Here is a 72,089-nt window from a genome sequence, read left to right as displayed (position 1 = left end):
GAGATAAAGTTTGGATAACCAAAGATTGCTCATTTTTTCTTTGAAATGAAATGCAATTCATTTACAGTGATTTTCTGCCTAATTACTTCATAAGGAAAAAGTAAAGGTGAGATATATTTTGGAAATTTGAAAGGCTCCCTTTCAAAACCATATAGATGGATTAGAGAGAATCTTGATATAGGAACCAACTTCCTATACTTTCTTCCTCAGTAAGTCTAAGTATTTTCCTTTGTTCCCCTAAAATTATGTGTGAGGTTTCTCGAGTGAGTTTGAATTTCAAGTGAAATGAAAAACAATCTATGTATTGAGCATAGGAATTAGGAAGGTGTTCTAGATAAATTGCATCTGTCCATTGGGAAACCTCCTTTTCCTTATCATTTTCATCTTTAATATCTATGAGGATCTTAGAAGGTAAGAAATAAGAATGGTAATTAAATAAGACCAAATGGACCAAGTATGTGCAATGGCGACATGAGTTGAATGGAATAACATTAGAAAGGTTGATTGTAATAGATCATACTAAATATTTTGAAAAATTGATCATTTTTTGGTCTAGTTTTAGGGTAATAAGTTGAATATATATGAAGATAGACTCATCTATCTTCAAATCATCTGCTAGCCCAAAAATAATAAAGAAAAGGGATGTCAAGGTCTGGTACAAGGGTTTCAACAAATTGGTAGGAATAGGGAATTGTAATTTTAACTTGGGGTTAGGGTTTTGGAGTAGACTTATGAAAAAAATAATTTTATCCTCTTTAGCCCAAGTTATGAATTCTTGGTCCAATCCTTTATCTATTATGTCAATTCCCAAAGCTGGGGTGCCTAGCATTTGAGAAACAGCTTCCTCGTTAAGCTTGAGAAAGACCTTACCGCCTGAGGGAGAAATAATGGTTTGTCGTTCAGGTTCAAAATTCTTGGAAAGAATGAGAATGGAATCCAGGTCGAAATGGAGAAGGGAAACATAACAACTAAAACCCAAGATTTCAAAAAACACAAGTATTCATTAGAGATAATCGAAGAGGGATTCAAAGTTAGTTTTAGAGTGAGAACATCTATTAAATGTGTCCGAGTATCCCTTGTTATCACTCTGTAAATCCATTTAGGCTGAAGAAAGGGCTACAAAGGTAACCAAAAACAACTTTGGGTTGAAAGTCTGGTCTTCTCCAACCGGAAGGGGCTTCCCCACTGAGCAGACTCAGAGATAAAACTTCGAATATGATTTTTGACAAAGACCAATTCTAAAAATGTTTAAATTTTTGGTATGGGGGTAGTAGAGGATTCTAGGAAAACTGGTGTAAGGTGATCATAACCTTCCTAGTCCAACATGTTGATGTATCTCCAACCAATTTCATGTACAAAGGCTCAATTAATATGGATTTCAGATTGAATGACAAATTGTAGTATAGTGAAGATGGGGATATCAAGACATTCATCAGAAATAACAGAATAACTAACAATTCATTACTGCAACTTAGATAAATGACTATCAAGAAGAAAACACAAAACTGTTAAAGGCATACATATTCCATTTGCAAATTGAAATATTTGGCACAACTAGACATGAGCATATGAAATGAATTCAAGTGTAATTGTTCCATACACCTTCAAATCAGTTTAATAAGATAACAAAACAAGGCTAATATTTAACTAAGAAGAAACAATATCTAAAACATCCATACAATAAGTATGTTTGTAAATCCACTGGAATCTCTTCAACGTTCAAGCAAATGCATTAACACAGATCACAACAACAAACTACAATAGTTTCCCCAGCAATAATGAAATCATCAACAACCATTTCCATATGCATTAAACAATTTAAATAGAAATACAATAGCCAATTCATAATGTCTAGATGCATCGCATCTTTGATCTAACAAAGGATCGAATAAAAGTAAAAATAAGATTTTTGTTGTTGTTGTTTTAAAGTATTTTTCCTCTAATGATAAAATATTAAAAACATAAGGAATTCATATCTTAAAAAAAACATTAAATCATTGTAAAAGCACTCTTGTTTTTGAAGCATATCTTCATGGATCAAAATCAACAAAAAGAATGACAGTTGGTTGCTGACTATGCAATGATTGGGTAACATTTGGGTAGCGACTGTGTTGGCACTTTTTCTTTCAAAATTGACACATGGATGGCAACTAGTGGTCTGATTTGGCCACCATCTTGGCTACATGTTCACCCCTTTAAACTTTGACATCTAGCATCTTCGTCGCACCTGTGAACACCTCCCACAAACTGAAATTAAATTGTGCGACATTGGTGACCTCAGAGAAGCATTGTGCGACATTGGTAAACTCAGAAAACACTGCACAACACTGGTAAACTCATAAAATACTGCGCGACACTGATAACTTTATGCACAACATTGCACGAACACTAGTAGCCTCTACGCAACACTGCATAGCGCCTGTGCAATGGGACAATATTTTGGGTATATCTCAAAAAAAGTAATACTTGTGTAAAAAATGAAGGAGGTTATTGTATATGATATTTTTATGAAGATAAACCTCTCTCTGTTTCTCCAAATTTTTCCCCATCATCCCAGGAAATGCTTTTCAAAACAATGACTTAAAACAGGAAATTTACGAATTGTGAAAAATGAGATTTGAAGATGCATTTGAAACTCTCGATATATTACACCTGTAAAGAAAATAGAAGAGGTTATTGTGTCATGGTTTGTTCTGGATAAAAATCTCTTTCAGTTTCCAAAAATTCTCCTCTGTGTGGTTGAAAATTGTTCAACAAAATGGTGGCTGAAACAGGGTATTTGTGCAGCACTAGGCAGCAAAAAGTCTGAGTCTCACTCCATGCTCTGTATGGTTGCACACTTCCTCTGACAAAATGGATCAAATGGGTAGGCTTGAAATGCATGTTTCATGGTGTAGAACTCTTTAATTATGCTTTAAAACTCTTTCAAACCTCCTAAATGGTTGATACCCACCCGCGCAGTGGTTGCGCAATGACCATGACTCCCATAACTTGAAACTCCTCCCTGCTTTTGGTGAACCCTTGATGAGAAGAACTTGAAAATGATGGATAGTGAACTTTGAGACCATGATAAAAACATTGGTCATAGGATCAACTTATTCAAAAACCAAAAATGAATGAATAAGGCAAATACATTTGACGATGAAAACCACTGACCCTAACATCCCTAACACCGGCTAATTCATTTACTGAGGCCTCTTTGGACGACAATTTTGAAATTTTCCACTCCTTAGAAACTAAATTGATGGACGACTAAAAAATTTAATAACACATGATAAGAGCATACCTGGTCAATGACGATAATGTTTCAGTCTTAGTCCTGTGTGCAAAGGGCAATTTTCACTGCTCTCGGGTTGTAGGACGACATGTAAGGAAAAAGGAAGAAGCACGAGCAAAATGACGAAATTTGGCGGATTTAAGTTTAATTAGGTTAGGAAATTAATTAATGAAATAGGGCATTTTTCACGTTACAGTTGGCGGGCTTGAGGACCGAGTAAGGGTCCCATCCATCAGGTGGGTTAGATGGACTAAACATCGTGCAAGTCGTGGCCCGATAGTTGTTGATGTGTATGAGATGAGCGGTCGGGAAAACATCGAGTCGGGAAAATAATCTATGATCCTTACATGTTCAGACCTGATGTGAGCCAACAACCGTTAGATGAGTTTTGGATGAAAAATCGTGATACATCAGGTGGAGATTCAGGATTTATCTCCCACGCATCTTTGCATGCGATGAGGCAGTTTGATATGTTGATTAAGCACCAAACAATCTGATTTCTGAAAACTAATAGAGACTTATGTTTGACGGGGATAATAAAGTGGTTAAAATATACATGAGTTATAGCCTGATGGGTTGTTGTACACCATTAATCTTGAGAAGGCACATGATCAAACCTAAGATTTGCAAACTTAATACCACGCTCTCACGGTTTAAATAAATATTAAAGAATGTGCTTATATAACTTACAATTATTATTTTGGGAGGTTGTGGGGGGTAATTTTAGTTGATAACAACAAGGTCCATCTGGGGATGATACTACCTCATGGAGGAATAAGAATGTAGACCAAGTTTCTTTTTGTTGGGCTGGGGAGTCTCACTAGAAACGTTGATGATGGACTATCGAATGGGAAAGATCCGCACATAAACAAATTTTGTATGGGCTAAGGCACAAACAAAATCTTGGAGATGCGATATGAAGAAATTTGGAAATAAATTATGGACAAGACCCATAATTATTACGACCAGTATCACAGTACCACCACCCTTCAAGCATAAACTATTATCCGCAATAGTTTTAGGGTGAATTACCTTTGTGATTTAGAGAATGGGAGATGTTCAAGGTCAGCATGACGTGGGACATGAAACTCTCCATGCGAAATTGGAAGAGTTACTGCGCTTGATGGAAGTAATGGAGGAATGTGTGACGAGGATCGAAGATAAACTAGATCCCCTGTCAGGGATTGACAATACGGTTTAGGAGGTGCATGAAAGAGAGGTTGTGGGAAGAATTCCTTCTACAGACTCAAATACAATACGGTTTAGGAGGTGCATGAAAGAGAGGTTGTGGGAAGCATGCCTTCTACAGACTCAAATACTTTTAGGGGAGGCATAGTTGATCTATCAAATTGATAAGTTTTTTTGTTTTGTTTTGTTATTAAGTTGAATTGTAAACAAGGGACTACATTGGCGATATTTATTTTGTAAAACTTGTAAATATTATGAACCTTTATAAGCTTACTATTTAGATACTTTGATGAATTATGTGTTTTGGACTTAAAATATAATATGCTTATTGTTTGTTAATAATTTTAAAATATGAAGGAAGTACTACTTTTTACAGCGGGCAAATTTTGTTCTAAATGATTTAATGATTTTGAGTTAACAGTGGAGGTGGAGAGTATAATTTTGTTAAGCAAGAAGTCTATTATTTTTCTTTTTCTCTTTATAATGTAGATATAGTGTTTTATTATATTCATTTATTAATTAGTTTTACTCTCCTTTATGTATATGTAGAAGAGAAACAATTCTACAACATATGGTTGCATGATAGTCCTGTTGGAATTATGATGCATGTGTTGTCCTTGATGGCAACTCACTTGTAACAGAACAAGTATATGGTAACCAGATTAATCCACAAGTTAGTTCAGAGGTGATAGAGTGATGGAACAAAATACTAGAATGATGGGTCAAAGGTTTACATATCAGAATCAGAAGTTTGATACCGGTGAATATTTGAAAATCTATATACGGGTTCGTCAAGGCCAAGTCGCGTATACACACAATTTTAGTGAAGGAATGCAACATATGGTTTTTGTACCCTGGTATTCTAAATAACAGGGGTCGTTACAATGGTATTGGCCCATAGTAATGAGCGTGACAACGGATATTGATCCCGTCAAAGATTACCACCGGAACTAGTATAGTTTTGACCCGTGGTATTGGATAAGGATACATTATATAAAGAGGTGAAGATAAAAGTGCTAAGTGTGCAAGTGAAAGGATTTTTCATGAATACTTCATTCTAAAGTATATTTGCATTGTAAGGACCATAATTGTCACATAGATCTGAAATAATTATGCACTAATGATGGATCAAGATTATGGGACCTGAAATGACTTTTCATTGTATGATCTGCTCATGGATTGAGTAGATCTTAGTACTGACACATGTTTTTCTCTCTGAATATTAAGATTTGGGTCTTTCTAAAGTTCTGACGAGTTGCACAATTTTAGGTCAAAATTTGTAGATCTATATGCTGGTTGGTCTCAGGAAAAGTGTGTATACATGCGAGTTCGCTTCTTCAAAGTTGCGTATATAAAGTAAGAGGTTTTTGTTTATAAATGATTGATCAACCTGATCAGTGCTACTATTTCTTTGTTTTCTGTCAATGATGTCATCATGTTGATCTGGGTTGAGTGATAATATCTGAAGTATAACTGATTGAATGGTGAAGTTGAATTTTTTTACATGTTGATTGGTTGAAAATATTATTGATGTTGTTGGCTGTAATAGGGTTCTGTAAGCTAATAGAATATTTCACAATATATCTAGTCAACTCTGTGTTTGATTCAGAATTACAAGTTTTTAGTTTTCAGTATATTAAGATATGTATGCGGGTTTCTCTACAGAAAAGTGCTTATGCACGTGGGTTGCCTTAAGCGAAGTAGCGTATACATTTTGGCATTTGAATGATCATGGTTGCAGTTGATTTTGTGTGTTGATGCAATATTCTGAATTCAGTTATGTATACTGGTTACAGTGATATCACTGTTTCAGTTCATCGGTTGAGTTTTGATTAAGTGTCATTTGATTGGGTTTCGTTGATTGGTTGATTCTAAGTGTCAAAGATTGATGATTGTATTACAGTGATGATTGAGCATAAGTGTTGATATTGGATCTAGTGTGAAAATTTATGAAACATGTTCCATGTATGTTGTTGAGGGTTGGAGCCTTTAGTAAGGAAATTGAAGCTTCCCGCTAGTAGTAGTTGGTGATCAAATAAGGGGGTTGGAGCTCCCTTCCAGTAGGAGCTGGAGAACGAGTGAAGGTTGTAGCCTTTAGTAGGTGGGTGCCTACGTACTGGTATGAGTCTACACCAGTACAAGAATGTAAGAAGTTTTTGATATTAATAAGTTTTGAAGACTGAGACGACAACAATGGTGGTTTTCTCCCACATTGGGTTTCCACCTTAAATCCTGGTGTTCATGTGTGTTACTTATGTGTGATACTTTATTCTGTTCTTATTGCACATGTTTACTGCTTATCAAATGCCTGATAAATATCTTACATTATGGTTCAAGTTTAACAGATAAAGAATTAGTTGTTTTACAAGTTTACTGAGCATACGCTAGTTTCTTTTACAATAGTTGTGTACATACACTATTTTAGTTTAGTCAAGTTGCATATACATTCCATAAAATAAAATTATTATTGTGAGTTTTTAAAAATATTGATTCACCCCCTCTCAATATTTTTCCCAACAAGTCCACAAGAAAGTCTAGATAAGTTAAGTAAGACAACTGAGACAATGCTAGTTATGTTAGTTAGGGAAAATGGAATCAGTGTCAGCTGAAAGTATAATATGACTCGCGTGGTTCAAGTATCCCAGGAAACACACCGTACTTTTTGGTAGATATTTTCAGGCTGAAAACAGGTGAAACATAAGATTTTTTAAGAACACCCCTTCACGGTAATTGATAGTGAACGATGCTCTACTGCCAACAAGCGTCCATAGCCCTGACGGAGTCATTCACTACCTTGTAATAAAGGTTTGTTATCCGACTCGTTTGACCTTGTAGTTGTATCTTCGTATGTGCCTTATTATATATAATTAAAAAATATTCTTGATTATTGCTTTATATTTAGCTTTTCTTGCTAGGAACAATGAGAAGATATCACACTAGGGTAACCCAATGCCACTAGCATCACTCCATTACCAGGGAGTGTCCATAGCCCCGACAGAGTCGCTATCATACCCCGTGAAAGTCATTATACAAGGAAGTGGGTAGGTAACACACTGGAAAACCAGTACCATTGAACTTGCTCTGCGACTAGAGAGCGTCCATAGCCCTAGTGAAGATATCAACATACCACAATCCAAGAAGGATTAACTATAAATGTGAAGAACCATATAGTGGTGGAATTCTTCATGAGGGAGGAGAAAAATTAATTAACAACCTAAAATCAATAATCATAACAACATGAAGGATCCAAAAGGATTTAAAAGTGTGCAGTCATGTCAGGGACTTCTGGAGATTGGATGATGGCATTAGTAAGGCGTGAGCAATAGGCCTCAACTGCCAGATTATAAAACTAGCAGATCTAGTCTCTAGTGAGAAAATGCAATCATAGAGGTTGCAAAGTAGCTTATAAAGATCTCATTTATATATTTACTTTATCTGGGATATGATATATACATTTATCATTTATTTTTTCCACTTTATTATTTTTTATTATTTTTACTTATTTATTTATTTTTAATTATATATCTATATATATATATATATATATATATTTGTTAATTTTAAGAATATGTACATATATACATGAAGTTTTTTTTTTCAAAGGAAAGACTTAATAGGTAAGGTAATGCTTCAAAAATTAGCCATTTACAGTGGGGCCAACCTCCTTGCCTTCTAAATTCCTAAGGGAGAAAGAATGCTCACCTTCTACCTAGTCTATAACAAAAGGACCAAGCCATAAGTTATCAAATTTCCCATGTTTACCCGACTCTTCATTCTTGTTGTCCCATTTCAAGACCCAGTCACCAGGAAGGAAAGTCCTATCTTTGGCACGCATGTCAAACAGTTGCTTGACATTAGCTTGGTGCTTATTTATTCTTTCATAAGCTTTCTCCATTTCTTGATGTAAACAGATCATTTGATTGATTCGTCGTTGAAGGTCATTAGGTTCTTCATTTATCTCCTGTAAAGTTTTCATGACCTTAGTACTAAGATACATAGGAAAAACAACATCTAGACGATAAACTAATTGGAAAGGGGAGGTGCCAATGGAATTCTTCGTGCTTATCATGTATGCCCATGCAACATATTTTAATGCTATGTGCCAGTTTCAATTTTTTGAGTTAAGAGATTTCTTTAAGATTTTCATAATATTTTTATTGGTTGATTCGTTAATCCCATTTCCCTGGGGATAGTAAGTTGTTGAATGACCAAGTCTAACCTTGTGGTTATCACAAAAGTTCTGAAATGTTGCTGAGCGGAAAGGCTTAGCATTATCAGCTATGATCTTTTGCGGGTAGCCAAAACGTGAGAATATGTTCTCTATTAGGAAGTCCATAATCGCCTTATCACTGATTTTGTTGAATGGAATGGCCTCGACCCATCTAGTGAAATAGTATGTGTTGGTGATAATCCAACGATGTTGGCTACTATAAGGGTGATGGATTGCTATGATAAAGTCTAATCCCCACTATTGAAAAGGGGCCTTAGTTATAATGCGCTTCAATGGTAGGGACACCAATTTTATTTTTCCAAAAAAAAATTGGCACTCATGACAAGCTCATGCTTTTTTTATTCACATCATTAAACAAAGTAGGCTAATACAAGCCACTTCTGAGGATCTTATGAGTGGTGGCATTCTATGCAAAATGACCACCACACACACCTCTATGATGTTGGGTAATAAACTAATCAACTTGTGCAGGTAATATATAGTTGAGAAGGATGCCTACTGGGTCTTTCCAATATTATTTACCATCTATTATACAATAATTAACAATTAATTTTAACAAATGACAAGCAAAATTACTCAGGTGACTAGGAAATTGGAGAGTCTGAAAATAGCTAATAATGTCCTTATACCACTTAGTCGAGGCAAAGTTTGGGTTGATTGTGGTATGGTCTGAACGAGGTTACTAAAAACCATGACTGCTTATGCTGTTCTTCTTCAGCTACTTCAGCTGGTGTCACAAGAGTATATTGGTTGATACCCAATGCATCAAAATTAGCTTATGTCAATAATTTGGCGGGTCCTTGGCCCTTCACAATTTTGATGGGTTTTAACTTTAAGTCATATTCTTTGATTTTCGTTATCCACCTTCCCCATCTACCTTTAGTGTCATTTTGCAACCAAATATCCTTTATTGTTGGGTGGGGAAGGTAGACGATAAACGTAGATGGTAAGATGTATTCCATAAATTCCTTAAGTGTTTTGACCAAAGCATAAGCCTGCTTTTCAATCATTTTAAATTTGAGTTTTGAGGATTGTAGATATTTTTTGAAAAAGGCCACGGGTTGCTCATAGCCTTGTTGGTTCTTCTGTAGAAGAACAACAACTACAGTGTGTTCAGAGGCGAAAGGGAAAATGATTAAAATCCTTTTTATAAATTAGGACTGATAAGGACTAGTGCTTCCATTATTTCTTGCTTAATTATATCAAAGGAATACTTCACATCCTTCCTCTGTTTAATGTCACTACCTTTCTTGAGCATTCTAGTTATATTTTTAACAATTTCTGAAAATTTGGGGATGAATCTATGAAGAAAATTAATTTTTCCTAGAACAAGGAAGCGAGATTGTTTGAATTTCCTATACTCTTTCTTGGTCAATCTTGACCCCATGTTGAGAAACAATATGCCCTAATAACTTGCCCTCGGTCATTGTGAAAAGGGACTTTTTGGGATTCAATGACAAGCCATATTTCCAACATTTCTGAATTTTTTTTTCCCGATCTTTTAAAAGCAGCTTATCGCTATGGGAAAAAAACGATCTTGTCATCCAAATAGATGACTATAAAGTGATATTTTTCGTCAGTGAAAGACATTTCCATATCTCTCTAGAAAGTAGCTCCTGCTTTCATTAGCCTAAAGGACATATTTTGATACATAAAGGTTCCCCGTGGGGTGGTGAAGGCCATTTTATACATATCGTCTTTATGGACAACAATTTGATTATACCCAGAAAATCCATCCATCATTGAGGTGCAGGTTGAACCAAAAACTCATTGAAGGATGCCATCCATTTGTGGCAGCAAGTAATTATCTTTCAATGAAGTTCGGTTGAGATTTCTAAAGTCTACACACAAACTAATTTCGCCTTTTTTCTTCCCAACTTGAACCAAATTGACCACCTAGTTAGAATAACATAAGGGAACAATTATTTTAGCATCAAGGAGTTTCTTGATCTCCTTTTCAGTGGGGGGAAGTAGAAGAGGATTGATATGTCAGAGCTTCTGTCTAAAAGGTTTAACACCTTCCTTTCAGTGGTATGTGATGCTCAATAATACTTTGGTCATATGTCTTGAGATCATCATAGGACCAAGAAAAAACATCAGAGTATTTGGATAAAAGGTTAATATATTGTTCTCTGACTTCATAAGGAAGAGCTTGAGATAAATTAATTGATTTGGTTTCCCCTCCATAGGCAATGTTCACAGGTTCTATATCTATGCTAGGGGGTTTTAGAGCTGGGTTTGCAACAACATTATCGCAATCAAAGATTTTTTCTAAAGGAATTAGCCCCTAGGGATGTAGTTATTTTTCAATTGAAAAATATCGTGTTTACTAATTTTAGTTTTGAGGTGCAATGCATCAACACCTTCTTGGACTTCTTCGTTATCTTAATCTATACACTGTTCTAAGAATTCACCTGTCAATTTGATAAATATATTGATATCCTTATCATCTTCAAACACTTGCCAGTGTTTGACATTGTTAGGGATCGAGGGTTGGTGGAGGATTTCGATTTCAAACTTCAATTTTGACTCACTAGGTGGTAAAAAGGTAGCAATAGTAACCTCTAGGGTGTCTGCTAACTGATTTTTTGCCATAGGTACGATAGTGAAATTAATTGCAGAGAAGAAGTTATCGATGAGATCCCAAACTTGAATTCTATACGCTCGTAAGTGAGGGTGCTTTGTTTGGCACTTATTGGTCACTTGTTTGATAATCAACTTAGATTCGCGAAAGATTGATAAGTTTTGAATATTAAAGTTCCGGTTTGTTTCTAATCCTAGTACCAAATCTTCATACTCAACTATATTGTTGGTAGTTTCAAAACTTAACTTGAAATAAAAGGTGGCATTCTGCTAAATTGGTGATATGAAAACAAACCCCACACCTAATCCTGCCTTGGATGAAGCACTATCAAAATACATCTTCAAAATGGCATTAGGATCTTTGGCCAATTGTTCAAAGATGGCTTATCATGGATTAGGTATTTTTCCTCATTAGAAAGAGTAAGAACGAAATTACCCATATTATCATCAAATGCATAAATCGACGAATTCTTAGGGTGATGTTCAAAGCTGATTGTATAGTTTAATCTAGACTTACGATAGGTTTGGCGAGCCCCCCTTCTAAAAACTGGTATCATAGCATATGATAGATCTAGCTACAGTGAAACACCTAACTTGGCACCCTAATTCCTTAAAAGGTGCATCCCATAATTAGGTGGCATATCGGCTGTTATGAAACCAGCTCACAAAAATATAGAAAAGATAGATCAACGCCTTATAATTCAACCTCTTCGAGGGGGAAACCTCCCTTACATTACACAAATGAACAATTCTTGGATGATACAAATGACAAGACCTCCTTTTTATATATAGGAGTCTAAGGGGTCATAATACAATCAGAGTCGACATAACAATAATAATGTAAGGGCACAATAATAACAATAGTGGGCTTCTATGGGGCACAATAATAACAATATGGGGACTACATGGGCACAACAATATAATAAGGGGGTTGTACTAATAACAATAAGGGGTTACACTAGTAGTATAGGGACCTAACATGACCCTCTCCTTCAAAAAGTGTTGTCCTCAACGCTTGAGTAGTTCTTTATGCTTTTGTATAAATTCTTGTCCTCCCATGTGGAATCTTCAGCGGGTTAGTTCTTCCACTTGATGAGATACTCTGAAATTGAGCTATTTCGTAGCTTTTGATTTCTCGGTTCTGTGACTGCTTCTGGTTCCAATATGATTTTTCCTTCCTTGTCAAGTTCTCACCATACTGTTTGAATTGGGATCTTCTGCAACTTTTGAATGAGTTCCCACTCCTTTGGGCATATGGATATATGTAAGGCCTGATGTTTGGAGGAACACTTCATGGAATCAAATGAATAGCATGATCATGATCACGAATAGGTGGGAGGCCTTTTGGAGTCTCAAATACCTTGGAATGATTGTCCAAAACGTTTTGGAGATCTAGAGAAATACATGATTTCGATGTGGGATCCTCTAGCGAACATAATTGTGAAATTACACCCTGTTGTTCTTTATTTAGAAGCTTTTTCATGCTGTTAGAGTTGATTATCTTTCTAGGTTTTCCTTTGATACCCATCAATTCAACTTCCTTTCATTCCCAAAAAAATTTCAAGAAAAGTTCTTGAAACTTAAAAGCTATCGTACCTAAATATTGTAGCCATTGGACTCCTAGTAAAACATCAGCACCACCCATTGGAATGGAAAGAATTGGGCTATTCAATACATATTCTCCCATGGATAGCTTGATATTATGGCACTTTCCAGAGCAATTTATGGTTCCTCCACTTGCAACCATCACTTGACACTCCGGTGCTAGATATAGGAAGCAATTCAATTCCTTGGCTATCTTACAATCAATAAAATTATGGGTATTGCCTGAACCAATCAACACTCTTACCTTTTTCTTCTTGATATGTCCTTCTATCTTGATAGTTTAAGGAGTGGTAATTTCTTCCAATGCATTACAAGATATGGTCAGATTGATTTCTTGAGACTTGATGTGATCTTTCAATTCTTGAACATTTTTCTTCTTGATATGTCATTTTATATTGATAGTTTTAGGAGTGGTAATTCCGTCCAATGAATTACAAGATATGGTTGGATTCATTTCTTCTTTCTCGATGTGATCTTTCACTTCTTGAACCTTTTTCTTCTTGATATGTCCTTCTATTTTGAGAGTTTTAGGAGTGGTAATTCTTTCCAATGCTTTAGAAGATATGGTCGGATTCATTTCTTCTTTCTCTGGGGTTGGTTCCTGGTGTATATACTCTTTTTTTGACATTTCTTGATCCTTTTCTTCCTCCTATCCACAATCAATGTAAAATAATTTCTTCTCAGCACACTTATGAACTTTAATGTGTTTGTTATTACAATTGTAACAAAGCCCTTTTTCACTTTTTTCTTCCAATTGTTGTAGTGTAACCCTTGTAGGTTGTGGAAGGCTAGGAGAAACAACACTTCCATCTTTATAGTTGTGAGGGGTAGACTTCCTTGTTGCCATAATTTTGCTTTCCACTTTGTAACAAAGCCCTTTTTCTCTTTTTTCTTCCAATTGTTGTGGTGTTGCTCTTTGTATCCTCATAATGTGCTATCATTTCCTCCGTGAAAATTGACCACGTAACAAGTTGTTTATGAGAACAAAGCCCTTTATACCATAAAAATTGATCTAGTTCTAAATATGAATATGCAATACATACCTTTTGTAACAGTGGTACACCATGTAGATCAAAATATTGATCCATCTGTAGTATCCAATTTACTGGATCCTTTCCATCAAACTTCCTCATATCGCCTTTTCTTGATTTCAGGAGCTCGATCTTGAAATGAATGTAACTTTGTACTTGCAAATATTAAAGTTCTGAAATTGTCTCTTGTAGTATCCTTCTAACTCCTCTTTCTAACCCCGCAAGTCTAATCATAATTTGATTCTCCAAGAAAGAGTTATGCCCAATCTCCTAAGATGACTTGATTATATATTGTTTTAGTAAAGTGAACTTGTACAACATGGCACTTGTCATTGTTTCGACCTTCAGATCTGAAAACTATGCACAGAAAACTACAGTCTGTCCTTTTTCTGTAACTTCTTACGAATTTCAATTTGTTTCTCAGAGAGAAAGTTATGATGATTTTCCCAAGGTCACCTGTTTAGGATGTAATTCGGGAGTCTGCAAAAATCCTGACTTCCTCAGATTATATCTCCGAAAATATAGCTAGACAGGATCTCAAATTCAGAGCCGAGGTTTAGACCGATTTCTTCTCAAATGGGTTTTTGTTTTAGCTTCTGAAACTTCGTAGCAAAAGAGTTATAGCGAAAATCCCACGATAACCTGTTTTAGCTTAAATTGAGCTTTCAAAAACCCTAACTTCCTTAGATCGTATCTCCATAAATATAGTGCGAAAAGATCTGAACTTCGGATTCGAGGTTCAGAACGATTTCAAATCAAACAGGTTTATTTTTAGCATCTGAAATGTCGTAGAAAAAAGTTATAGCGAAAATGCCACGATGACCTGTTTGGAGTAGCGAAACCCTAGAATCCAAAGCTCTGATACCAAATGTTATAAAACTAGCTCATAAAAATATAGAAAAGATAGATCAACGCCTTATAATTCAACCTCTTCGAGGGGGAAACCTCCTTTACATTACACAAATGAACAATTCTTGGATGATACAAATGACAAGACCTCCTTTCTATATATAGGAGTCTAAGGGGTCATAATATAATCAGAGCCAACATAACAATAATAATGTAAGGGCACAATAATAACAATAGTGGGCTTCTATGGGGCACAATAATAACAATATGGGGACTACATGGGCACAACAATATAATAAGGGGGTTGTATTAATAATAATAAGGGGTTACACTAGTAGTATAGGGACCTAACATCGACCACTACTATGTCCATGGCTGTGCTTTTGACAGGAACATGTTCCAAGACTACAACTAAATCTTTAATCACTCCAAGACACCTAAACCTTTTAAAATAGAATAAATATAGGTGTTTATATTCTCGAGTAATATCTAATGTGAACTTTTCCATAATTTCGTTGGGCATTAGGTTATGAGATGCCCCTGAATCCAACAAAAAATTATGTAGATTCCAAACATGGATTTTTAAACTGATATAAAAAGGAGGGACTAAATTGTCATCTTTCTCGTTCTAAGGTCCATGGGTAATTTTAGGAGCATCATTGTGGATGTTAATAACATCTTTCATTTCCATTTATTGTGGGGGATGATGTGTAGTTCGAAAGAGAGTATCAATTTCTCATTTATATACAGGGAGCCTAATAACTTCAGCTAAAGGCATACTAATCTTAAGCTTATTCAATTCATTTTGTAAATTAAATTTATGTACAAACTAGGGATCTGAATAATGGGGAACAGGCTCATTAGGTACAATTTGTTTCTGATTAAAATGAGGAGGGGCCTCGAGAGGTGTTTCTTTTTAGGAAGATGCTCCCTCTTGGGTCTAAGGTTATACTTATTTTGGAACTGTGTTTCTAGGTAATCAAACATAGTTACCGATGAAATGAGAAGTATTACCTCAAAACCGGTACTCTAGCCCAAAAACCCCCAAAAAACATGAAAAAACAACCCAAAAATGAAAATTGTGTATTCTAGAACGATGTTTTTTTAAGGGTAAATTTTCAACATTTTTTTAAATGGAAGTAAAAACCTTTTTTTTTGCAAAATGGATGAAAAAAGCACCCTTAAAAAATTGTTGATTCTAGAATAACAAAAAAAAAAAAAAAAGTTACAATTTTGACATTTTTTTAGCAATGGAATTAAATATAAAATATTCATACTTTGAAAAACTGTAAAATTCCAACAATTCTGGGACATGATGCTAAAGATAGAATATCATATCTCAAATTTTGATAATTCCAACAATTTGCATCCATGTTGTTAAAGATAAAATATCTTGACTCTAAAAAACCATGAAATTGTAATTGTTTTGAACCATAGTATTAAAGATAAAATATCATGACTCAGACAAAAAAAAAAAAATACAACAACAACAACAACATTAAAATCTTGACAATTTTTCAACCATGGAATTAAAACCAAAGATTATGAGTACAAAAAAATCTCAAGCTTTCAAAATATTTGAAGCATGACATTATGAAATTTTTTATGACAAAAACATTAAAAATGAACACCCAAGTGTAATTTATTTATTTATTTTTTTTAACTGGAACGGTTATGTTTTATTGATAATAAGACAGGTTGGGCAAAGCCTAATCAACCATTACATTCTTCAGATTGACTTAAGCACAGTATCCCACTTAGGGGATGAATGCCTTGGTCGGTGTATTTGCATTTATACTGATCATTCCATTTTGCAGCGTGCATCTTATATTTGCCAATCTATCCGCTTCCTTGTTTAATCCTCTGAGAATGTGGAAAATTTGGGCCAAGGGAAACTCCTTCAGGTTTTTGTTCACTCTTGTTAGCTGTTTGTTTAGCACCAGATCCTTAAGCCCTTTCTTGCTTACTATTGCTTTTATCAACATTTCTGAATCTCCAAAAACTAAGATTTCGCTTGGATTTTCTTTTCTGGCCATTTGGCAAGCTTTCAATAGATTGAGAATTTCTGCTTTGTTGTTGGTTTTCAATCCAAGACCCCAGCTGAAGTCTTCTTTGTTCCCATTCAGAAAGAAGATCACCCCTCCCACTCTTGACCTCCCTGGGTTACCTTTTGAGGCTCCATCAAAAAATATTGTGCACCTGCCCTGGGATTTCCACCACTGTTGGAATCTGTCCTTTGGATCTCGGATCTGCCATCTTTCCTTATGGATTGGTCATGTGTTTGCTGGGTGTCTAGCCTTACAAGTGTAAGCATCCAACCACATCCTTTCTTCAATTCAGAGAGAGTTGTCATCTTTGACTGAAGAGTGATTCAAGGTTTCTGAGAGGAGATTCTTTTCCTGCTCAGCCACTTTTGTTGTTGGAAATTCAGTGTTATTGAAGATGATTTCATTTCGGGCTAGCCAAACCTTCCAGCAGACATACTGAGGGGCAGCTATCCACACCTGGTGCCATATAGATTTTCTAACTATGTTGTGAGGGTAGCTAGCTTTCCAAGAGGAAAACATGATGTCAATAGAGCTTTGAGATGGAAGACGAACATTCAGTCCATTCAGGAATATGGACCAGACCTCCTTCGTAAACTCACATTCTATAAATAGATGATCTGAAGTTTCCAATGCGCATTTGCAGAGGGCGCATCGATGTGGGCCTATTATGTTTCTTTTGCACAGGTTTTCTCCAGTCAGAATTTTTTTTTGGAACAAAGTCCAGAAGAAGAAGTTAATGTTGGGGATACTGAAGCTATCCCAGATCTGTTTCCACATGGACTCTGGATGAGACGATTCCTTTTTACTTTGCATCTGAAGATACCCTTGACTTGCTGTATACACCCCCGTCTTACCCCATCCCCAGGAGTCTTCTTCTTCTGTGTGCACTGGAGCAAAATCAGAAATAACATCTTTAAGGGAATCTAACTGAGGTTTTAAATGCTCTGGGATTCTAGGGAAAGTCCAACGCTGCCAATTCCCGTCGCTATCCCAGCCTGATATGTCTTCTATTTTCTGGATTCCTTTCGCATGTAACTAGGCTCTTAACTCAGATATTTCGTTAACTTCTGCTAGAGGGGGATGACCCATGACACTGTCTCTCCATAACATTGTGTTTTTACCATTTCCAGGAATTCGATATAGGTAGGATCTGAAGAATTCTATGCCTCTGTTGCACAACTTCCAGGCCCACGTTCCTTTGGGGTTTTTCTCCACTGTAAAGAGTTTTATTGACTGATTTTTGAGGTGTTTGAGCTTGAAAATCTGGCTGACTGGGTGATTTGGCTCAACGTAAAGCTGCCATAATAATTTGCAGCCCATAGCTAAGTTTGCATGCAAGGGATCTCGGATTTGCAATCCTCCTTTTGCGAGTGTTCGTTTCATTGTATCCCAACTTATCAAGTGGAATCTGTTATTGTTTCTGCGTCCTCCATTCGATAGAAAGTTGCGCATAAGTCTGGAGATTTGATCGGAGATTGATTTTGGAGCCAACATTAGAGAAGCCTGGTATGTAGGAAGAGTCGTGAGGACTGATTTGATGAGCGTGAGTTTGCCTCCGATAGTGAGCCAAGACCCTCCCCACACAGCAATTTTCTTCTTGAATTTCGAAATTACTTCCTCCCACAGCTGATTTCTGTTAGAGCCCAACGTTATTGGGAGGTCCAAATATTTAATTTTATCCCAACCAGCGTATCCTGTAAAGCCCAGATCATTCGCTATTTTCTCAATTATGTGTTGCTCCGTGTTCCAACCATACACAACGCTTTTCCTCTCGCTTATAAGAGCTCCCGAGATGCTACAGAATTTCTAGAGGATGTTTTTGAAGGAATTTTCTATTCATGGAGATGCTCCCCCAAGCAAAAGTGAATCATCTGCAAATAGTGCATGGTTCACTGGGTCAATTCCTTTCTCAATTCTAATCCCAGGTATGCTGCCATCTTGTTTTTCCAAGGTCAACTTTCTACTCAGGGAATCTGCCATCAATATGGAGAGGAATGGGGATAGAGGATAGCCTTGCCTCAATTCCCTGGTGGCTATAAAGAAATTAGCAGGTCTTCCATTTACCACTGGAGAAATCCATATCTTCTCTAAACAAGCTTTGATGAGGTTGATGAAATCCTGGCTAAACCCAAAGGAAGAAAGAACCCTGTACAAGAAAGAGCGATTAACTCTATCAAAAGCATTGCGCATATCCAGTTTGATAAGCATACCTTGTTCTTTGCGAGAGTGGTTGGAATGCAGAGCTTCTTGAACTTGGATGACATTGTCCAGTATATGTCTTCCTGTCACAAACCCCCCTTGTGCTGGAGAAATTAATTTTTGCAAAAGAGGTTTGATTCTATTCGCCAGAAGTTTACCCACAATCTTGTAGGAAGCATTGCAAAGCGAAATCGGCCTGTATCTTTCAAAAGATCCTGGGTTTGCTTCCTTGGGGATTAAGGCGAGAAAGGTGGAATTTATTCCGCCTCCGACCTTTGCCTTCCTCATGAATCCATGTATCATTCTAAGAAGATCTGGTTTCATTAGCTCCCAACATATTTTGTATAAATGGATTGAGAATCCATCAGGCCCAGGGGCTTTGTCTGGCTCCATGGACCAAACAATTTTTGATATTTCTTCTTCCGTAATTGGGCTCAAGAGTATGTCGTTATCATCTGGGCTGACTAGGTTCAGAATATTTGAGAGGAAATCTAATATATCCTCCTCGCTCCTAGCTCCCATCCCTTTCAGCACTAAGAAAGTTTTGGAAATGCTTCTTAGCAGCTTCCTTTACTTGATCAAATCCTTTGCACATGTGTCCACTGGATGTAGTGATTTCTGCAATATAATTTTGCAAAAGGAGGGCCCTATACTGTCTGTGGAAGTATGTAGTGTTTCTGTCCCCAGCTTTGAGCCACAAGCTGCGAGACATTAAATGCCAATATTCTTCTTCACTTCTAAAGGAGCTATATGTTTTCCTTTGAGTAGATATTTCTTTATCTAATTCCATGAGGGAGATTTCTTTCTTTTCCAGTTTGAATTGAAATTCTGCCAGCTGATGGACTACTTCTTTCCTCTGGCTGGTGGGGGATTTTAAAGCCTTCTTGATCCATTCTTTTAGGGCCTTCTTTGCATTTTTCATTTTTTGTTCCCACACAAAGATTGGGGATCTTGTTACATCTTTTTTCTAGGCTGATTGAATTGTTTCGAAAAACCCTTCTCTTTTAGCCCAGAGAGGGCTAAAGCGGAAAGGGAGAGGACCTAAGTCTTCTTCTTCCTTTAAGAAAAAAAGGATAGGTTTGTGGTCCGAGGTAAGTTTTGGAAGAATCTTGGTGAAAATAATTCTTTTGTCCATCATGATGGAGCTGCTAGTGAGAAATCTGTCTAGCCTTGCTGAAATATGATTTTCCCCTGTTCTATTGTTGGTCCAAGTGTATTCTCCTTTCACTGGCTTGAAATCTACTAAATCCCACTGGAGAATGAGATTTTCCACTATGAAGAGGAGAGGATCCCTTGTGAAGGTCCCACCTCTCTTCTCTTTGGGATCCATAATAATGTTCAGATCTCCTCCTATGACTATATTCTTAGGATTGAGGAGTTGTAAATAGTCCGAGAGTGTCTTCTAGCACTCTTTCTTTTCAACGTAATGCACGGGAACATACATATTGAAAAGAGCTAAGATGAAGTTGCTTGTTTTATGGCGCAGTTCAGTATAGATCCAATGTTGAGTCTCATAGGATCTTTCAAGAGAAAAGGTGGCTTTAAACCAGAATGTGCCTATTCCTCCAGCGAAACCTCTAGCACTAACTACCTTTCCTGAATCAAATTTCCATTTTGTGTTGCTTGTGTTTAGAAGGGTCTCCCCTTCTATTTTTGTCTCTTGAAGCATGAGTATGTCTGTGGATTCCATTTTCAATAGATCTTCAATAGCCTCTGCCTTAGTGGGATTCCCCAAACCCCTGCAGTTCCAAGAGACCAGCTGCATCATTTACAACTTGTTGGGGTGGGTCCACCTCCCTTAGGAACCCTTGGTCTGGTATTCCTCCCGAGGGTAATCTCAATGGTGGCTTGACTTCCAAGGTTTTTTTGTCTTTCTGATTCTTCTTCCCTAGTTTCCTTATTTGATTTCCTTCCGGTTCTCTTTGATGGCCTCTCAAAGGTCTCGTCATCCGAAGAGCCTACATTTTCTACATCCTTTTTCTTTTTTTTTTTAATTATGTCTGCATACGAAGGGGAAGAAGTACTGCCTAGAATCGGGCTTGTAGTATTACCTGGATCTTGAGAGTTGGTGTTGTTCAGCTGGGGGAGACCGTCCTGTTCTGCCTCTAGGGAATCTGAAGGCGTTTTGAGAGATTCAAAGGGATTTTGTCCTCCTCAATGCTGATGGTTTCCTTGCTTCCCGTGTTCTGAATGTTTGCACTTTCTTGCCTTGATTTGTTCCCTGTCTCTTTGCCTTTGTTTTTATTGTTTTGTCTGTTGTTTGCTGTTTTCTTTACTTGTTTCCATTGTTCTCCTTTTTCATTCTTTGTTGCCTCCTCAATTTTCTTCTTGCAATATCTTGCGAAGTGCCTGTGTTCGTGACAGTGTCGGCATTTGAGGGGAGCTGTTCATAGTCAAGCTCTTGGATATGTGTCCAATCTGCAATCGAAAGTTTGATGGCTTCAGGTAATCCGAATTCTAGATCAACCTATACACATATTCGAGCACATGAGAATTGATCCTTCCTCGGCGCTTGTTCTATGTATCTGCCTAGAGCATTACCAATGGATTGCAGTGATCTTTGGCTCTAGTAGTGAAGGGGGAGATGTGGAAGACGCATCCATACAGGCACTGCCGTGGGCACGTCCTATGCCGGATCAAAATCTGGTGACCATTTATTCAGATAAAGCCCTTGAGGGCCCATAAAGTATGGCCCGTTTCTGAAGATCAGGCTTCTATCTTCCGCATTATCAAACACAAATACAAAAAACCCTTTGCCAACGAAATGGCTTTTTATTCCTTCCGAAACCAGAGGTATCCAGTTCCGTTTAACCCATTCTTCAACTGCTTTTGGGGATGGCCATAGCCCTGTGAACTGGCCGATGAGGCCTCTTTCGGCTAGGTTCAACGCTGTTCTGCAAGTTTCCTCCACAGGCAAGGTCACCGTGGGGATGTTTTCCAACTTTTTGATGAACTTTTGCTGTGAACTGGAGATCGGACGTTTCCCAACAGTTGCGATGAGGGATTTGAAAGCTTCGAGCTCCGGAGACGGGGGAGGAGGGGCCTCAAGGCCACCTCCGAGATCCATAATGGAGAAGACTACGCGGAGGAGGGAGTAACCAGCTGGGCGCGGCTAGGGTTACAGCAGGGCGACCATGCGCGCTCAGAGCAATGTTGAAAAAAATATCCGTGACATCAATTAAGTGTAATTTATTTTTTAAATGCTAAATATATAGCGATTTAAAAATCTTAGCCTAAGACAACTCGATACATTGCAACAAAAATTTAAAAATCAACCATCAAATTGACACATGGTGTAGGTGAACTCGACCCGTTGTAATGAAAACTTAAAGACCGACCTTAAAATTGATACATCGTGGGGGCAGACTCGACCCATTATAACGAAAATTTTAAAATCAACTATCAAATTGCCCACAATGGGATTGGGTTGTTAGACGAGCATCGACATGGGCCCTGTAGAAAAAAAATGAAAATAAAAACCAAAATAAAAAATAAATGTATAAAGAAATAAAAATGAAAAATACAAAATGAAACAAAAATTCAAATATTGAAAAAAAACACAAAAAAATAATACCAAAGGAAAAAAGAAAAATTAATATTGATAAAAAGAAAAAACAATGAAAAAAACACAAATAAATAATAAAAACAAAACAAAATTTAAATATTGAAAAAAGAAGAAGATAAAAACAATAAACAAAAAAAAAAATTAAATATTGAAAAAAAACAATAAAAAAACACAAAAAATAATACAAAAACACCAAAAATTCAAATATAGAAAATAATGATAATAATATTTTTTTAAATAATAACAAGAAATAAAGCATAAGAAAACTTAAAAACATGGCAAAAAAATCAACTATGTGGACAAAAAAATATAAACAAATTTAAAAAATAACATAAAATTAACTTATAAGTATATCATCATCATCATCATAAAAAATTAGACAAAACAAAATTTATAAATATCATAAAACAAAAAAACAAAAATAAACATAATTTAACCCCAAAAAAATTAAGTTAACAAAATAAAATAAATAAATAACATTTTTTTAAACAAAAAAAACATTTTTTTAATTAAAAAAAAATACACAACTAGAAAATTAAATTAAATTAAAAAAAATCAAAACAAAACAAAACAATTTAATTTTTTTTCTTTAACTTTTATTTTTTTTTGAATTTTTTTGTTTTAATTTTTTCGGTTTGGTTTTGATTTGTTTTTTGTTTTTAATTTAAATATTTTTGTTTTTTTTTTTTTAATTTTTTATTTATTTTATTTTTATTTTTTAATTTTTCAATTTTTTCTTCATTTTTTATTTTAATTTATTTTTAGTTGTTTAATTTAATTTATTTTTGTTCAATTTAAATATTTTTTTTATTTTTTTCAAATGATTTTTTAATAATTTTGTTATTTTTTTTTGTTTTTTACTGTGTGGTTGTATTGTATTTTTATGGATGCACTTTTTTTTTTTAATATTCAAAATTTTTCTTTAAATTTTATGGTTTTTTGAAATATTTTCCTTCTTTTATTTATTTTTTGATATTCTTTATTTTTTATTTTTATTTTTTATATTTTTACGATTTAATTTTGTTTTCTTTTTACATTTTTATGGGTGTTTTTTTTTGTTTATTTATTTATTTATTTTTATTTGAGTTTTTTTGTCATGTTTTTTTTGTTTTGTTTTTTTTTTTTTTTACCAGCAAGAAAATCACAACTATTAAAAAATATATCCACACTTAATACATTAGAAAATTTAAAGTGTAAAAAATAAGTCCTCTAGACAAAAAGGGTTGATGCCGCATCAACACTTTTCAAAATCAAGATGAAAATCACTAACATTTAAAAAAAATGTTCATAGTTGATACATAAAAAAAATAAAGTGTCAAAAATAAACTCTTTAAAAAAATGTGTTGACGCTGCATCAACACTTTTCAAAATCAATATGAAAATCACTAACATTTTAAAAAATTGTTCATACTTGATACATAAGAAAATTTAAAGTGCCAAAAATATGCTAAAAAAAAAAGTGTATTCTCGCATCACCACTTTTCAAAATTGGGTGATTTTTTGCTACCTCAAAAAAACAGGTACCATTTCATTTTTTCATTTGATTGGTAACTATGTTATTAGCGAAACGATGAAGCTAAGGATCACAAAAATGTTGTTCTATAATCGAACAGGTCCTCGACGAAGTCATCAAATTTTTTTATAGAATTAATATTTAGATAATCCTCCTTTTCGGGGTTATGAGTTGGCTAGCTACTTCATCATCATATTCCTCGATGAAGTTTGTGTTGTTTCAGGAGGAGGTTGTTTGGGGGGGCTCCTCTGGTCGCTATCCTCTTTGTAATATTTGAGGAGTGTTAGGAAGACGGTAAGCAACTTGATTCCTAGGTGGGTAGTTGGGATTTATATTAGGTACATTAGGGCATAATTTGGGTTGAATGGGTGGATTGATAGGAGCAGGGGAAATTTCCCTGTTTTAGATTTCATGGAGTTGAATTTTATTGGTTAGAGATTTAATAAGTTTAACCATTTCTTCCATTTTTTGATCTTGGGAAGATAAAGAGGTAGGGAGATGAGGGGAGTTCTCAATCAATTTATTTTTTCCCTCATGTCAACTATGTTTATTTAGTCGTTTTCCAGTAGCGATCAGTTTGCCTTCACAGGAGCAGGCTTTAGTTTGTGCATCGGCTAAAGTGGAAGGCTCTCTTTCTCACAATTCATATGATAGATCATATTCCAGAGAAGTAGAATAGGAAACAAACGTCGCGGTATTGGATGGGTGAAAATTAGCTGGAAACTGATTGTGACATTTCATAAATGTCTTATTAAAGTCAGAAACTAATTCATCGGTTTTAAGCTTCAAGACAAAAAACTTAGTCAGCCATAGCTGATTACTTTTCTTGACGTCGAAGTGTTCGACAAACAGTTCGACCAACCTATCCATGGTATTAATGTTGTTGGGAGCTTGAGTCCTAAACCACTTTCTAGCTTCACCCTCTTGAATTTGCATGAAAAATCTCATGCAAATGTCATCATACTCTGCACCAAGGTTTTCACAATAGTCCTAGAGCTTGACTACGTGATCCTTAGCAGTTCGCTCCCCTTCATTGTCAAATCTAGGCATATTTTTATCATACTTAGGAGGAATATCATGTAGCAGCCTCAGAAGGTTAAGGGGGCGATACCGAGCATTCACCCAAGCACTCATAGCTGGAGGTGAAGGAGGAGAAGGGGGTAAGGATTGGTAAGGTGAAGGTGGTGGGTTATTCTGTGGAGTAAACAGAACAGGGATAGATTGAGCTTCAAAATGAAAAGTTGATGGCAAGGCTAATGAATATAGTTCAATAGTAGGAGAAAAGCGGAGGATACCTTCTTGTATTCTTGGATTAGGAAACATGGGATGGTTTTGTCTAAATTCGTCAAGACGTCTCCTCCTATTGGCAATAGTCACCAAAATTTCTGGGTCATCCAAAGGTGTATGACTTATTTTAGAAGTTGACCGGGTTATTCTTTTGGGAGTATCTAGATTGGAGTCGCCAATGGTGTAGCTAATTTGTTATTATTATTATTATTATTATTTTAAGACAAAAATAAGGACGTGAAAAACTTCAAAAACAGAGGCGTGACTAATACAAGTACCTGGTTAAACAACGAATCTGCACCTTCATCACAAGCTCAAGGCCTCGGTTGTTGTCATCGTCTAGAACCATTGGGGTTAGGATATGCACATTCGTCTTATTGTTCCAACACTTCCCAATTTTGACGAAGCTCTTTGGGAGTGCTAGAAACTTGCAAAGAATGTTTGTACAAACCGTTTAGAATACTGCGTTGATCAACAAGACCAAAAACAATGTGAGGTTGTACAAGATCAAGAATAGTCATTAAGTAAATTTAAACAAGTTGTTCCCCAGCAATGACGACAAAAGAAAGTTGGTTCTCAAATCATTCCTTAATTAGAAAAACTCAAAGAACGCATTCACTCAGGACTTAGGCTAACCACCTACACACCACATGGGGGTATCCCTAAATATATTTATATAATGTTCAAAATGCAAATAGAGTAAGGTCAGATAATGATTAAATAAGACATTGCAGCGATAATATGGTATTAACAAAAGATATTCTAATCACTAACAATTGATGAATAATGTAACTCATACATCAATGATAAAATTATAACACTTTACAAATAAAATAAAAATAAAATAAGGAAAATGTAACACACGAAACATAAAAAGAAAGAAATGCAGGTACTTGAGACAATAAATGGACTCAATGATAATTTTTAAGAACACTACATCATGTGTAATTATTCTTCCCTTCTTGAATTGATTCCTCCATAACTAATGATACTCATATTAAATATCAACACCATTAAATTATAAATATCAATGCGAAAGTATATCGATTACATAGTTTCATTTATATCTCAAACACGAAAATATTACAAACACTACAGATAAAGAAAAACATAACAGTTTGAAAATACATAAGGTAAAAAATTGTTGTTAGCCCCAGAGGTAGGCTCCTGGAACTATCCTTCAATCAAATACCCAATATTTAAACCACTCAATTCGATAATATATATCAGAATATAAAGAGATCGAATTAAAAGAAAACTACCAAACACGAAACAAGTCCTACATTTACTGTTTTTTAACTGTTATAAACAAACACATATACAAAGGGAAATTTGTCAAAAATGTAGAGTTATATCATTCAATTGATAAATATTAGTGTATCATGTACAATCAAATCCATAAAACAAAAAAGTGTCCTTCTCTCAACAACCCCCTCATTACAAGAAGAAAGGTTTTAAATAATAACATAATTGTTTGGAAGTAATTGTCTCAGAATTAATCAAATTTAAGAATTAAAAAGTAAAACAACTTAAACTTGAGATAAATTAATTAAAATGTCACGATTTCCTTTGTGACTTAGACCCTTTAGATTTCTTTGGGTGCCTACAGGAGAGGAACTTTGAGCTCTGCGCATTTTACCTACAGGTGTCTAAGTTGTGATCGGTAGGATCTCACTCCAATCTTCTCGTTGATATGCTATCAATTTCATTGGTTGAACATGTTGAACAACTTGAATGATTGAATACATCTCCTCTAGGATAATTGTAACTCTCTCCTCCCACATCTATCAAAGTAACCGGCCAATCGGGGTAAATATGCAACGAGAGGACACTATAATGGAATTCAACCTCCCAAGTCACCTTAAGGAAGTGGAATTGGCAGAAAAACACCACACAAAGCTTCCACATTAGCAACAGAACTCCCAGGAGCCATCCCAACCACTCAGGTAACCAGCCCCTGAGACCAACATAAGTTTTAGTGCACCAAACCCCTAGATGCTCCCTTGATATAGACACAACAATACTGTTGTAAGTAAAACATATTGTCCATGGAGCTTTATAACACAACTCATTGAAGTATTTACAATGACCACTGTTGAAACATGAAAAATATATCATTTACTGGAGCTTTATAACACATATCATTACGGTATTGATTCGAATTGGATCCATAGAAGACTGTCAAAGAAATATGATTGTATCAGGTTAGAACAAATCTCTAAAGAATCCAAAACAACGATAAAAAACACCCTGAACCAATGGCAATGGCAGCCAGCATGGAACGACGAGGACCTCGGTCAAAGCGTGCTGACCGAGGCCCATGGAGACTGCGCGGGAGGTCAAAGTAGCCCTTGGGAACCCCGGATCAGGAAACAAAGGTGTATTTTGATGCGTGATTAGCGTGCATCGCTAGGCAAATAGGGCCGAAATGGAGGAAGCCCGAGCACTCGGTCGCGTTGGGAACTGGAGGACCGCGGGCGGAAAAGGAAAAAGCGTTAAACGTACAAGGCGGGACCCGCACTCTAGAAAAACCGACAGTTTTGATCGGGGCACCCTTGAACAGTAAGAGGTTTTGGATGAGAGCGTGGTGATTCCATACATCGATCGACGCGTGGTAAGTGGAGGTGAGAGAAAACTGTTGTTGATTGCGCACTATCGGTCGAGCAAGTCAACCGCGTGAAACGTGCGTATGGCATCGGATCTGGAGGGCCCAGATTAGACGGTTGAGGTCGTGCCCGACGGAGGAAGCGGAATCGACAAGGGAATACACCACGTTTTAGAAGGGATTTGGAATCCATTTTAACCGCCACAGTGGATGAAAGATTCATCCACGACGTAACTGAAGAAATGAATCGACGAAGTATGCTGGCATTGTTTAGAGGAGGACAAGTGGCCACTCCCTGAGCGTTCATGATGACGCTGAACAGGGAACTCCAAGCGTAGTTGCAGAAGGTGAATCGAAAGAGGCAGAAGAGGAACCAAACAGGCATAGAGTTAGAATGGCTAAAGCCATGAACAAAGACAGTCGAATCAAGGGAAGTAAGACAACAAGAGTCAAGAGACGGAAGAAGTGGAACAGTGAACCCAGAGAGGAGGACTGAACACAAAGAATAGTAAAGCAAAGCAGAAGAGATAGAGGGCCGAGCTGACCAGAGGCAACATTGAGCACCAGAGAGCTTGAAGATTCAAGCCATCCCATAGAGGAATATGTCCAGGCTGAGCACCACATTGGGCTCTCCCCTGTAGACCAGAAGGTCACAGAACTGGTTGGAAGAAGAAGTCTGTGTACTCAAGTGGCTTGGGGAATCCAAGAACCACCCTGCTAAGCAAAACCTGCTTCAGGAGAACTCACATTGAGTCCCTGTATTATAATTTCTCTGCTTAAAGGCACAATAAAATAAGGCCACCACTGAAAGCTGGACCGGAGATGTAGCCCTGGAGAATAGGGTGAAATTCTTATTAAAATTGCTCGTGTCTTTATGTATGCTTAATTTATTTCTCTGCTATCTTTCCATTTTATTGTCTATGTATTGGCAATCTGATCGATCCATTGCTTCAATAATACAAAACACACACCAGCACATGAGTCTGTAATACCTTAGTTTAATAAATCTTTAACTGATGTCACTCATAGGGTGAATATCAGATCAAGTGGTATCAAAGCACTAGGTTGTAAGGTTAGACAATCTTGTGTTGGTTTAGATGTGAATGCTCACAAGATCAAAGCTAAAATTAGGAGAAGGAGAGTTGGTGGAAACTAATCCTGAAATTGGGAGAGTCTATTCTCGGAAGACAATGTCAGAGGAAGGTTCTGTTGGGCCAGACCCTCAATTCATAGAGAGTTTCCTAGCTATAACGTCTAGGGTAGAAGAAATGTATAGAGACTTTAGAAAGCAAAAGGTTGAAGATTCATCAGGTTCTAAACAAGATAAAGAAGAAGATGAGTCTCATTGTCATGACCACTCGAAAGTAAATGGGAAAGAGGAAACCTTTCCCACACCTCCTAATAGCCCTGTGCATAATAAGAAAGCATCTTTAATTAAGCTAGATGTTAAATTTGATTTTCCTATATATGATGGAGAGCTAAATGCTAAAAAATTAGACAATTGGATTAGACAAATTGATGTTTATGCAGGTTACAGAACATAAACTCAGACAAGAGTAAGATTCAGCTGGCAGGCCTACGCCTAGGAGGCACTGCCTTGGTTTGGTGGGAAGGCAGAACCCAAGCTGATATGAAAAGACATGGTAAGACCATCTCTATCTGAAGTGACTTTGTTTATGCAATCAAAAAGCAGTTCTATCCATTGGCCTACATGCAACAAGCCATGATGAGTTGGAAAACTCTTCGACAGTTGAAAGGGAAAAGTGTGCAAGGGTATACTCAAGAGTTCAGAAAGAGAGCATTGATGTTGGGTATCTCATTAGACTCACCAGAGACTCTTTTGAAGTACATTGGTGGTCCACACAGCTACATGAGGCATACCATCCTCATGTTTAATCCCACTAGTATAGATGAGGTATCTGTACAAGCTACTCATCTAGAAGCTAGAGGAAAGAATGGAAATCTAGAAGTTGGAGGACCATCCCAACCCAATGTAAGCAAGAGCAAGGAGAAAAGAAAGTAGAAGTGGAAAGCAAGGAAGGCTAACACTGCACAGAAAGCCAAAGCTTCATGCACTCACTGTAAAAAGGAGGGGCATAATGATGAGCATTGTTGGATTCTGCATCCAGAGCTGAGACCTAAGAAGTTCGAGGGCAAGAAGAAGACGACACTTGCAGCTATTCAGAAAGATTTGGGGTCAGACTCGGGAGATGAAACAACTATAGCAACCACAGGTATAAAAGGTAAGAATTCTGAAGCATCTACTAGTAATTTTGCTCAATCTGTTATTGATGAAGAAAATGAGAGAAAAAGACATGAGCTTTTCCATATTCGAGTTATTTCCAAAAATCAAAAGATTGATACTTTGTTTGATAGTGGCTCACAAGTAAATTTGATTTCCAAAGCAATTGTAAATAAATTGGGATTAGCAACTACACCTCACAAGAAACCATACCCATTAGGATGGTTGAATGATAAAGCACAACTACAAGTGAGTAGACAGTGCAAACTCAAGTTTTCTTTTGGGTCAACATTTGTAGATGAGGTTGAGTTAGACATAATTCATTTGGATATATGTGGAATTGTTTTAGGAAGCCCTTACTTGTATGATAGAAAGACTATTTTCTATAGAGCAGAGAACAAGTATTTACTTGTTAAAGATGGAATTGAATACTTTGTAAGAGCTCATAAGCTCAAAAATAATTATACTCTCATAAACTCAAGACAGATGAAAAGAATGATAAATTCATGTAAACAATTCTTACTGATGGTTGTAAAGGAAAAGAAACCTGATAAAACCAATTTATTTGAGGGTTGCAATGATGAATAACAAGCTGATATAGAAAAGGTTGTTTTAGAGTATGATGCCTTGTTTCAAGAACCTAAAGGTCTGCCACCCAAAAAGGGAATAGTACATGATATTATTTTGTAGCAAGATGTTCCTTTGCCTAATATTGGGATGTACAGGTTGTTTGCTTTAGAGAATGCTGAAATCAAGAAGCAGGTGCAGCAGTTGCTCGAGAAGGGCTTCATCAGGCCTAGCACATCACCATGTGGGTCACCAATCGTTTTGGTGAGAAAGAAAGTTGGCTCGTGGAGAATGTGCATTGATTACCGAGCATTGAATAAAATAACAATCAAAAATCGTTATCCTCTTCCTCTCATAGATGATCTTCTAGATCAATTAAAGGACGCTGTTTATTTCACCAAGCTGGATTTGCATAGTGGATACCATCAGGTCAGAGTTGCAGAGCAAGATGCATGGAATACTGCTTTCAAAACGAAGCAGGGATTGTATGAATGGCTGTTTATGCCTTTTGGCTTAACTAATGCTCCTACTACTTTCATGAGATTAATGAATGATGTACTCAGACCTTTTCTTGATGATTTTGTTATTGTGTATTTGGATGACATTATGATTTTTCGTAAAATGTGGGAAGAACATTTAAAGCATGTTAAGCAGACATTAGATGTTTTGAAAATAGAAAAACTTTATGTTGAACTCTCAAAATGTGAATTTGGCAAAACATCTCTAAACTACTTGGGTCATATAGTAGGGGGAGGTGAATTAAAAATAGATCCCTCTAAAGTGGCAGTCATTGTGAACTGGCCTAAGCCCAGGTCTGCTACAGAAGTGAGAAGATTCTTAGGAGCAGTACAATATTGGAGGAAGTTCATTTCTAACTTATCCTCGATTGTAGCTCCCTTACATGCTTTAACAGGATTGAATAAGGTGTTTCAGTGGGGAGGCAAACATCAGAATGCCTTCGACACCTTGAAAGAGAGAATTAGTACAACACTTGTACTAACACTGCCAGATTTACAAAGACCATTTGAGATCCAAATTGATGCCAGTGACTATGCCATGGGAGCAATGTTGACACAGCACAGTAAACCCATATGTTATCATTCTGAGACTTTTAATCCTGTAGTAGTTAACTATCCTACATATGATAAAGAATTGTATGCATTAGTTCAGAGTGTGAAAAAGTGGAAACATTATTTAATGGGCAAAGAGACAGTAATACACACTGATCATCAACCACTTCAATATCTACACTTCCAAACTAAGTTGCAGCAATCAAGACATTACAGATGGATGGGGTTTCTACAACAGTTTCATTTAGTCATCAGATATAAAAAGGGAATACATAACCAGGTTGCAGACATGTTATCTAGACCCATTATAAATGCATCTACCATACTTAAGCATAATTATGTGCTACATGAGAGCTACATAGAACAATATGCTTAGGATATGGACTTTAAAGATGTATATGCAACTTTGAGTCAAGGCAGAAGAGTAGAAGAATTGGACTATCATATGAAGGATCGACTCTTATATCATTGTGGGAAACTCTGCATTCCACAAACTGAGAGGATAAAGATAATTAGGGAAGCACACACTTCTCTTATATTAGGTCACTTTGGGGTAAGTAAAACAGTTGGATAGCTGCAAAGGTTCTGCTATTGGCCGAAAATGAACGAGACAGTTTCTAGATATGTAAGAGGGTGTGCCATGTGTGCTAAAAGCAAGCCCAACAACAGAAAACTAGGCTTGTACACTCCATTGCCAGTTCCTTCTCACCCTTGGGAAAGTGTTTCCATGGATTTTGTTGGAGGACTGCCTAAATCTAGGAAAGGTCATGATTATCTATATGTTGTTGTGGATAGGTTCAGAAAAATGTGTATTTTGATACCTTGTAGTAAACAGATCACAACTGAATAGACTGCAAAATTTCTCTTTGAACATGTATGGGTTCATTTTGGATTACCCACTTCCATTATATCTGATCGAGACACCCGATTTGTGGGGAAGTTTTGGTCAAGTCTGTGGGAACTGATGGACACCAAACTAAAGAAAAGCACAAATTTTCATCCACAAACAGATGGCCAAACAGAAGTCATAAATAAGACAATGATCTAGTTATTGAGAGGTTATTGTAGCAAACATCCTACGCTTTGGGATGAACACTTGTATTATGTGCAACATGCTTACAATAGAGCCAAGCACTCTTCTACACAGAGATCTCCTTTTGAGACCTATTTTGGTTTCACACCAAGGTCTCCTTTGGATTCTGTCTTTGGTAAAGATACCATGGTTGATGGACACAGTGATGTGGAAAAGGAAACTAGGTTCATTAAACAAATCTAGGAGATCCACCAGGAAGTACAGGAACAAGTGGAAAGGAGCCAAGCCAAGTATAAGGCTAGGCATGACAAGCATCGGATGGAGCATAGTTTTTAGGTTGGAGACCAAGTCTAGCTGTATATCAGCAAGGACAGGATGCAAGGTGAAGGTAAAAAGCTAAAGCCTATCAGGTATGGACCTTTTAGGATACTTGAGAAGATTGGTGAAAATGCTTTTTGCCTTGATTTACCAGCTTACATGCACATCTACTCAATTGTAAATGCAGATTGCTTGAGATTGTTTGAACCTTCAATGATTGAGGACCCTGAAGAGTAGAGTCAATTGCCTTCTATTGATGACCTGCTACCTGAATACCTCAATTATTTGTAGGAAGACATAGTGCTGGACAGGAAGGTAAAGATGATGTGCAGGGAAATGTTGAGTACCTCAGGATTGGGCTCAAAGGTTCAAAGTCGAGCAGCGCAAAGTGGATTGAGATTGGACAAGTGAAGAAATAGTATCATCACTTAGTCGATGCTTGAAAACCAACTTTTGGTGGTCCAAAAGCTTTTTTAGTGGGAAGGCCGTGATCCGAATTGGATCCATAGAAGACTGTCAAAGAACCATGACTGTATCAGGTTAGAACAAATATCTAAAGAATCCAAAACAACGATAAAAAACACCCTGAACCAGTGGCAATGGCAGCCAGCGTGGAACGACGAGGACTTAGTCAAAGCGCGCTGACCGAGGCCCATGGAGACTGCGTGGGAGGTCAAAGTAGCCCCTGGGAGCCCCGGATCAAGAAACAGAGGTGTATTTTGATGCGCGACTAGCGCACATCGCTGGGTGAACAGGGCCGAAATGGAGGAAGCTCGAGCACTCGGTTGCGTTGGGAACCGGAGGATCGCGAGCGGAAATGGAAAAAGTGCTAAATGTATAAGGCGGGACCCGTGCTTTGGAAAAACCAACGGTTTTTATCAGGGAGCCCTTGAACGGTAAGAGGTTTTGGACGAGAGTGGAGCGATTCCATACATCGATCGACACGTGGCAAGCAGAGGTGAGAGAAAACCACCGTTGATCGTGCGCTATCGGTCGAGCAATTCAACCACATGAAACGTGCGTACGACGTCAGATCTGGAGGGCCCAGATCGGACGGCTGAGATCGTGCCCGACGGAGGAAGCGAAATCGACAAGGGAATACGCCACATTTTAGAAGGGATTTGGAATCCGTTTTGACCGCCACGACAGAGGAAAGATTCATCCATGATGTAACTGAAGAAATGAATCGACGAAGTATGATGGTGCCATTTAGAGGAGGACAAGTGGCCACTCCCTAAGCGTTCATGATCGCGCCAAACAGGGAACTCCAAGCACAGCTGTAGAAGGTGAATCGAAAGAGGCAGAAGAGGAACCAAACAGGCATAGAGTTCGAATTGCTAAAGCCATGAACAGAGACAGTCGAATCAAGGGAAGTAAGACAACAAGAGTCGAGAGACAGAAAAAGTGGAACAGTGAACCCAGAGAGGAGGACTGAACACAGAGAATAATAAAGCAAAGAAGAAGAGACAGAGGGCTGAGCTGACTAGAGGCAGCATCGAGCACCAGAGAGCTTGAAGATTCAAGCCATCCCATAGAGGAATCTATCTGGGCTGAGCACCACATTGGGCTCTCCCCTGTAGACCAAAAGGTCACAGAGCTGGTAGGAAGAAGATGTATGTGTACTCAAGTGGCTTGGGGAATCCAAGAACCACCCTGCTAAGCAAAACCTGCTTCAGGAGAACTCACATTGAGTCCCTGTATTGTAATTTCTCTACTTAAAGGCACAATAAAATAAGGCCACCACTGAAAGCTGGACCAGAGATGTAGCCCTAGAGAATAGGGTGAACTCCTTATTAAAATTTCTTGTGTCTTTATGTATGCTTACTGTATTTCTCTGTTGTCTTTCCATTTTATTCTCTGTGTATTGGCAATCTGATCAATCCGTTGCTTCAATAACACAGAACACACACCAGCACATGAGTTTGTAATACCTTAGTTTAATAAATCTTTAACTGATGTCACTCATAGGGTGATTATCAGATTAGGTATTTACAATAATAACCACATATACACACATACACATATGCACATTTGTTCAACCAGAAAATAGGATATGATGCTTGAATCCACAACAAGGGAATCCAGAACACCTCCACCCTAAAAGTAATACTAGGATTCACCTCCTTCCCAGGAAGTCCAGAATCTACTGCAAGGTCAAATCTACATCAAATGTCCAACACTACAATCCAATGCCACTTGTCCTCTCAACAAATAGTTATCGACTCATTGTTCCAGGGTGCACTCCCAATTTGCATATGATTCCATTTGGAAATACTAATGACCAAAAAAATCCATCCTCGACCTTCCCTTCTCTGCTACACAGTCCCTCGGGAAATCCAATCACCCCCTTCCTTACAGTCACACACCTTCCAAGTTCCATTGGCACCCCCATCCCAGGCAGTCCATCCCTTGGCAAGGTTTCCTTGCATTGAAAGGTCCAAAAACCAAGGCATATACCTGCCTCAAAACCATCATACCAGCCATAGAATTCTCATGGAAATCAATGGACACTATTGGGTACCAGTGTCCCATAATGGACCTACTCCTGAAGTTCTTTACCAACACACTACTAACTATTCCAATTTCTTTCACTACTATTGCTAATTCTTATAGTCATTTTCAACTACCCAACTAGACATTTTTGTGCTTCCTGTACCAAGTACATAACTTCCATTAGGTTTAAAATAAATTGAAATAAATACACATCATACCTCATTGGTAGTTCATCAGTAAGGTGCAATTTCAATCATGTTTACTTCCTGTCACAACAAGTCAAACTAGCATCTTTGATCAAATCATCATGTATAAACATATAACATCAGGTTAGCTCAAAACACAACCATCATAGATCAAAATCATAAATCACATGTAACCATCATAAACCAGAATCATAGATCACATGTAATCATCATAGACTAGAAATGTAAATCACATGCATAATAAAACTGAAATACCGATACTTATCCTTTAATAAATCCTTAGCTTCTACCTTTGTCTTTATTTTGTACGAACATCGGATCGGTTGCCACACTTGACAAACACCCAGTGCCTTCTCCTCAACCATGTGCACATACACATAGTGTAAATCACACACAGATAGCCATACATATTGTACAACATCACACAATACATGCACCTACACCTGACATACAACACATACACCTACACCTAGTGTACAACAAAACACAATACATATGCCTAGATCTGGTGTACACCACCACAAAATACATACACCTACACCCGATGTCCAACACAATACATATACATACACATAGTACAACACAACGAATACACATGTCACAATACCACGACTAGATAATGCACATACATAGTACTGCATGCCCGCAACACATCATGTATGACATGCGCACAATGCCAAATGTACATTAATACCATATATACAACATGCACACAGTACCACTTGTACACAACTCCACCTGCACAACATCACATGTACATGACACCACCTACACAATGTGTACACATTGCCATATGTACACCGCACTACATGTACAATGTTTACACAATACCACATGTACACAACACCACCTATACAACATGTACACAACACCACATGTACAGTCATGCACACACCATATGTACAACATTCACACAACACCATATGTACATAGCATTGCATATACAACATGTACATAACATCATATGTACACAGTACTACATATACAACATGCGCACAGATCCATATACACACAACACCGCATATCCATCATGCGCATAGTACAATATGTACACAACATGGCATATACAACACATGCATAGCACCATCTATACCCAACACTACATATGCAATATTCACACAACACTATCTGTACCACCCTATACATAACACTGCATAAACAACATGTATACACACTATATATAAACAACACCGCATGCGTACAACATCACAAATGCAACATGTACAACATATACAACATATGCACAATAGTAGTACCACACATCCAAAACCACATTGTCTCTACCAAGCAACCTTGCTTCTAGTCTTTTATCCATGCTTGTCCTAGCATGTCGCAGACCACACTTCTTTCATTTTGTTGATATATCCCTTGGTATATCCTGTCCATAAAATAGACATAATATAATCACATAATATCAACTCATAACCACATGATATTGACCTCGTAGATTTGTCAGGACTACTCTCCCACTTGATTCCTCATAAACCAGGAACCTCTTCATGCCATACCTACGTAAGCAATCATTCCTCCACAAGAATGATTCCTAACGACCCTATCATACATTAGTATGCATACATACATATATATACATATAAACATCAACATAAAACAATCATGATCACAATATAATTACTAGATATCATAAGGCCAAGGTTAAGAGAACTTCCTTTATTCATGCACAACATTCACAATATTGAGAACAATAGTTCCCAACATAGACAAAGCATCTAAAACCTCAAATCTATTTACTTTACCCTTTTTATTACCTTTCTCATGATTATCCTATCACCGTCCATTTACCTCAAGGGACCCAACAATTCCAACTAGTTGTCATACGCTTGACTTCAACTGCCCTTATACATTCACTGAGCTTCATCCGTGCTTTACATCACCTGTTGGGTATGACACAACTCTCTCCAAAATCCATTAACTTTCCTCTTTCCCAAACCAATTCCCAAGACTCAAAACATAAAAGGCAAGACAAGAAACAAACAAGAAGAAAACCATGAAAATCAACAACAATACGAAATTGCAAAGAAAGTGGCAAGGCCTTGCACCAAACATAACAAGGATGAAATCAAGTGCAACCAAATCACAAATATCGAAAGCACAAAACTAGCAACAAACATCTTGACTCCATTCCTATGGTTCTCAATGCCTCCAAGTGAAATCTCAACCCTAGCCTTCTTTAATATTTCATGGCAAATTCTTTTTTCATGAAATCCCCTGCATCATATTGCTATAAACACATAACTGCTAGTGCGTAAGTAAACATAACAACATCCTAGTTACCTTACCTTGTCATACTAATAATAAGCATGTTACCCTACAACTTCTCACACATGTCAACCACATGTTCCAAATATGAAGACAATCATATCTATCAATTTGAAATCAACCTTTACCAAGACTAACAATCATGTCATAATCCACAGTCAATTCATAGTAATTAGACATAATGCTACAACTATCACCTATTACACTCAAGTACATGCCATCTATCTCAACACATATGTGTGAGTAAAACCATATTAAAACGAGATTTCTTGATGCAATATTATAGACACATACTCATATCATGTGATTAATCAAACATTCAACTACAGATAGACGATATAATAGAAACCAAACCTCAAACACCAAATATACGACATAATCAAACATTCAAGCACAAAGTAGACGACATAAGCAAGCTCATACCTTAATGTATCTCAGGGGAGGCTATCTTGTCTGCACAATCAATCCATATTAGCATGATATAACTTCACAACATATCAACTCAAACATAAATAAGGTCATGATATCCATAATAGTCACTAGCTAACACGTTCACATCATAAACTCATAAACAATTTTCATTCATGCATGACAATCACATAAGCAAAGTCGGTCTAGATTAGTATGACATAATATCACAACATATTAACTCATACTTGAATTTCATAACCCTAACCATTTGCATAGACCAATCCAAATTAGTATGATCCATATAACATCACGATCTTAATGTAATAACCCTAATCATCAAGCTACTAGCATATAATAACGACAAGTTATATATCATGCTCATCAACAGCATATAACCTAATCATCAAGCTAACTATCATTTAACAACAACAAGTCAACATCTAACATACTCATCAAAAACATATAACATAACCATCAAGTTAAATATCATATAACAATCAACAAGTTAACATATAACATAATCATAAAGTTAACTAACGTAAAACCAATAATGCATATAACAACAAGTTACTATCCTTCATGACTAACTGACGCATGTACATATGACTGTACTATCATCTATCATGTATGTAACCATAACATCAATAAAATGTAAGGCATACACATAACCATAATTCATATAATAACCTTTAACCTACATACTTGCATGCCCAACATACAAACCTATATGATGATCTGCTCTTACCCTAAAGTCTAGTGCTGCAACCTCGCTCTAATGATCTACATCTCCCACTCTATCTTAGCCAACACATTAGCATCATAACATACCAATATCATCATGGTGACCTAATTGCATACAATAACCTTATACACAACAACCTTCACCATGAAAATGCATGCATAACAACATATAGACACTGAAATGGATAAAAAATTCATATACAACCATACACTTCTGATGACACATCCCACAACAAAACCATCAACCTTCACATGGAAATGTCACTACAACCATGATCAACACCATGCAAATGCAACAAGCACATGGACTATAAGCATAAGGAACCCATATGCAACCAACATGAATGCATGACCAACACACCGTCCATCTAGTCTGAGGGGTGAACCATGCTCTGATACCACTCTGTGTTATCAGATATCACCCAAAAAGAACAAAAACCAGACACCACCCAAAGAGAACGAAACCTGCTCGGTTACCACTCTGTGGCATCAGATATGACCGAAAGAGACCGCAACTTGCTTTGATACCACTCTGTAACCCCCTCCTCCTACATCTACCCAAGTAATCGGTCAACCGGGGTAAATACGTGACGAGAGGCCACTATAATGGAATTCAACTTCATAAGTCACCTTAAGGAAGTGGAATCGATGGAAACACACCACACAAACCTTCCACATTAGCAACATAACTCCCAGGAGCCATTCCAACCACTCATGTAACCAGCGCATGAGACCAACTAAATTTTTAGTGGACCAAACCCTTGGACACTCCCTTGATACATGCAAGGGTGCATCTAGGAGGCTTTGGAAGGTCCCATAGTAAGGGAATTCATATGTATGGGGAATTTTTTGCCCATACCTATGCCTGTGACTCCGTAATTTGTGCCACTTTTTCAGGCCCAAAGCCTAGGTCACTCTCTAAAACTCAATGATAGGTGAGAAATGAAATTTTACAGTGGAAAAAAAGACACATTTGAAAAATGTCAACAAGGACTAAACTAGACCCATACTAGCCATGACAGGAATTTCGTCAAACATGTAGTCTACAAGTTTAAACAATATATCTGAGCATAGTGTTCTCATACTTATCTGAGAATCGATAAGAAGCATTGTTCCATTATATCATTAGTTGCATTATCATCTATTAGGTCATAGAAACATTGTTCATTCATTTACAAATCAAAACATGAAGAGATCCATACATCATCACTGTCATAATACATATTCATAACCAACATAATAACAATAGAAATACCAAGGATACATCAGCCATAGAATCCACATATAAACTAGTTCATTTACACACAAGATACCAAGGAAAGAACCTCTTATTAATGAATGCAAAAGCCAACCCAGTATGGGACTACCATGTTCCACCCGACCATAGATTGGCTGAGACAAATATCTCTTCAGTCAATCACCCCCTTTCTATATTCCAAGCATGAATGTGGTACTTAAAATCAAAAGAACCAACCAGGGCATCTCGAGGCTAAACCACCTCACCCTCGTCAATAGAAGTAGGATTTACTACAATCCATCCATGATCACTAGGCCAACATAATAAACATGTAATAATATGCTTTACTATGATCTCCACCATATCACTAGGCCAAAACAAGCATGGATTCCATTGGATTTCTCCACCTACACCATGAGGAATTTTCTTGTCTCCTAGTCTCTAGGCTTTACTGCAATCTAGAGTCTAATCCAGGGATCACTAGGCCATAACTGAGACACTAGTCTCTAGGATTTACCACAATCCACAATGGATCACTAGGCCCTAAACAAGACTCCACCCTCTAGTATTTACTATATATCTCACCATTCACTGGAAAGGATTCCTAGGCCTAATCAAGGGAAACCACCTCTAGGCTTTACCGTATATCCTGCCATTAACTGATCGAGTATTCCTACACCCATTAAGGCACACAATACCTAGCTTTATCACAACCCATAGTCTGGTTCAAGGGTCACTAGGCTAGTGGCTTTACCGCAATCCAAAATCTGGTTCAGGGATCACTAGGACATGTATTCTTTCTTTCAGTGATCCACCTCACTCATCTTTGAATCCATCTAACAATCCTTATCAACAAAAACATGAGAACCCCGTCACACCATGGCTATCAGGAAATAGCAAGGCTAGGCTAAAAATACTACCACACCTGGAAAAATGCACGCTATGACAGCAAAGAACCACATGCAATACCATGCATGCCAAATCTAGCAAGGAAATCACACCTTCAGATTGATACCTGCAAAGAATCCTATTGTAGTTGCTTGATCCTGCTCTTCCTTGCTTGCTTCTTCCTTCCTCTTGCCTTCTTTTCCTTTCTTGATCCAATGCCAAAGTGATCCAAGAAAACTCTTAGTGTCCAAGCGTGAGAGAGAGAGAGAGAGAGAGAGAGAGAGAGAATAATGAGAGAGCTCCAAAACTAAATTGACAAAAGGTTTGAGAAAAAACTTGCCAATTGGTCTTCATAAGACTTTTTTATCATTGAGACCTCTATTTTCTTCATTTTCCATTATTTTCCTTCATTTTACTCCTCATATGCAACCTGTGAGCTTTCACCTTCCTTTTCTCCTAATTTCCATTATTTTCATAATAATTGTGCCAAAAATGTCATTTTGCCTTTCCAAAGCCTTTGCCATTACCTTTGCCAATTTCCTTAGCCATAATAATTAGAATGAACACCCACTAGGATGTTTTTCCCAACACTCAGCTTGGAATACGTGTCCCATGACCGTGGTCTTATATTTTTTACATGGATTTTTAAACAGGGTTGTTACAATAATGTTATGTCTTATGAACCTTCTGACCTTAGTAATATTGTCCCATTTCACCTTTGATAGCTAAGGCACACTTTTATATTTAGTTATTACTATTGTCAGACGAGATTTGATATGATAGCATGTCGTGGGAAGATCTTGTATTAACTTATTGATTCTTGCTAGGATGTTAAAGTATCTGCAGAGGGCGTTGACTACTATAGATGGTGAAACAGATTCCTCCCCCTCTATAGCTAAAAAACTAAGGTTTTTCTATGTGTTCTTCAACCTATCATAAAATTCTTCATTGGATATCAACCAATTCTCTTTTCCCCAGAATGATGGGATGAAAAATCTTCCTAGATAATTCCAGTCGATCCTGAAATCCTTGATTTGTTTAGAGGATTTGTCAAATTCTTCTCACATGAGATGCGTAACATTGTGTTTTTATTTCATCATACAAGGGGAGAATACACAATCATCCCTTGTAGGAAAAATCATTTTTTCAAGAGTTTCATCTTCGAGAGTGTTGATAAAATTGATGAGTGGGGCAATTTCGTTCAGTCTTTCTTCTAGCACTGAAGTTGTGCTTTTAGCCTCTAGATTGGCACTCTTGATTATCACCTTTTCACAGTCAGAGAGGATCTCTACATAGGCTCTTATTGTTGAGATTTTTTGTTTAATCTCCCTCCAAATTTCCTATTTTTCATGTATGTGGACCTGTCTTCCTGTGGTGGTTACCTTAATAACTTTTGTAAGTTTTTGACCTTGCCCTATTTTTCTTTAATTTCATTTTAGATCTGCTCAATCACGACGTTCATTTTCTCTAGTAAATTTTCCTCCCTCCTCTCAACTCTTTCTTTTTCTTGTCTAGCTTCTTCAATTTCTTGTTCTAATTGAGAAAATTTTATGCACAAGAACTTTGAGCCTTCATCTTCTCATACTTAGGAGGTGGAAAGGGCTTCATCAACTATAGCTTTATAGTCTCCAATATTTTTAAGATGTTTTTCCTCTTTTTCACGGAACTCCTCCTTTTAAGCTTTCATTTGCTATATGTTCTTTTAATTCTTCCTCTTTAAGTCAGACGAAATTTTTCATTTCTTGGAGCTAAGTATCGACTTCTTCTCTCCTCTCAAAAGCTTGTATTAAAATGTGGAGCTCGTAGTCAAGGACTTTCATGATAGTCTACAGGTATTCAATCTCTTTATCTTTTTCCTCCAATAATTTCTTAAATGATTCAATTTCTTTGGGTTGGTCAGCTTGACGAATCATTGTGTCTTTCAGTTCTTTGATCTAATTAGCATTAATTCTTAGAGATATCTGTGCATTATGTAGTTGGTCATATACATTTTCAAACATAGCTTTCATACTTCTATTTCCCGTTGTTGAGTTGAGTAATCGTCTGGCAACGATTTACCCAACTTGTTGGTACAAGTTGATCATGTGGAGATTTGACATTTTACCCAAATTAATTTCCAATGAAGACGTACGAGAACCTACCATCTATTGATTCTCTCCCAGTTTTGGTTGGATTACTGCGATATTAAAGGTATTCATCTCGAAATCGATAGAAGAGATAAATCTTGGTCTAGCCATGGAGACCACGTCCTTGAGTATCATTTCTTCTACTAACAGAGACTATTCTGGCAAAAACATTAACTCTGTGCTCACTGTCAGCATTGACTTCCCTTCTATAAAATTGTGTTTGATAACTAGGGCTTGAGCCCCATAATCCTTTAGCCTAGTATCTTCAATTTCTTGTTGCATTTCCTTGTTTAATTGTTCTACTTCCTATTCAAATGACTCAGTATCAACATCACCTTCTTTTGCTTTCACTTGACGCATTGCCTCTTTTGGGATTAAAACCTCTGGTTTTCTCTTCATTACTGAAACAAATGCGGCAGGTGACAAATTTTCAGTTTCTATATCAAGAAATTTCATTTTAGTTGACATCAGATCTTGGTGGTTTGTTCCTTCATTTCCTGTTGCTTTCTATATTACCATCTGTATATTACCTCCCAATGGCAAAAGGATATTTGTTAGGCTTTCTACTTTTGGCTTGCTTTCATTTGTGTATGCTGATAAACTTTCTTGTTTCCTCAATCCAGAAATAATCGTTAGTGGATCATAGTGCCAACATTCTTCCTGCATCAAAACAAATTTAGCATTTCCCTTTCGATGGAATTTATAGCATTTTTGTTCTTAGCGATTAAAGGTGAGATATAGCATGGATAACTGAATATTTCTCCTTATTTGTTTGAAACAAAATGAAATTCATTTACAATAATTTTCTGCCTAAGTACTTCATAAGAAAAAAGTAAAGGTGAGATATATTTTGGCAATTTGAAAGGCTCTGTTTCAAAACCATATAGATAGATTATACAGAAATAATGATAGAGGAACCAACTTCCTATACTTTCTTCCGTAGTAAGTATGAGGATTCTCCTTGTTCCTCTGAAATTTTGTCTAAGGTTTCTCCGATGAGTTTGACATTCAAGTGAAATGAAAAAAAATCTATGTATTGAGCATAAGAATTAGGAAGGCATTCTAGATAAATTACATTAGTCCATTGGGAAACCTCCTTTCCTTTCTCATTTTCATCTCTAATATCTATGAGGAGCTTAGTAGATAAGAAATAAGAAGGGTAATTAAATAAGATCAAATTGACCAAGTATGTGCAATGGTAACATGAGATCAATGGAATAACAGGTCTGCTATAATACCTTAGACTAATATTTTGAAAATTTGATCATTTACTGGTCCCGTTTTAGGGTAATAAGCCAAATAGCTAGGAAGATAGACTCATCTATCTTCAAATAATTTGCTAGCCCAAAAATAATAAAGAAGGAGGATGTCAAGGTCTAGTTCAATGGATTCAACAAATTTGTAGGAATAGGGAATTGTAATTTTAACTTAGGGTCAAGGTTTTAAAGTAGACTTATGAAAAACTCAATTTTATCCTTGTCGGCCCAGGTGATGAATTCCTGGTCCAATCCCTTTTTTGTTATGTCAATTCCCGAAGCTTGGGTATCACATATTTTATAAACAACTTTCTCGATAAACTCGAGAAAGACCTTACGGTCCGAGGGAGAAATAATGGCTTGTCATTCAGGTTCAAAATGATTAGCAAGCATGAGAATGGAATCCAGGTCGAAATGGATAGGGGGGCAGCGTAGCAGCTAAAACCCCAGATTTAAAAAAACATAGGTCTTCATTAGACATATTCGAAGAGGAATTCAAAGTTCTTTTCAGAGTGAGGACATATGTTAAATGTGTCCAAGTATCCCTAACACTGGCTAATTCATTTACTAAGGCCTCTTTGGATGAAAATTCTAACATTTTTTCACTCCTTAGAAACTAAATCGAAGAACGACTAAAAAATGTAAGGATAGAGGAGAAGATATCACCTGGTCAATGATGATAGTGATTCAGTCTTAGGCCTTAGCGTAAAGGGAAATTTTCACCACTCTTGGGTTGTCGGGAGACATGCAAGGAAAAATGAAGAAGCATAAGCAGAATGACGAAAAGTTGGCGGAGTTAAGTTTAATTAGGGTAGGACATTAATGAATGAAACATGACATTTGCCGCATTATAGTTGGCGGGCTCAGGGACCAAGTAAGGGTCCCATCCACCGGGTGGGGCAGATGGACTAAACATCGTGCAAGTCGTGACCCGATAGTCATTGATGCATATGAGATGAGCAGTTTGGGTCACATCGGGTTGGGAAAATAAATTATCATCCTTACATGTTCGAACTCGATGTAACATGACAACCATTAGATGAAGTTTGGATGAACGGTTGTGATACATTGGGTGGAGACTTGGTATTTATCTCTCGCGCATATTCACATGCGAACCGAAAACTAATAGAATTTTACGTTCATATGGGATCATGAATCATATAAAATATATGTGAGTTATAGCCCAATGGGTTGTTGTACACTGTTAATCTTGAGAAGGCGCATGGTCAAACATAAGATTTGTGCACTTGATACCACACTCTCTTGGTTTAAATAAATATTAAAGAATGCACTTATATAATTTAGAATTATTATTTTAGGAGGTTATGGGGAGGGGATAAGTTTAGTTGATAACAATTGGTTTATCTATAGCTTACAACACTTCCATCATTTTTTGAAGAAGTCTATTTTAGCGCTTATATACTTTCAACAGGGTAACAAAAACCTAGTTACTTAGTTGTTTTTTGGTTATACTTTATGTTCAGATGACTCTGGTCATACTCTTATCTATTACAATATGTATGTAATATTTTAGACTCACAATCTATGTTTCCATTGCTAGTTTGGTTTCCCTAGTGGCAGACCGTGACATAGTTTTAACTACGTTGTTGTCTATTGTTCGTGATTAGTAATAAAATCTACTTTAACTTACAAAAAAAAGAAGTAAATAGGCTTTATTACAATAACTTGGACCAATACCATGGCTTACTAATATCACATGCCCAAAACACCACAACTCATTTTCATATGATAAATATTCATTCGATTTTTTTTTAATTAATTAATTTAACCATCTTGGATCGATCTTAACCCTAGATCTATCTAGCACTTAGAGGGGTCCAATTTTATTTTTTATTTTTTATTTTTAATTATTGAGATGACATTTATAATTAATAATTTTATTTTCATAATTTCAATTATCGAGTTGACAGTACATAACATAATATGACATAACATGAAATTACAACATCTTAGACTTCCATACTAGGCTAGAAAGCGTCTCTTGGCGTAATTAAAATGACAGAAATGACATAACTATTTTTGAGATAAATATCAAATTTTGATCTATGAGTACTACTAAGAATATTTTAGAATATTTTGTGGAGGTTAAATCCATATTATCTACCTAATAATTATTGATATTCAAGTTATAATTTTGGAAACCCTATTCCAAAATAGACATGCCTATCAAAGTGGAGGTTAAATCCCTACCATCCACCTAATAATTATTGATAAATAAAATTAAAATTTTAGAAACTATATTCCAAAATAGACATGCCTATTAATGTAATAAAGTAATTTATATGATCTCATAGTTAACAATATATATATATATATATATATATACCATGGTGAATTGGTGACTCATTGGAGTAATATGGGTGAGGAAGACGCTATAACACCAGGAGTATATCTAATAGCTTGTAAGCTAGATATACGAGGAATAATATGAATTTGTTTTTAATAGGTTATAAGTTCAAATTTAGAGGGGTAGAGTATGTAAACCTCCATAAACTGCAATAGTTAAATCACTATAGTAGGATCCCTTGCCCCACGAATTTAATGTCACGACCTTAAAATTAGAACCTAATATTCTAGGTATCAATATAATATAAAATACAATAATTTATAGCTTGAGTGGGCCTAATGGTTAAGAGCATGTGCTTCCTCATAAGTGGTCACCAGTTTAAAACTAAAAGGGGGTAAAGTTTGTACATGTTGATAAATTAATATTGGCTTGTTGCGATGCAACTCAAGGGGTAGGCGTCCCCTAGAGTGGCACCTAGTGTCTCTAGATGACCCTTTCAAAGGAACAAATTACTGTTATTATTGGCTTGTGGGATATCAATACTTAAAAAATGTATAATTTTATTAAAATAAATAACAAAATTACATTTAAGTGCTTTTGAGCACTTCAAGGAATAGATGTCCCAAAGAAGAGTATAAAAATGGTTGATCCAAGAGATCTGCAGATATTTGTAATTGTAAAAAAAACATAATAAGAACCAATCATAAGTCGCCATTAGAGTACATTTAAATTCATAGTATTTAAGAACATAAAAGCGTTGATAAAAAAAATGCATAAAATTGTATGTATCCAATCAACTACTAAGCGACTATGTGGAGCTAGATGTCATGGAAATATCATGTTTAGGCATCATCTTATATTTGTTTCTTTGATTTTCTATATATCTTTATCTATTGAGACTAAATTTTGAGAGCATATCTATATATTGGTTCTTATTCCTATAAATATGATCAAAAGTGATGTGAGTAAGAGAAAAAAAATCTTGTATGTTTGGGAATAGTGGCTAAAGATAATAGGCATGCATTCTTGAGAGACCCTTCATCTAATTTATGACTAGCATCGAATATCCATATATGTGTAGGTACGTGAATCCCTTTTCCTAAGTGATGTGAAGTAAATGTTTTAAATCCATAAGTTCAGCAAAATTATTTTTGGCTACCCCAATGCTTGCAAAGAAAGACATGGAATGGAATATGAGGTGAAGAGGATCCTACTAGTGCCTCCCTGGGACATGTCTTCCTAAGTAGCACCATAAAAATATACACAGGGGGGGTCCCATTGAATATGAGTATTGGAATAGTGAGAGTGAAATTCAAGTTTTCGGGATTGTTTGAAAGAGTCCAATAGAAGCATATTTTGAGTGCAGAAGGCTCATTGTTTCCAAAACTACCATGACACTAGTTCAGCCAGAAAATCCATGAGACAATGATAGGATTGGATTTATGATGTTTCTTATGATGAGAAGCAAACCGATTTGAGAGGGAAATGTCAATGGAGGTCCCTTCCTAGGAGTAATTCTCACCATGGTCTTTTCTAATTTCCTACTAGACTGAATGAAAGGGAAAATAAGAAACATATGGTAGATGGATTTTGAGTCTTGTCCACATAGTATGAAATGTCCAAGGATTTGAAACAATCCTTTATGTAGATTGTCCCAAGTTGGTGCTTTTCTTCTTAGTAGGGAAACATGAATAGTTTGGTTTTTCCAAGATTTCAGCTTCCATAACTTCTTTCCCCACTAGAGGGTAGGGAGTAGTTGGTTCTATACAGCTAGATATATAGAACTTGATTTTGGTGTGTATATAATAGTTGGATTTGGTGCCCAGATCAATATGTTAGTTTGATCAATCAAAGACACAAAGGATTTTTTGAGGGCTTGGGTGTAGAGGTCCCAAGTTCTAACCATATCTCCTTCTAGGTTTAGATCTAGACTTGACATCTATTTAGTGACACCATAAAAAAATCTTGTTTGGTCACCTAGTTAAGAAAACAAAAACCATCCCTATTCATCTTACTGATTAGTTCATACAAGAGAAGGTTATTATTGAGGAACTCAATCCATGGGTCTTTTAGAATGAGAACCTAAGTAGTATCCCATTTTTTTCCAATGTGGCCCATGGCCAATTAGGGGAAAAGCTTGAATTATTTCTTTCTAAAAAGTAGATTCCTTCTTAGAGGATTTCATTGGGGATCTAATCCAATCCACTATCGGGGTTATATAATGAATTTTTCCTCTTTCATTTAAGCCTAGTTGCCTTCCTCCTAAATAAGACACCACACACTTTTCATAACAAGGGCTTTTGAGAGCATGAAAGGTCCCATATACCTTGGGCCTTTGGAAAATTAATTGATTTCTAGGATACTTGAAGCAAAGGTCACTTTTTTGACATTTTCCCTAAAGGAATTATTCATAATTAATCATTATGTTATTTTTCATTCATTTTGATGCTTTTAGAGTGGGAAAAGTGGATGAATTAGCTCACAATACCTTTTTTACCAGTGGGTCCCAGTTTGGTGAATTAGGGTTTGAAACATTCTGAAAATAGTTTGAGGCATAAAATGGCATATTACGGGGTAAATATTTTTCGCCACCCCATGGAACTATTCTATAAATAGAAAACTTTCCAACAATGCAAGAATTTCCTCAATCAGAGTATGTATGCAAAATTTATGCCACTCAGAAGCTCGCCTTCTTGTTTTGACCACCATGACTCAAGAGGATGCCACATCAGGCCCCATTATTCATGGAAAAGGGGCTAAGCATATAATTTTTATGAATAATAGTCTCGAATATTTATTAATTTAACTCTAGTTAAGATTCAAAGGAGTCAAACTTAACCACTAGTAGATTACTGGGCTATTTTATAATTGAGCAATTAGGAGGAAAAAGGGTTTCCTTATTTTCAAGTGAATTTTGTTCTATAGATGAGAAATGTAGCCAAGAGCGCATAAGGAGAGAGAAAATAGAGAGTGTTTTTACATTATAACATCCCATGAGCCACATGCTTCACTTATTTGTACTTGCATCAATTTTCCATTTAGAGAAAGAGAGCATCGCAACCTCACCTTGTAGCTGGGTTTTCCCCTTAAATGGTTTCTCATGTTATATATTGTGTTAATTTGTGGTCTTGTGAGTTTTATTTAATTGTCCTCTATTTTATGCACAATTATAATTTTCATGCATACACCATAAATAATAATTAACAAATCCATAAATCTAAGGAGAAATAAACCCTCATAGTGTAGATTTCATATTTTCTAATATATTTTAGTAGATCTATTGTGATGAATTGTCTGATGGAATATCCATGGTATTTTATGGATTATATTAGTATCAAAACATGTTTCTTTGGTTATATTGTGGGGAGTTGTAGGGAATCCATATTGGATAAGATGAAATTCATAAAATCCTAGCCATGGTAAACAAATCTATCAATAACCCTCAAGATATTGCAAAGAAGATATTTTCATGGCTGGAATCACATGTTGCATATATAAACCATAATGTGAGCCTCCTCAAGGTAGCCCTAATCAATAAGCTCAAGATATTTAAAGAATATGGAGGTTTTAATGCATAGGTTGGATAAGAGGGGAAATCGATATATTAGGAAGAACTAGAGAGGGAATCTAAGAAAGAACCCAAAAGTGATCAACCTAGTTTGAGTTCCATGAGCCATTCAAAATGGAATTGAAGGTTGACATCAATTTGTATTGACACTCTAAAGTTAAACCATTGGTTTCACCAATTAGAAGTTTATTTTAGTGTTCATTACATAGAGTAAGAACACAAGATTTTGTTTTCTCAACTAAAATTATAGGGCCATGGCTTGACCTAGTGGGAAATCCATATGGAGACCTCAAAGTAGGAGAGAGATCCTCTAGTGACTAAGTAGGAGGATTTAAAAACCCTCGTAAAGTCAAAATTTTACCAGTGGATCCAACAACATTATTTAAGATAGAGAGATCCTCTAGTGACTATGTAGTGACCCAGTGGATCCAACAACATTATTTAAGGTAGAGACATGGGCAAAGAGTACAAGAGTACACTAAAACCACCACATTTAGAAATTTTTTCATAGTGATGGGTATCTCCCCAAACAACCTAGACATACTCCTCGAGCATCTAAGGGGTTTTCTAGTCAATTTAACATCTTAAATTGCTCTACATAAATTATCAATCTGGGTATCGTAAACTGATGAAGTGTGGTGCACCGTATGTGCTTAGTTAACCTTTTTCTTACTTCGTTGTTTTATAGATTTTATTTTGTTTTGAGGTTTTGTTCTTGTTGATATCCTAAAGTATCTAATGCAAATGGAAATCCTATTCTAAGGTCTTAAGAATACTTTTAAAGGTCAAGTATGGATGTAGATTTCAAGACAAGGTCTATGTCCCTAATGATAACTTCCAAAACTTAGCACTTCAAAAGATCTTAAAACATGTTATTGATGGAATTAGTACTTAAACAAAAGTGTAAGTATGCAGCTACTTTAATCAAGCAAAAGATGAAATACTGATCATGAAATCATTGTCTCTGCTGCTTGTCTAAATACGGAAATAGAAGTTAAGCTATTGCACTCAAAGAAATAAAAAATTGCAAGGAAAGTAAAACTAAAATCAAATTACACATTCATAATTTGATCCCTCGCCATTAGTCCCGCTATGGCTTTCGGAGGTAACCGTTAATGATATGAGCAATTTAATATCTAATTGCAGAAAAGTAAAACCAAAATTAGATCACATCAATTCATAGTCTGACCCCTCGCCAGTTAGTCTCGCTATGGCTTTCGGAGGTAATCATCAACAACTTGAGAAATCTGATATCTAATTGCAGAAAAGTAAACTTAAAATCAAATCACATCAATTCATAGTCTGATCCCTCGCCATTAGTCCTGCTATGGCTTTCGGAGGTAATCATCAACAACTTGAGCAATCTGATATCTAATTGCAGAAAAGTAAACTTAAAATCAAATCACATCAATTTATAGTCTGATCCCTCGCCATTAGTCTCGCTATGGCTTTCGGAGGTAATCATCAACAACTTGAGCAATCTGATATCTAATTGCAGAAAAGTAAACTAAAATCAAATCACAACATTCATATTTCGATCCCTCGCCAGTTAGTCTCGCTATGGCTTTCGGAGGTAACCGTCAATGACATGAGTGAGTTGATTTCTAAACTAACTTAACAAAGCAAATGAACAAGACTGAAATCAAAGCATAACTAAAATTGAAAAGTAAAAAAAACAAAGTCAGCAGAGAGGCAAATCTCATGTCACCATTTGATGAAAAAACATGTAAAGAAAAACTAATCTACAATCAACCGGTTGAACACACTTGCATGAATGAAAAATCTAATCTATCAAACTTGAAAGAAATCAAATGACATAATGAAATCAAAGCAAAATTACAAAATGAAATCTACTCTACCTTACATTCTAATATGCTCCATGACATCTACTTCACATCTCCTTCCATGTTGAGAACATCAAAGCTTTATTCAAATTCTTCAAAATTACAAAGTACAACAAAGCTCTCCAAAGCTTTCAAAAGCCATCAAGGAAGAACTACAAACTCCAAGCTAAAGAACTAACAAATGAAGGAGAGAGGTCTCCTATTTATACAAAAAGATGAGAAGCCATCTCATTAATGAGAGTCCATGAATCTCTCCCTCTACCTCTAGAGTCCTAATCAAAATAGGAACTGATAAGACACATGTCTTCTTAGAGTTACAATATAATTAGGAGATGTGACACATATCCTCATGATCCCATGATTCTTTCCACTCAAATTCGAATTTGGCCTTAGAGTGCCACATAAGGGTCTTCTAGAAGCCTCCTTTCAACCTACACATGTCACCAATCTCAACCCATTTGTTAGGTATAAGCATATGCACATTATTTTCTAATTTTTAACAACAAATTCACTTAAAAGGCTTAGAATTAATAAAGTTTGGAAAAACATAAATTTGGCCCAATGATAATGAAAGTGGGATGAATGTGGTGACAGAGTAGTGAAATGGAGGTGATATAATGGACATAATAGTGAAAGTGTAATGGAAATGAATGACATTTGCAGACTCAACAGGGGTCTACATAGCCATTGCAAAAGGCAAGTGATGTTTTTCAAACCCAAATCGATGAATGAGGCTTATGTACATGCATAGTGCCTAAAGAACAAAACATAAGAAAGGGAAATCAAGTGGGTTGAAGCTGAAGGAGCATGAGGAGGCTTCCAAGGATGAAAATAATAAATGGAAAGAGGGTAGAAAAAAGAATACAACAAACATATCACGCTAATGCAAATATCCCAACAACCATTACAACCATTGTAACATTATGGTCATATATAGGAAAAGTATTGGAAGTTGCATTAATGCTCAACTTGAAGAACCAAAAGAGAGATGATAAGAAGAAAAATAACATGGCCACAAATTTCAGTAATCAAGTGGAAATAATCTCAGTTGTGGATGAAAACATCATTTGTACATCAATGCATAAGGAAGTGATTTTGAGTAGCCTTGAGAAATAGGAAGAGAAATAAAATACCAAACTCTTCCATATAAGGATGCAGGTCAAGAAGACAAAATTGATGCTTTGTTAGGCTCAAGATCACAGGAAAATATCATTGCAATAGATCTCATCAACAAATTGGGATTGGAAGTTCATGATCATGCAAGCCCATATCCATTGGGATGGGTAAATGGGGATGTAAAAATAAAGATAACAAAACAATGTAAAATCAGATTTGTTGTCAGTGTTGATTGTGTTAATGAGGTAGAACTAGATGTAGTTCCCCTTTATGTATGTGGAGTGGTGCTTATAAATCCCTATGTGTACATGTAGGATGCAATGTTCATGTGGATAGACAACTGGTACTGCCTCATCAAGGATGTAAAATACTTCACCAATGATGCACACAAGGGCAAGTCCAAAATTTCAATGGTAAGTTCCAACCAAGCCATGAAAACGGTCAATTCTAACAAGAAGTATGTTTTGCTATTTTTAAGGGAAAATTTGTTTGCAGAAGAGTCGATAAGAGAAAATTCATCCTTCGAGGGATGAACTAAGGAATAGAAATAAGAATTAGAAGAGATACTACAAGCTACGGGTTTGTGGTCAAAGATCCTAAAGGGATACAACCCAAGTGGGAAGTGGAGCATGAAATCTATTTGTTGTTGGACTCCCCATTTCTAAATATTGGGTTGTATAGGAAATCCATTATAGAAGCAAGTGAGGTGAAGAAATAATTGCAACAACTATTGGAACATGGTGTCATTTGACCAAGTACTTAACCATGCGGATCACCCATTATCATTGTGTTAAAGAAGGATGGGTGGTGGATGTGTATTGATCATAGGGAATTAAAAAAAATTACACTCAAGAACATGTGCCCCTCTCTCATGATAGATGATTTGCTGGATTAGTTGGAGTAAGCCAAATACTTCACCAATTTCGACTTAAATTTTGGATATCACTAGGTTCAGGTTTGAGAAGAAGATATTTGGGAGGCCACCTTCAAAACCATGGAAGGTTTGTATGAGTGGTTAGTCGTGCTGTTTGGTATATGAAATGCACCAACTACATTTATGAGATTAATAAATGATATGTTGTGCATTTTTATAGATTCATCTGTTATTTTTTGTTTGGATGATATACTAGTACACAATATTACCTAGGGGGAGCACATCTCACTTTTGATGCAAGTTCTAGAGACATTAAGAAACACCAACCACTAGAAAATCTCAAGAACTATGGGTTTGCATATCAGTCTTTGGTGTGTCTCGGATATGTGATAGGTGGAGGAGAGTTTAAAATATATTAGTCCCAATATGGAGGCCATCATGAAGTGGTTGATGCCTACTAAGGTTTCTAAGGGTAGGATTTTTGTTGGGGAATCATAGTACTTGAGAAAATTCATAGCCTCATTTTTATCATTAGTATTACCACTCCATTCCATAACAACGAGTGGCAAGAGTTCCCAATGGATAAAGAGTTAGCAGAGGGCCTTTCAAGAGTTAAAAAATAAGATCAGTCAAGCACCATTTATGGCATTATCGAACTTGCAATGACCCTTTGAAGTGGAGATAAATGTGAGTGGGTATGTTATGAGAGTGGTCTTGATTTAGGGAGGAAGATATGCATGCTATCATTCTAAAGTATTTCATGGGGAAGTTTTCAACTACTCTACATATGAAAAGGAGCTCTATGCCATGGTGTAAGATTTGAAGAATTTGAAAAATTATTTGGTGGGGGAGAAGACAATAATCCACACAAATAACCAACCATTATAGTACCTGTAGGCCCAAAGTAAGTTACAATAGCCCAGGAATTACAAGTGGATGGGTTTCTATAATGATTTTATTTAGTGATCAAGTGCGGGAAGGGTAGCATAAATAATTTTGCAAACATGCTTTCAAGCCCACCCACATAAAATATCACCTTTTTTGGAAATATAATCCACATGGATCCATTCACTCATGATGCGTACATGGAGTCATATTCAGAGCATGAAGACTTCAAGGAGGAGTTTTAATAGTTGCAGAGCTAGAGTATTATACATGATCGTGATAACACAATTAACTACCATATCTAAGACGAGTTACTCTATAACTAGATAAGTTATTTTTTCCTAAAAGTGAGCAACTATATTTGATTAAAGAGGCACAAACCTCCAAGCTTGTAGGGCCAAGATGCAAAAATAGGTAGTTATGTTCATAAAAGGATGTGTGTTCTATTTTACTATCAATACTAATAATAGGAAACATGATCTATATCATCCCTTGCCTATAACTAGTCGTCCTTGGGGAAGCATTGCTATGCACTTTGTGGGAGTTTTACTAACAAGCAGGAAGGGACATGACTACCTGTTCATGGTAGTTGACAAGTTCACCAAGATGTGTGTTTTAATGCCTTATAAAAATACCATCAATGGGAAAGAAGCAATGAACTTATTCTTTAGATAGGTTTGGGTGCACTTTAGGATACCAAGGAGCGTCATTTTAGACATGGACACAAGATTTCTCAGTGCATTTTGGATTACAATGTGGGAGAAGACTGACACAAAGTTAAATAGGTATACAACACTTCACCCACAAACAAATGGGCAAACAAAAGTAGTCAACGGGACTTTGGTTCAGATTTTGAGGGGTTATAATTAAAAGCATCCGAAGAATTGGGATAAAAATTTGGTATATATACAACACTCTTACAACAAAGTAGTCCACACTTCTATTGGCAAATCTGCATTTGGAATTTTTTTTGGAATTTACCACCTTCACATTTAGATATTGCATATGGATAGTAAGTAAGAGTGAGGGAAGATATTATAGGGGATGTTGTAAGGATAGGAAAAATTGTTGAAAAGATCAAGAAAATCCATATGCAGGTACAAGAGTCACTGCACGAGTCATAGGAAAAATACAAGGCCAGAGAATAGAGGGGTCATTAAAGATGAGAGATGAAGTATGGTTACAGTTGAAAAAATGAGAGACTACAAGGTCCTCATAAGAAAATCAAGGCTCTGTAATATGGTCCCTTTGATATACTAAAAAAGGTGGGAGGTAATTCCTATAGACTCAGTCTATCCCACTTGTGCATTTACTCAGTAGTGAATCTAGAGAAAATGAAACTATATGAGCCTTCCATGTTAGATCAAGAAGAGGAACATGTCCTACATTCTGTAGAGGATTTGGTACCAAATTCTCAAGCATAGTTGATAGGGAATATAGCTTTTCATAAGAGGTAAAGAACTACAAGATAAGAGTAGGATGGCATTTGGTAGATTGGGTTGAAAGGATAACTTCTAGGCCAATCTAAATGGTACACTCAAGAGAAGGTAGAGGAAAATTTTCCTTACCTCATTCAGTATAAGATTTTGGGAACCAAAAGCCTCCAAAAATGGGGAGGTATGATTTGGGTTGGATCATTATATCATTTTGATGCTTCCAAAGTGGAAAAAGTGGAGGAATTAGCTAACAAGATCATTTTTATTGGCAGGTCCCAATTTAGCAAAATTGGGTTTGAAACCTTTTGGAAACAGTTTGAGGCATATCATAGTTTTTTTTGGGGTAAAACTTTGTTGATTAATTGTAGCACCTCCTAACACTATTTTACACACAAACATCTTTCCAATGGTGCAAAAATCTCCTCAATCAGAGTCTGTATGCAAAATTCATGCCTCTTGGAAGTTGGCATTCATGTTTTGACCACCATGATTTGAGACAATGCCATCTGATCATGATGAAAAAGTCTCTAGAAGAGTCAAAATTGTAACTCTAGTTAAGAGTTGAAGGTGTCAAACTCAACTACTAGTAGGCTATTTGGCTATGTTATAACTGGGCCACTAGGAGGAAAAGGGGTTCCATTCTATTTGAGTGCATTTTGTTCCATAGATGAGAAAAGTAGCCAATTGTGTATAGGGAGAGAGAATCAGGGAGGGTTTGTTCAGTATAACAACCCATAAACCACAAGTATCACTTATTTGTACTTGTACTCATTTTCCATTTAGAGAAAGAGAGTAGAGCAACCTCACCTTCCACCTAGGTGTTCTCTTAAAAAGGTTTCCCAAGTTATATCTTGTTTTAATTTGTGGTTTTGTGAGTTTTATTTGATTGTTCTTTATTTTGTACATAATTATAATTTGCATAAACTCACAATAAATAGAAATTAACAAATTCATAATTCTAATGGGAAATAAACCCACATAGTGTAGATTTTGGATTTTATAATATATTTCACTAGATTTGTTGTGATGAATTGTCTAGTGGAATATCCATGGTAGTTTATGGATCAAGGAACTTGGTGGAGAGTTGCTTGATTTTATACAAGATTCAATTTGGAATCCAATCCAATATGGACTAATATACTAGGATGGCTTTTGTGGTAGATTTGGCTAGGTCAAGATGACCTATATGAAGGAGCCATTAGTTGCACCAGATTTGAAATTTTTTCTTTGTTTCTAGCCATTGGTTGCACCAACTTTGAATTTTTTATTTGTTTTTTAAACAATCCAATATCAATCCTGCTTCATGTAGTTTTTTGGCTTAACATTGAACCTTGGTACTTGAATCCATCCTCAGTATCTTATGAAATAATATATCTGAGACTTGAAATAGATTGTTTTTCCTCATGAGTTATGCTCCATGAGTAGATATATGATTTTGACTTGTTTATAGAAATATTGGTAGCATGGTAAAGAGTCCAAAAAAGGGTCTCCAAATTCTCTATATATCTCATATTGCCTTCACAAAATATCAAGATATTGCCAACAAAAATTAAATGGGAGAGGGTGTTGATTGTTTCCAATGAAGTACTTTTGAAAACATTCCTAGAGGAGGTAGACTTGATGATCCTAGTGAGGCACTCCACAAGAAAAAGGAAAAGAAACAAGGAGAGAGGGAATCCTTTCCTCAAGCCTTGTTCCATATCAACGAAAGGTGTGGCTGCTCCATTTATTTTAATTATAAAAGAGGCTGAATTGATGTAGTTCATCACCTAGGAGACAACTTTATGGTGGAAAATTGAATGGATGAGAAATAGGTGAATGTATAATTGAATGAATTTGTTAAAATATTTTGAGTGGTCCACATTAAAAAATACTGATTTCTAGCTATGAATGTCACTAAAGTGTAGGCCTTCCCAAGATAAGCCAATGGAATAATGTATTTGTCTTTGATTTAGGAAGCCAAATTTCTATTGGGAGATATGACAGAAAATAAAAATAAAAACTTTGATGGGGAGCAGAATTGACTTAGAGATGGTATTCTATATAGAGTTGCAGAGGGAGATTAGCTTGAACTATTGGAAGGTAGTTGGATTGTAAGGTCTTGGTATAAAGGAAGTGAAGATTCAATTGAATGGAACAACAATTAACCCAAGGTCCTAGAATATACCATCACTTTTAGAAGGTCATCACCTAAAAAAATGAAAGCAACCTAGGAAAAATTAAATTGGGAGAGTGCCTTGCCCTGGAATTTTATCTTTTCCAAAATTGTGGAGAACTCTTTTGAGTTCCTTGATTGCCATCAATTTTTCATTCCCTGCTTGGTTTATGAAGTTGGGAAATGTGAGGCAAGTTGGAGAATTTTGTTTATGGTTTCCCTTACATTTACTTTGAATAGATTTTGAAAATAATGGGTTCACTCATTTGTTATATCCTAGAAGGAAGTGTCTTCAGATCCATTAAATCGTGAAATTTCCCATATAGAATTTTATAGCTTTTATATGATTCTAAAATTGGTGGAGAAATTTGGTGTTCACATCCATAGCTTGTAGCTAGCTAACTGTATTTTTCATTCTCCACTCTTTCTATCCATCTAGTAGGATTTTCCTTCTTTTTTCTTGAAGTTATATTAGTATATCCTTACTATTAACATCCAAGTAGGCTTGACCATCACCTTTCATGATTCTTCTAATTTGATTTTTGATATCTTCAAGTAGCTTTAAGTTATTCTCTTTTTTAAGCCTTTCTTGGGATATATATACCACTTTGGCACGCTTAAGGTTTTCCTAGAATGAGATTAGAGGGTGGCCCTTGTTGATGGGCCAAAATATCTTGATACATCTTTTATAGCTTGTAGAAAAGAAGGGTCCTCAAACTAGTGAGGGTTCAGTTGAAGGGGCTTGGTGGCTTATTCATGGAGGATTCCATCTCCAATATGATTGGATAATGATTTGAGTTTCCTCCCACTAAAATCCACTGAAATATTCTTATATGACATTATAGGATGGATTTAAAAATGGGGAAATGTTCCAAATTCTTAAAAATCATGGCTTCTCTCACCCTTTTTTTCCTCCAAAAGGGAGTAATTTTTACAGGATGAACATCCACAAGCTTCACTCTTTCCAAGAGATCAAGGAGGATATTAGAGAGGAGGTCCATGTGTGTGATCGACACATATATTTCACTAGACTTGAGAATGAAGTTTAAATCCCCTCCCACAATCACTCTACCTTCCCGTTGAAGTGGGTTTTGTAAATTATCGTCCTAGAAATATTTTCTATCAACATATGGTCCATACATGTTCAAATAAAGGAAACTCATATTCAAATCCCTTTTTGAAAGGTCAATAGCTAGGCCATATTTGACCAACCATGTGTTATGAAGCTTCAGGGTATTTTTTCATTAGCTAGTGACCAAACCTCATGATCTTCCATTTGCATTAATTTCAAGGAAATACCATCAAGAATAGATTCTTGCAGGAATTGAATTTGCATGTTGTGAACCTAAACCAAGTGTTGACTTGCCATTTTTTTATTAGGGTTGTCCAGGCCCTTACAATTTAGAGAAAGGAGCTTCATTTGGAACTCCTTGTAGAGGTTGGTGCTCTAAGGCCCCCAAATATCAATTTTCATTTTCCAACTCCAATTTCCACATTATTTTGTTGTTGAACTAAAGAGTTAAGAAAGTTGCAACCTCAAACCATGGGTTTCGAGATTGAGTAATCTAGGGACCCCAAGCCCTCAACGAGGTTATGACACGAGGCAAGCCATCAACATGAGTAGGGTTTGAGAGAGAAGACCCCCTTTTTTTAGCATAGATTATATGAATTTACTAAGCTAGAGGATTGTAGGGAATCATATAAATCACAAGGGAGGGATTGGGGGAAGTGACCAGGGTGGGCATAGGGTCCCTCCTTAAAGGTGTAGGTGAAGGAGGAATGGTCAAGGGAGGAGTGACTTAGAGAGTCCCCTATTTTTTAACATGAAATGAGGGGAATTGATAAGAGATTTTGATGATTTCGATGTATGAAAAGGAGTAGAAGTGATAGTGTAACAGCCTCGGGTAAAAAATCCATGTAATAAAGTTAATAAAGGAAAAATAAGACTAAGGTCATGGGACATGTATTCCAAGTTGAATGTTGGGAAAAACATCCTAGTGGGTGTTCACTTGATTTATTATGGCTAAGGGTAAATTGGGAAAGGAAATGGAAAAGGCTTTGAAAAGGTAAGAGGCATTAATTGGCATTTTATTTATGAAAATAATGGAAATTAGGAGAAAAGGAAGGTGAAGGGTCATAGGTTGCATGTGAGGAGGAAAATAATGGAAATTGAAGAAAATAAAGGCCTCATTGATAAAAAAAAAGGCTTCTAAGGAACAATTCACAACTTTAGTCAGTTTACTTTTGGAGCTCTCTCTCTCTTCTCACTACTCTCGCATACTCTTGCACACTTAGAGCATTCTTGGAGCATTCTAGCATTGGAGAAAGGAAGGAAAATAGGACAAGAAAGAAAATAAACAAATGAAAGCAAAGATCAAGCAAGGAAGAGTTTTATCAAGCGGTTACAACGGGATTACTTGCAGGTATCGAGTTTCATGTATGATTTCCTTGTTATTTTTGTCATGCATGGTACATACATGTGTGTATTTGGTTCTCTTGTTGTCATTGGCATGGATTTTGTTAGGTGTGACAATGGTTCCATCCTTTCCTTGCCATTTCCGTATAGCCATGGTGTGATGGGGTTCTTTTACTTGGTTGAGTTGGATTTTCAGATGGTTTCAAAACTGAGTTGGATGATCTCAGGAAAATTCCCAAAGGCCTAGGAATCCCTCGATTAGTAAATGGTGGGATACACGATAAAGCATGAGGGTGGAGATGAACAAACTCCTTGCAGTTTATCTTGAGAGATCCATAGGCATCCATCCTTGTTTAGGGCCTAGTGATCCCTTGACTAGTATATGGCAGGATTGGGGTAAAGCCTGGTAGTGTATGTTTCCTTGTTTGGGCCTAGGAATCCCTTAACTGATAATGGTAGGATACACGGTAAAGCCTGGTTGTATAGATGAGGGTTTCGGGGCTAAGAATCCCTTGGCCAATAATGGTGGTATACATAGTAAATCTTGAGAAGCCCTGGTTGATTTTATTGTGAGTCCTACATTCATGCTTTTGGAATATGGCATGGTGGTTATTGGCTGAAAGAAAGATTTGGTTGAGCCCAATCTATGGTTGGGTTGTACGTAGAATTCCCTGACTTGGTCAGATTTGCATATGTTAATAAGAGCTCTCTTCCTCTTATATTTTATGAGTAAATGTGATTTTAATGGTTTCTCTATCATTGTTAATATGTTGGTTATAAGCATGGTTTTATGACAAACTTGAATTATGGATCTCATTATGTTTTGATTAGTAGATGAAATGTTAATGAATGTATGACATAATATATGATAATGCAACTATAGTGAGAGGGCATTAGACCTTATTGACGAATCTCAGATAAATATGAGGCCCCTATGTTCAGATGTGTATCTATGACCTATACATTACATGTACATGATGTGTTTGGCGAAATGTATGTCATGTTTAAAATGAGTCAGGTTAGGTTCTTGTTCAAGATTTGGATTAGAGGCCTTGTATTCTTGTTATTTATCACTTTTGATTATTTCAACAAGTTCTAGGTAGAGGCCTGGGTCTTCGTCCTGAAAAAGTGGCTTAAATCCCATGGTTGCTAACACAGAACTGGCTTAAAAAGGTTTCATTCGCATGGAGGCCTTGTTGTGTGAGCGACTAGAGGGTTACATTTGCATGGAGGGATTTTCATGGGAGCGTCTAGGGGTCTATTTCAGTTAAAAAAAAAATTAACTCAGGGGTTGGGCACCTAGAGTGGTTAATTAGCCCTTGGGGGTCCTTTAGCTCCTTAGGAAGGTTAGTTTTGGTCTTGGTTTTTCGATTCCACTTCCTTAACTGTAATTGGGGAGTTAAATCTTATCATAGTAACTCTTCATCACATGTTTACCCTGGTAGGCTAATTAGCTTGGGTAAATGTGGGGGGACGGTGTTTCAAAGTGGTGTCTAATCCAAGGGATCAAGAAAATGCTTAAAATTGAAAGCGCTCGAAATTTCTTGAAACTAGCAGTAGATCATAGTGCTCGACGTCTTGAATCCAACACCACTTGAATCGCCTCAAACCGAAATCGTATGCTCAATATATCATGTTCAGGAGTTTTGGCTAAACAACGAAAAAGTCAAGTAGCAGGATTGACCGAGTTGATGACTAGGCATACCATATGCTGATTTCAACATCTGACTGGGCATGCATAGTGAGTGGTATGAACTAATCCCATGCCCCAAGTGGTAGTATTGTACATGACTGGTTGGTGCATTTCTACTGGTTGAGGGTACATGGTATGGGCCAATCGTGGAGTGTAACAACCTCTGGGGTATATGTGCATATAAACAACATAATAGGAATAGAAATACAATAAAAATATCAGCCATCAAACTCCATATATACATCAGTACATTTACACATGAAAATCAAGGGAATGAATTTTTAATAAATGCAATGAACCAACCAAAGATGGTACTACCACGTTCCACCCGACCATAGATTGGTTGAGCCAAGTCTCTCTTCAGCCAATCACCCTCGTGCCATATTCCAAGCATGAATGTGGGATCTCATAGAACACATCAATCAAAACTCATCTAGGGCTTCCAAAAGGCCACCCACCTCAACCCATCAAACAGTGATTTCACCTCACAGTCGAACATCACCAAAAACCATCATCAGATTGGTCTCCATCCAAGCCTTCCAGGGCTTCTAGAATGTTTGTCCAACCAAGGCTTCTAGAACTAGTAACTCAACCCACAACTCATATAGGGCTTCCAGAGTGTTTTTCCAACCAAGGCTTCCAGAACTATTAACTTAACCCACAACTTATACAAGGCTTCCAAGGCGTTTGTCCAACCAAGGCTCCAATACTAGTAACTCAACCCACCAAGGGCTTCCAGAGCGTTTGTCCAACTAGGGCTTCTAGGACTAGTAACTCAACCCAAGATGTTACAGGGCTTCCAGAGAGTTTGTTCAACCAAGGGTTCCAGGACTAGTAACTCAACCCAAGCTGTTACATAACTTCCAGAGTGTTTGTTCAACCAGGGCTTCCAGGACTAATAACTCAACCCAAGCTAAGGAAACATGAGAACCAACAAAAACAAAGTAATGAAAGTAAACCCACAATCACCATGACTATCCAAGAAATGGCAAGGCTAGGCAATCAACTATTGATCCAGGCAATCCTCCATGCCAATGATAGATCACAACTAAGAAACCACATGCATGTTCCATGCATGCCAAAACTAATGAATAAATCATACATGCAACTCGATACCTACAAGAAAATTTGATGTAGCTGTTGATGTCAATGCCTTCTTGCACTTTCATATTCTTCATTTTCCTTCTTTCTCCAAGAATCCAAGTATGCCACACCCTCTAAGAGTGCTCCAAGAAAACTCTAAGTAACCAAGAGTATGAGAGAGAGAGAATAATGAGAGAGCTCCAAAACTGAACTGACCAAGTCCTGCCCACTAATCCTCATAGGCCTTTTTATTAATGAGGCCTCTATTTTCTTCATTTTCCATTATTTTCTTCAATTTCCTCCTCACATGTAACCTGTGACCTTTCACCTATTTTTTCTCCTAATTTCCATTATTTTCATAAATAAATATGCCAAAATACCTTTTTTCCTCTTTAATTCCTTAGCCATTTCCTTTGCCAATTTCCTTAGCCATAAACAACCAAATGAACACGCCCTAGGATGTCCTGCCCACCATTCAGCTTGGAATACATGTCCCATCATCTGTGGTATTTATATATTTTTACATGGAATTTTCACTGTGGCTGTTACAGAACCCTCCCCCTTGGGGGAAAACCGTCCTCGGTGTTCAATGACATCTATAACCAACATGACTTCTGAAATTAAAATATACTACCCATGGAGCTTTATAACATAGCTCGTTGTAGTATTTACAATGAATGACCTGCTCAAAAGCAAAACATCATGACAACATGACCAGATCAAAACCATACCGCATATTAGAGCTTTATAACACAGCTCATTACGGTATTTAAAATGATCATTCTGCTTAATAAAACTCATATGACATCATAACATCATGATAACATAACCACATGATAGCATAATAACATTACACCCATACCGCATAGCGAAGCTTTATAACATAGCTTGTTACGGTATTTACATCCATGCACAGGTGTACATATAACAACATCATCAAAATATATATATACCAAAACATATGCCAAATCATATACCAAACATATATCAATCATACACTAATCATTATATAGCTTATATCAAAACATCATAAGGCATATATCAAAACATCATATAGCATGTATCAACCAACATAAAGCACATATCAAATCATCATAAAGCATATATCAACCATCATAAAGCATATATCAATCACCATAAAGCATATACTAAACCAACATAAATCAAATACTAAACCATCATAAAGCAACTACCAAACCACCATAAGCAACCACCAAACCACCATATCAAGCTACTAATTCTTGTAGTTGATTTCAACTACCCAACTGGGCATGTTCATGATTACTGTACCATGCATATAGCTTCCATCAGTTTTAAAATAAATTAAAATAAATTCACATCATACCTCATTGGTAGCTCGTCAATACGGTACATTTGCAATCATGTTCGCTTCCTGTCACAACAAGTCAAATTAGCATATTTGACCAAGTCAACATGTATAAAAATATCACATCAGGTTAGCTCAAACATAACCATTAAAATCATAGATCACATGTAATCATCATGGGCTAGAATCATCAATCACATGCATACTAAAACCGAAATACAATACTGATACTTGTCCTTCATCGATCCTTACTTCTACCTTGGTACTTACTATAACACATTGGATTGGTTGCCACACCTGACAAACATCCAGTGCCTTCTCCTCAACCATGTGCACATATGCATAGTGTGCATCACACACATACAACCACATACGACATACAACTCCATGCAACACATGCATCTACACCTGACATACAACACATACACCTACACCCAGTGTACGACACAACTCAATGCATACACCTACATCTTGTGTATAACACAATACATGCACCTATAGTTGATGTACGATCCAACACAAATATGTGTCTAGGTTGCAACAAAATGAATGCATATGTCACGATACCATGACTGCACAATTCACATACATAATACCGCATGTCCATAACTCAACATGGATGACATGCACCCAATACCACATGTACACCAACACCATATATATAACATGTACATAGTACCACCAGTACATCGCACCACCTGCACAACATGTGCACATCATCACATGTGCATGACACCACCTACACATTGTGTACACAACTCCACATGTACACTACACCACTATACAATGTGTACACAATACCACATGTACACAGTACCACATGCACGACATGTACGTGACACCACATGTACACAGGTCCACATGCATGACATGTACATAGCACCACATGCACACAACGTCCCTTGTACAATATGTACATAGAACCACACACACATGACACCACTTGTACAATCATGCACACCACACCATATGTACATAGTATCGGTGTACCACATGCACGCAACACCACTTGTACATAGCACTACATATCTGTCATGCACACAGTACAATATGTACACAACACCACATATCCAATATATACATAGCACCATCTATACCCAGTATTGATTATGTAACATTCATACAAGACTATATGTACCATCCTGTACATAACACTGCATAAACAAAATGTACACATACTATATATAAACAACATCGCATGTGCACACATCATATATCAAACATGTACAACATATATAGTATATGCACAACAGTAGTACCACACATCCAAAACCATATTGTCATTACCAAGAAACCTTTCTTCCCGTGTCCTATCCATGCTTACCCTAGCATGTCGCAAACCACACTACTTTCACTTTGCTGATGTATCCTTCAACATTACCTATCATAACATAAACATAGGCATAATACAAGTATACAATACCAAATCATATCCACATGATACTGACCTCATATATTTGTCATGACTATTCTTCCCGCTTGATTTCTCGTAAGACCGGGAACCTCTCCATGTCATTCTCCTGCATAAGCAATCATTCCTCCACAAGAATGATCCCTGGAAACCCTGTCAGGCTGTAACATAGATACATGTACACATACACCATAAAATAATAATGATCTCGTCAACCAACATCATACATAGATGCATATGCACATATAAACATTAACATAAAATAATCATGATTCATGATCACCTTGTCAAATATAACATACATACATACATGTATACATATATAAACATTTGCTTTACCTTTTCCGGTTACCTTTCTTGTGTTTGCACTTCTACTGTCCATTTACCACAATGGACCCAACCAGTACAACCAACTTTCATAGTCTTACCTTCCGCTGTGCTTACTCATGCACAAAGCTTCATCTAGGTCTTATATCATTGGTTGGGTACCACACATCTCTCCTTATTTCCATCAACTTTCATCTTTCCCAACTAATTCTGAAGACTCAAAACATAAAAGGAAAGACAAGAAACAAACAAGAAGAAGACCATAGAAGCCCATAACGATATGACACTACAACAAAGTGGCAAGGCCTTGCACTAGACATAAACAAAACTGCAAATCAAGCTCAAAAGACTAAAAGCACAAGACTGACACCATGACTCAATCCCCATGGTTCCCAAGGAAAGCGCATCTTGAGCCATATTCAAGATTTCATGGCAACCTATCTTGCCATGCAACTCCCTACATCATTCTGCCATAAACACATAACTATCAATGTATAATTAAACATAATAATACACTAGTTACCTCATCTAATTGTGTTAAGCACGCTGCTTGCAATTGAACACATCCACGCCATCTCTCAAGGGACTCCAATCCTTTAACATATCCACCTATAGCTAAAGACTAGCTAATATACCTGTCAAGTGCATATTCATGAATATAGCACATATCCACATAATGTCAGACAAAATCAAGGTTTAGAAGACTTCCTGTGTGCAAAGGACTCATTCGCTCAAAATTAGGGTTTCCAAACATAGCCAAAGGAATTCTTGCCCAATTCCTTTCATTTACCTTTTTATGTTGTTGGAATCGAGGCTTACTATATGCAGTCACACCATCCAACTGTTAGTTATATAAACACAACAATCATTACCTTAACATGCTAATACCAAGCATGTTACCTTGCAACTGATCACACATGTCAACCACATGTTCCAGATATCAAGACAATCATATCTATTAATTTGAAATTAATCATTACCAAGACTAACAGTCATGTCATAGTCCATAGTCAATTCATAGTCATAATACTACAACTATCACCTACTATACTAAAGTACATATCAACTGTCTCAACACATATATTTTAATACAATCATCTTAAAACAAGACTATTTGAACACATACTCATATTATGCAATTCATAAATCATTCAACCACTTGCAAACATACTATGTTAAATAAATCAACTAGGCACCAAACACTCAAAAACCAAATAGACGTCATAATCAAACAACCAAGCACCAAATATACGACATAATAAAAATCATACCTTAATGTATATCAGGGGAGGCTATCTTGTCTACATAATAAATCTAGGTTAGCATGATACAAATTCAAAACATATCAACTCAAACATAAATCATGATATCCCTAACAGTAACTAACTAACATGTTCACATCATAAGCTCATAATCATTTGTCATTCATGCATAACAATCACATATGTATGATCAATCTAGATTAGTACGACACCATATCACAAATATGTCAGCTCATACCTGAATATCACAACCATAACCATCTACATAGGTCAAACTAGGTTAACACAATACATATAACATCAAGATCTTCAAGGAAATGAACATAACCATCACGCATATGACCAATCCAAATTATAACATCAATATCTCAATGAAATGACCCTAATCATCAAGTTAATAGCATATAACAACAATAAGCTATATATCATACTCATCAACAACATACAACATAATCATCAGGTTATCTAATATAAAATAACAATAGCAATGCATACAACTACATGTTACTATCATTATTGACTATCTGACACATGTGCATATAGCTACACTAGTCAACTAAGATCTATCATGAATGTAACCATAACATCAAAAGACATGTACATAAACCTAATGCATATAACAATCCTTAATCTACATACCTACGTGCCAAACATATAATACATGTATGACGATCTTCTCTTATTCCAAAGTCCAATGCACCAACCCCATTATAATGATGTGCATCTCCTGCTCTATCTCAACCAACATATTAGCATCATAACGTCCAATAGCACTATGATGACCTAAATTGCATACAATGACTTCATAAGGCATATTTGACCTACTATACATGCATAATCATAGCCACGACCATACATGCATAACAACAACCATTACTCCATTGTACACATTGCCACATGCAACCAACAATATGCATAAGAAATGCAAAATCAACTACACCTACGCATAAACGCATATAGTTAAACATAAGTGATCAATTCTTGTAATCAACCTACAAGATGATACATGTAATCAAAATATTCAAAAATGTAACCTAACATACAAGGATGTAAGTAGGTATCATGAAATCAACATGCAAACGACATATAATTCATACACAGTCAGTCACATGTTCCAAAAATCAATACATCGTGTCTATTAGTTTGAAATCAATATTCACCAATGCTAACAACCTATAAGCATACCCCCTTACTATCCACGGTACACACTAAGGTAGAAGGAGGAAGCTACTATAATGGTCCGATCTCCAATGTCCAATTATGGAAACAAGATCTCCAAATATCTTTAAATTTAACCACACTTGAAAAGAAATTGATTTTTATTTCTCATACATTTGTATGACACTAAGTCAAAAGCATTGCACTTATTCCACTTGTAACATAATAACTAAAAACATGCCACTTTTTCATTTCCTTACATGCAACTTTTCAAATTCCTTGCATGCAACCTTTCAAATTCCCTGCATGCAACTCTTCAAATTATTTTCATGCAAATAGGCATAGACTACATACATCCATATTATCATACTACAATACTATCCCATCCAAAAAATTAACATTTTCTTCAAACAATTACCATACTTTTAGATTTTTCTCAAACAACCACTATACTATTACATTTGCATGTAAGCATTTATTCAAACACTTTACATGCAAAATAATATAGAAAACTATTTGCATACAAGTAAGAATATATAAACTACAGAAACATTATTACACATCAATACTATCCCCAACCACAAACAACATACTCATTGGGGCATTTTATCAAACGGTGTGTATACAATTAATCATTGAACCATTTAAGCATATAATCAAACTCTTTGCATGCAAACTAATATAGCGAATGATTCAATGCATATATCCTAAACTGTAGTAGTACAAGTTATGGAAACTGAACCATATGATTAGTGGTATTTTCCCTCACTATGGTTCAAGTTTCAACTTCTGAGATTTCATAGATGAAAAGTTATAACAAAAATACCAACACAATCCTATTTGGTGCAAAATTCTAGGAGTATCCAGAAAGCTCGCTTTACACTGGTCATATCTCCTAAAATGTAGAGAATACATGTCTGAAATTTTTATCACAATATAAGTGGGATTTCCTCTCTTTGTGAAAAAAATTTCAGCTCCTGAGAGTGCCCAAAATAAAATTTATAACAAAAATGTTAGCGTGACATGTTTGAGACCTGATTTTAGGAGCATTCAAAAGGCTTGACTCCCTCTACTCATATCTCCTAATTCTGACCCAATATCTGAATTTTCTACCACATAATAATTGGTATTTCCCCTCAATGTGGACGATTTTTCGGATTTTGAAAGCCTACAAAAGAAAAGTTATTGCAGAAATTCCAACATGACCTGTTTAAAGGTGCTTTCAGGAAGGTCATCTTCCTTGGATCATAATTCCTAAATTATTGTGAACCAATATCTAAAATTTTTACCACATTATCAGTGACATTTACCTTCAATATGGACAAATTTTCAACTTCTAATATGCCACAGAAGAAAAGTTATAACAAATATGACAGAAAAGTCTAAAATTTAACCTTTGTTCTTCATTTCACCTATGATAGAGCCCATCCAATCCAAGTATTTGAACCATGCTCTAATACCACTCTGTAACAACCTCCGAGGTAAGTGTGCATATAAACAACATAATAGGAACAGAATACAATAAACATAGCATCCATCAAACTCCATATATACATCAATACATTTGCACATGAAAATCAAGGGAATGAATTTTTAATAAATGCAATGAACCAACCGAAGATGGGACTACCACGTTCCACCCGACCATAGATTGGCTGAGCCAAGTATCTCTTTAGCTAATCACCCCCGTGCCATATTCCAAGCATGAATGTGGGATCTCAGAGAACATATCAATCAAAACTCATATAGGGCTTCCAGAGGCCACCCACCTCAACCCATCAAATAGTGATTCCACCTCATAGTCGAACATCACCAAAACCATCATCAGATTGGTCTCCATCCAAGCCTTATAGGGCTTCCAAAGTGTTTGTCCAGCCAAGGCTTCCAGAACTAGTAACTCAACCCACAGTTCATACAGGGCTTCCAGAGGGTTTTTCCAACCAAGGCTTCCAGAACTGGTAACTCAACCCACAACTTATACAGGGCTTCCAGAGCATTTGTCTAACCAAGGCTTCCAGGACTAGTAACGCAACCCACTAAGGGCTTCCAGAGCATTTGTCCAACCAGGGCTTCCAGGACTAGTAACTCAACCCAAGTTGTTACAGGGCTTCCAAAGCGTTTGTTCAACCAGGGCTTCCAGGACTAGTAACTCAACCCAAGCTGTTACAGGGCTTCCAGAGTGTTTGTTCAACCAAGGCTTCCAGGACTAATAACTCAACCCAAGCTAAGGAAACATGAGAACCAACAAAAACAAAGCAATGAAAGTAAACCCACAATCACCATGGCTATCCAGGAAATGGCAAGGCTAGGCAATCCATTATCGATCCAGGCAATCCTCCATGCCAATGATAGATCACAACCAAGAAACCACATGCATGTG

Source organism: Pinus tabuliformis, chromosome 2_2 (genome assembly GCF_031772625.1).
Source record: "Pinus tabuliformis cultivar Carrire ecotype Pingquan chromosome 2_2, CPIR1, whole genome shotgun sequence".
Classification (NCBI taxonomy): Eukaryota; Viridiplantae; Streptophyta; class Pinopsida; order Pinales; family Pinaceae; genus Pinus; species Pinus tabuliformis.
Note: the sequence above shows the minus strand (reverse complement) of the source record.